Source organism: Sorex araneus, chromosome X, assembly GCF_027595985.1.
Source record: "Sorex araneus isolate mSorAra2 chromosome X, mSorAra2.pri, whole genome shotgun sequence".
In the NCBI taxonomy this organism is placed as follows: Eukaryota; Metazoa; Chordata; class Mammalia; order Eulipotyphla; family Soricidae; genus Sorex; species Sorex araneus.
The window spans coordinates 116,652,690-116,724,778 of record NC_073313.1 but is presented as its reverse complement, the minus strand read 5'-3'; the positions used below and the strand labels follow the sequence as shown (position 1 = coordinate 116,724,778).

Sequence of the window (72,089 nt, the reverse complement as noted above, 5' to 3'; positions counted from 1 at the left end):
ATCCTGCCTGCATGGCAGAGCCTGGCAAGCTACCTGTGGCGTATTTGATATGCCAAAAACAGTAACAAGTCTCACAATGGAGACATTACTGGTGCCTGCTCGAGCAAATTGATGAACGAGACGACCGTGCTACAGTGCTATATGAGAGAGATACGTCCTAATATTTTTGCACTGATGATATATGCAAGTCTTAGTTATGCACTTACTGAAAAAATATGCTCCAGAAGGACAAGGTTCTTGTTGTATTAGTACTTCTTATCTAGGTATTTTGTTGATGGTAGGCACCTAGATCCTAATTGAAGGGTCAATGGAATCACTCTCACTGAACAACTAAACTCTGAAACTTCAGTGAAAAAAAACGGTATTTTGTAGTAATTCATTTGAAAAATTGGTAATAACACTTTTTGGTAGGAATTCAAGAGTTGTCTAAATGGATCATTCTCTGGGAAAGACAGAAAGTAGATTTTTCACTCAATCAGCAGTGCTGGCATGAGATCTATTTCTTTAGCTTTGCCTCTAAATTGGTATTGACGTCAGCCACTGAGAAGTCTTGGCTCATGCCAAATTTCATATTCAACAGGATAAGGTTTAAAAAGTAAATTCGGGGAAAACCTATAAACTTGGAAATTCTAAAATAAATATGCACGGTTTGTGTAATCAGTGACTAATTAAGGTGAGGTGTATGGTGATTTTACTTTTTCACCTTGAAGAAATATCCTGGCTCTTTCTGCAGCACTTACTGCTGAAAAGCAGGAGGCTAAAGTGTCAGAAAGTTAATGCCATTGAGGGGTCTAGTTCTGTCATAAGAAGGTTGATAGATGGATTTGAGACTTGAAGAATAATTATTTTCAGCAGGTCATTCCGTTTCCTTTGGTGATTCAAAAAGACTGGGATGCGGGCCAGAGCATAGTACACAGGGTAGGCAGCCAACAGGGCTTCAATTTCAGGTACCCGCTATGGTCTTCTGAGCCCTACCAGGAGTGATCCCTAAGCACAGAGCCAGGAGTAACCCCTGAGCACAGCTGGGTGTGTGCCCACCATGCCACCTGCAATAAAAGGCTGGTATAGACTCCATACAACTAATACAAGCTTTTGACTCAAATGGGTTCTATTGCTGCTTTCTAAGAGGCTTAACATGAAAAAGTGACAGAGGTTTCTGTAGAAATCAAAGGAATCATTCCGCTTCCTACATATTACGGTAAGAGGCCAAGGCTAAGTTCTGGTGCCCCTGCCCCCGTGTCCTTTGTGATATTGCTACCAATACAGATTTTTACCAGTAGAAGGCAAAGGCTTCCTGCTTTCCCCTCCTATTGTTAATGCAGAAAAAAATTTTAAATATGTAGTTAATTGATTAAAAAATGTGGCATATATACACAATAGAATGTATACAAGGGGCTGGAGCAATAGCACACCATGTAGGGCATTTGCCTTGCATGTGGCCAACCTAGGTTCAACTCCCAGCATTGCATATGGTCCTCCGAGCACCACCAGGAGGAATTCCTGAGTGCATAAGTCAGGAGTAACCCCTGTGCATTGCTGGGTGTGACCCAAAAAGAAAAAAAAAGAATACATACACATAATATGCAGCTACCCCGTGTTTGGTTCCTCCATCCCTCTCAGAAAGCCCGGCAATCTACCCAGAGTATCTCACCCACACAGCAGAGCCTGGCAAGCTACCCGTGGCACATTCGATATGCCAAAAACAGTAACAACAAGCTCACAATGGAGATGTTACTGGTGCCCGCTTGAACAATGGGACAACAGTGCTACAGTGCTATAGTATGCAGCTACAAGGAACGATGAAATCATGCTTTGTTTTTGCTGCAACCTGGTTGGAACTGGAAAGTATCATTTTGAGTGAAATAATCCAGAGGAAGAAGGGAAAACACAGGATGATTTCACTTATCTGTGATACATGGAATAACTGGATGAAGAAATGTAATGTAGTAAAGGGAGAAGGCCTAGATCACACTTGGCCCAGAGTAGAGGGAGGAGAACAGAAGTTAGAAATCAAGGGGGAAAGAAAGAAGATGAGAAAGGGAAGTAATACGGTGGGGGCTTTGGTTATACTGATGATGTGGCAGAGTGATATAGTTCAACATCCAAAGCACAGACTCAACAACACTGAAAATATGAGATCAAAGCTGCGACCACCAAACTTCATAATGTGCCTGTCAAGGTGGCATGAGGGAGGTGATGGCTGGTGTATGGGAACACTGGGAGGAAAGTTGACACTTTCCTCCACCAATTTCAACACCAAGTTCAGTTGGTGTTGAAATATTGTATGATTAAAACTCAACTATCAATAACTTTGTAAATCACAGTTTTTCATTAAAAATTTTTTTCATCTGTAAAAAATAAACAAAATGGGGAATGGAGAGATAGTACAGCCCATAGGGCACTTGCCTTGCATTCTGTCAACCAGGTTTGCTTTTTAAATTTTTATTTATTTATTATTTTTGTTTTTTGGGTCACACCCGGCGATGCTCAGGGGTTACTCCTGGCTCATGCACTCAGGAATTTCTCCTGGCGGTGCTCGGGGGACCATATGGGATGCTGGGAATCAACCTGGGTAGGTTGCATTTAAGGCAAACACCATACCCGCTAAAATCATTTTCTTTCTGACTTTTTGGGTCACACCCGGCGATGCTCAGGGGTTACTCCTGGCTCATGCACTCAGGAATTACTCCTAGCGGTGCTCAGGGGACCATATACTGGGAATCGAACCCGGGTCGGCCACGTGCAAGGGAAATACCCTACCCACTGTGCTATTGCTCCAGCCCCTAAATTTTTTTTTAATCTGTAAAATAACATACAAATTGGAAAATGGAGAGATAGTACAGCTCATGGGGCACATTCCTTGCATTCTGTCAACCAGGTTTATTTTTTTAATTTTTATTTATTTATTATTTTTCCTTTTTGGGTCACACCCGGCAATGCACAGTGGTTACTCCTGGCTCATGCACTCAGGAATTACTCCTGGTAGTGTTCAGGGGACCATAAGGGATGCTGGGAATCGAACTCAGGTCGGTCGCATTTGAGGCAAATGCCCTACCCCCTAAAATCATTTTATTTTTGGCTTTTGGGTCACACCTGGCGATGCACAGGGGTTACTCCTGGCTCACGCACTCAGGAATTACTCCTGGTGCTGCTCAGGGAACCATATGGAATGCTGGGAATCAAACCCGGGTTTGCCACATGCAAGGCAAACGTCCTACCTGCCGTGCTATTGCTCCAGCCCCCATCCTGTCAACCAGGTTTAATCCCTGATATCCCATACGGTCCTTAGAGCACCTCCAGGAATAATTCCTGAGTGCAGAGGCAGAGCCAGGATTAAGTCCTGAGCACTGCTTAGTATGACCCAAAAGCCAAAGAAAAAAAAATTACAAACAACTAAAGCTCTAAAGAGGATTATATTGCTTATACAAATTAAAGCTACATACTCTGTAATAAGAAAATTGGGACTAGAGAGATAGTACAGAGGTAAAGGTGCTTACCTTGCATGCAGCTAACCCCAGTTAGATCTCCATCATCACATATGGACTCCTGAGCACTGCGTGGTGTGGCCCTAACTACCTTTCAATAAATAAATTAATGCAATAAATAACTTTTAAAGATAGTATTGTATACATGTGAATAAACTTCTGAGATATACCATTAGATGATGAGAGTGAATTGAAGAATACTCACTTGCCAAGAAAAAATTATTTAAATCATTATAGTGCCTGTGAAGCACCACAAATAGATCTGGCACTCTTAGTGAGCACTACAACAAAGTAGGGGGTAGCATAACCCCCAAGTGTGTGTAACCCCAGGCCATTACAACAATAGTGACACAGAGGAGACAAAGGGAAAGAAAAGTATCTGTTAAACATGTACACAATGTATTCATACACATGCATGAATATGTACTCACAGAAGTCTGGAAAGGTGTTTATTTTATTTATTTATTTATTTATTTATTTATTTTGCTTTTTTTTTTTGGTCACACCCGGCGATGCACAGGGGTTATTCCTGGCTCTGCACTCAGTAATCACTCCTGGCGGTGCTCAGGGGACCATATGGGATGCTGGGAATCGAACCAGGGTCAGCCGCATGCAAGGCAAATGTCCTACCCGCTGTGCTATTGCTCCAGCCCCTGGAAAGGTGTTTAATGTCAAGAGTTTATTCAACTTTTCCTCATCTCTATCCCAGCCCAATCATAAAAATATTATTATTATTATTATTATTATTAACAACATTATTATTATTATTATGGCTTTGGAGCCATACCCAGCGATCCTCAGGTCTTACTCCTAGCTCTGTGCTCAGGAAGGACCACTCCTGGAAAGCTCAGAGAACCATATGTGGTTCCAGGGATTGAACCTGGAAGGCAAGTGCCTAACTTGCTGTACTATATATCTCCAGTTCCATCCAGAAAATTTAGAATTCTCTGGGTTTAGAAAAAATTAAAGTGGATTGGCCGGAGGACTATGGTTTGAACTGCTTCCTGAGAACAGCTAGCTCATGATGGTCTCTTGGGTCTGATTTGGTACAGAAAGGACCTTTTCCTTTTGGGGGGAGAGAGGGGTTTGGGCCACACCCGGTGATGCTCGGGTTACTTCCTGGCACTATGCTCAGAAATTACCCTGGTAGTGCTCAGGGAACCATATAGGATGCCAGAGATTGAACCCAGGTAAGCCAGGTACAAGGCAAGCACCCTATCCACTGTACTATCACTCCTACCTCATAACCCTTTCTTGTTACATTAATTTTTAAATTGAGGCATCAGAGATTTCAATAGTATTGAAATTATATTTGTAGTCTGCTGCATCAGTTCCTCCATCAGTGTATGAATATCCTTCTATCATTATCCATAGTCTCTTTCCCACCGTCTCCCCACATCCCCTTTATCCACTTTATTTCTAAGTTTTATTGAGTGTGTCTCAGGGTTGTTTCCATTGGTTTGCTTCTTTATACTTTAGAGTAAAACCCTTGCCCTGTTTCTTTATACAATTTTTAGATCCACTCATCCGTTGTTTAGGGTGCTTGGGTTGTTTCCAGATCTTGGCTATTGTAAATAATGTTGCCATGAACATAGGTGTGCATACATCCTTTCAACTTAATGTTTTTGTATTCTTGAAATAGATGCTCTGCAATGGAATCACAAGGTCACATGGAAGTTTTATTCTTAATTTTTTGAGACATCTCCAGACCATTTTCCAAAGAGGCTGAACAGAGCAAGAAGTCCCACAAGAAGTGAGCAAAGTTTCCTTTTTCACCATATCTTCCTTAGCATTCATTGTTTATGGAATTTTTGATTTAAACCTTTCTCACTGGTGTGAGGTAGATATCTCATTTTTGTTTTGATTTGCATTTCCCTGATAATTCATGATTATGAATATTTTTAGATATCCCTATTGGCATTCTTTACTTCAAACTTAAGAATACTTTTGCACTCACAAGAAGCCCAATGACCTGGCCAGTACCAGTCAGTGAAGACGGCACAATGGTGCCTTCCTCAACTTCCATTCATTCCCTTCTTCATTACTATACTAAAAATCATGTTCAGGAGCTGGAGCGACAGCACAGCGGGTAGGGCGTTTGCCTTGCACGCGGCCAACCCAGGTTCGATTCCCAGCATCCGTTATGGTCCCCCGAGTACTGCCAGGAGTTATTCCTGAGTACATGAGCCAGGAGTAACCCCTATGCATCGCCAGGTGTGACCCAAAAAGAAAAAAAAATCATGTTCCTGTGATGCTTCTAATACAAGGTATGTCCATTTTATGCTCCTCTATGTCACATACTCACCATTTCCTCTTAAAAAATGCATGAGTTTCCTGAAAAACTGCTAGAATGTGTATAAATTGTTAGGTCACCCTAGTTAGTCTTAGCTCACTCCAACTCAATCAGACTGCTACTTCCTCTCTTCAAAGTTTGCCTTCCAGGGGCTGGAGCAATAGCACAGCAGGTAGGGCATTTGCCTTGCATGCGGCCGACTCGGGTTTGATTCCCAGCATCCCATATGGTCCCCTGAGCACCACCAGGATTGATCCCTGAGTACAAAGCCAGGAGAAACCCCTGAGCATTGACGGGTGTGACCCAAAAAGAAAAAAAATAAGTTTGCCTTCCAACCTATGGTGGTTAGAGTCTTTCCAACTGAAGTTGTTTTTATGTCAGCAAAACTCCTCTTTTTTTTCTGTTCAATGTTCCTGTGCATTTTTGGTCATTAACAAGGGTTATTTATCTGACATCAGGTATGGAAGGGGCTTTCAGGGGAAGGTTTCCCTTTTAGCTTATATGGGTTTTGTTCCCTTATTTGTTTCTTGGGTCACACATAGCTGTGCTTAGGGCTGACTACTGACTGTCTGCTCAGCTATCACACTTGGAGGATGAAGGGCACTGTATGGTGTGCTTGGAAGTCAATCCGGGGTTAGCCATGTGGAAGACAGGAAGACAAGTACTCTACCTGCCCTACCTGCTGTACCATCACTCTGGCCCATTTTTATGTTTTCATAACAAACATGCATTACTATCATTAAATATATATATTCCAACAGAGGAACCCAGGTGTGTGGGACCCAGGACTGAGACCTGCAAGCCTGCTCGGATTGGGACTGGGCCTCTTCTGCCCAGATTTCCCATTTTTCAGTAGCTAGGCAGTCACACCCAGGGACTGCTCCCGGCGCAGTGTAATCCCACCAATAGCCAACATCCAGAGACTTAAAACCAAGCTCCTGGAAGAGAGCAATACAGAAAGTCTCTTGCCTGTGTTCCTGGCTGTCTTCCCTGGGGCCCCTCAGATTGGGTGGGCTGAAGCTTCCCTCCCTGCCCCAGAGCTCCCTCGGCTGAAGGCTCCGGAGCCTAGCCACAGCCATGCTCAAGGCCCCTCTCCACACGTTTAGACGAGCATCACGCATGAACGAACCGGCAGAGGAACTCAGGTCCGTGGGACCCGGGGGTGAGACCTCGTAGGCTGCTCAGATCGGGACTAGGCCTCTTCAGTCCAGATTTCCCATTCTCCAGTAGCTAGGTAGTCACACCCAGGGACTGCCCCCAGCACTGTGTGATCTCACCAATGGCCAACATCCAGAGACTTAAAACCAAGCTCCCAGAAGCTTATAACCAACTTCTCCCTCTGGGAGAACCTGGCAAGCTACCGAGAGTTTCCTGCCCACATGGGAGAGGCTTGCAAACTCCCAATGGTGTATTCGTATGCCAAAAACAGTAACAATGCTGGGTCTCATTTCTCAGACCCTGAAAGAGCCTCCAATGCGGCATTGCTGAGAAGGACGAGTAAAGAAAGGCTTCTAAAATCTCAGGGCTAGGACGAATAGAGACGTTACTGAGACCGCTTGAGAAATTTGACAATCAATGGGATGATGATGATGATGATGATGATGATAATGATGATGATGATATATTTTTGGTGACACCCAGCGATGCTCAGCGCTGACTCCTGGTTCTGCATTCAGGGATCACTCCTGGAGGTACTTGGATTATATGGGATGCTGGTAATAAAACCCGGGTCGGCCTCATGCAAGGTAAATGCCCTACCCACTGTGCTATCACTCTGGCCCCCTAAAAATATTTTTGAGGAGGCCAGAGTGATAGCACAGTAGGTAGGGCAAGCCAGAGTTTGATTCCTGGTGCCCCGGATGGTCCCCCTGAGTCTGCCAGGAGTGATTCCTGAGAATAGAGCCAAGAGTAAGCCTTGAGTACCACCAGGTGTGATCACAAACCATATATATATATATATTCTTTTCCTTTTCTTTTTTCTATTTTTGCTTTTTGGGTCATGCTGGCAATGCACAGGGGTCACACCTGGCTCTGCAATCAGGAATCACCCCTGGCGGTGCTCAGGGGACCATATGAGATCCTGGGAATTGAACCCGGGTCAGCCGTGTGCAAGGCAAATGCCCTACCCGCTGTGCTATTGTTCCAGCCCCTATATATATATTCTTTGTGTGTGTGTGGTGCTGGGAATGGAACCTAGGTCTCATGCGTGCAAGGCATGTGATTTTGTATTATTGTCTTGATCAATAAAAGCAGTAATAGTTTGGAAAGAGAGTTCAACTGGTTGGAGCACACACATTTTATGCAGGAAGTCTGGATTCCATCCCCTGTATCATATGATTTTTCAAGTACCACCAGAAGTGACCTAGCACTGACCTGGGAATAGTCCCTAAGGACTGGCAGATGTGATTGCTAAATCAAAACCCAAACCAAAGATATGTTTATATTCTCTTTACATTGGCTATATTTTCTGAGCCTGGCCCTGAAGTGGTAGGTAGTTCTGCACCCAGGAGCCCAGTAATTTATTTGCTCTACTGCATTGGTGTACTTGAATTACTAAGGAAAGCTAACAAGTTCTCATTGTGAGTCAATAGCCTAGATAGGAAAAAATTCTTTTCCACCTACTCCATAGCACTGGGCCACTTATGCTGTGAGTATACAGAAATGTAGCATGTCCCATGCATGAAATTCATGGATATTTTTCCAGGTGGTTGGTGCCTTCACTTATATTTCTCAACTGGCATCTAAAATCCTGTGAATACATGCCTTCAAACGTTGCTAAGGCTGAGACAGGAATAGTTTTGGGTTTTAAGAAAAGACTTGTAAATGGCACAGATTCAAGTGGTTTCTTTAATGCATCAGAAGGCCAAAAGCATGCTGTTTATGGAAGGAAACTTATGGGAAAGTATAACTTTATCCATAACGCATATCCCTGTTTCTTTGTTCCTGACTCAACCATGTTGTTTTGTGATTTCAGTTCCCTTCTCACAATATAGCCTTTGGAACAGCCTCAGGATTCTCTTAGTACATCACAGAGAGATTATTGTCCAGTCCTTGCTTCTAGCCTTCATTTTGTTTTTTCTCTTTGTTTCTGTCTTCTGCATCCATTTGTTTTTTCTCAGAGCAAGACCTGATTTAGCAGTGAGTCATCACATTGCTTTCATTTGGAAAAGCTTTTAATAAGCCCAGGTGGAACTTTTATGTCAGGCCAAGGTGGAATTTTTGTGTTTTAAGGTTTTCATTATATTTCTAGGAGAAATGATCAGAGTCAATAGGTGTAAAAAGAAGAAATGTTTATTATAATGTTAGTACTGGCTGTGCTAACTACATTGTTCTGGTATCCACTAGCTCTTGACAATAGCTGAGTGAAGGGTGCTTCTTCCTTTCATCCAGAGAGCAACAAGGTTCGCGTCAGAGTAAAATTCCATTAAGGGGAATGGATTATCTTGAGCTGGAGCTATTTTTTAGATAAGGAAACAAGCTAATGAACAGTAGTCTGCACGAGCAACTTATACTCAGCAAACAAAGGAAAAATAATTTTTCTTGTTTTGGAGGCCTAACTCAACTGTAGTCAGGGCTCACTCCTGGTTCTGCAATCAGAGGTCACTTCTGGAAGACTGTGGGGACTGTGGGGTGCTGGGGATCAATCTGGGATTGACCATGTACAAGGTAATCACTCTATCAATGTGCTACCACTCTAGCCCCAGGCAAAAATGTTAAAAAGATTTTTTGCCACAGAAAGAAAAATTTCTTTATTGGTAAGGTATTGTCCCAAATCTGATGTAAAAATGTAAGAATTTCAGTGCAAACAGATGTTGGTCTATTTGTCAGAAGGTCTGAGTCTCTGCCCTAGTCTTGATACTGATTTTGCTCAGTATGACATCAATTGTTCACAAGCTGTATACCTGATTACATTTCCCTACACAGAAAATGGGACTACAATACCTGTCTTACCTACTTCGCAGAACTGCATTAAGTATAAGCCAGCTCTGGTTTCTTATGGACAGTGTATAAACAAATTGCACTAACAACCAGATGTCTTCAGTGTTACAACTCTTTTAGTTAACTGCTCTTAATTTTTTTTTATCTTTTATTTTTTATTTTTTTTGCTTTTTGGGTCACACCCAGCGATGCTCAGGGGTTACTCCTGGCTTTGCACTCAGGAACTGCTCCTGGCAGTGCTTGGAGGACCACATGGGATGCCGGGGATCGAACCCGGGTCGGCCGTGTGCAAGGCAAACGCCCTACCCACTGTTCTATTGCGCCGACCCCCAGTTAACTGCTCTTTATTTAACAGTACATGTAGGTATATTTCTGCAGACTGCAGCGACAACAGAAATAGGAGCCTCTGTTCAGAACAGCCGTCTCAATCACTGTTCCTCTTCTTGCTGTTCACCGCTTAACACTGGCTCTTCTCCTTTCAGCTTTCTCTCTTCTCCCCTGCTCTGCTCACCTTTGACTAGGTTTATGTACATTATATAATCCCCACTCCCTAGTGATGTCTGTTATCTAATTGGATGTGTCCTATATAAATGCAGTTTGGTAAAACAACCTATCAGACCGCATATACAATATTGGATCACATATGAAATGGCCAATAAGTGGAATAAGAGGCTTTAATAATCTTGCTGCTCTCTCTTCATTTGCTTCATAACAGGAACAAGGAAGTAATAGTTGTTCAAGTCTTTTGAAAGAATATTTAAATGCTGAAAGCATATACGCACAAACCTCTCCCCCACAAACATTCTTCAACTCCCCTAGAAACATGCAATCATCCCCCAAGTCTCACCTCCAATATAATTATGAAATTCTGTCCCTTTCTACCTACTTTTCTGCCACAACCAGAGTTCACACATTTTCCCCATAGGCATGTGCATTTAACTCATCTTTTTATTCTCTGTCTCTCTCCTATAATCTATTCTCTACTTCACTGTCAGGTTACTCTTGATAAATTTACTTTTAATCATCTCTAATCTCCCTCATTTAAAATATTTAAGAGCTCTCTGCTAGGCCTTGAATCAAATCTAAACTCCTTGGTCTGTGGTTTAACTTGTCTGAAGATTTTCAACCAGGGCCAGGGATGTGTTCAGCAGGAGAGCACTTAACCTTGCATGTGTGAGGCCCTGTTTCAATACCCAGAAGGGAGGGGGGGAGTACATTCTCCTTGTCACATTGTTTTCTACCTCCTATCCCCCCATCTTTCCTCTTTTTTAACTACTCTTGGCTCTGTGTTTAGGGGTCACTGTTGATGATGCTCAGGGAACCACATGGTTCCTGGGATTAAACCTGAGCCAACAGGACCATGTGCTCTGCATGTGAAAGATGATATGAATTCCCAGCACTGCAAGGTTCCCATGCACTGTTGGGAGCAACTTCTAAGCATCATTAATGCCATCATCAAACAAAATTTTTTATTCTGAGGACCCAAGTTATTGCATATTTTATTCCATAAAGCTTTCTGATCATCTCTTTGGCAAGAATCTGTTTGTTAATTTGTTTCGGTTCAGGGGCCACACCCATCAGTGCTTATGGGGCACTCCTGGTGATGTTCAGGGAACCGTATGTGGACCATATGTTGCTGGGTATCAAACCCTGGCCTTCCACATGTGAAGCATGTACTCAATTCTTTGAGCTATTTTTCAAGTCCTTTTGAAATTTTCATATTTTGTTTTGAAAGGTAGAGCTGTCACAGTCAGTACTGATAGGGCCTACTCCCAGCATGGTGCTTTGGGGTCATCTTCAGACACTTTCCAGACATCATGCAGTGCCTAGATCAAACCCAGGGCTCTTACATACAAAATAAGCAAGCTAGTGCTTTGAACCATCTGCCTGATCATAATGGGGATGGGGTCATCTGTTGGCAAGTATGAAGGGAACTCCTGTACTACATGGTAGTTGAGTGGGATGACTTCTATCCAGTTGTACTTAGTTTCTAAGCAGCATTTCTTGAATGACATGTGAGACCTGAATCCTTCTATTTAGATAAATTAATTAATGTCTTTTACCTCTACTATTAGTACCTTCTCCTTCCTCACACTTGAGTTTCTACTTTCCCTGTTATTATTGACAGAGGAAATTAATTCTGCAAAGAGGACATTAAGCTCAGGACATTTGTTGGTGCAGACAGGATATGTTTCAACATTTCTCTGAAAAACATGGTGCCTGTCTCTTGGCCTGGCACACTATCACAGCACAATTTTTTTGTTTGTTTTTGAGCTATACCAAACAGTGCCCAGGGTTACTCCTAGCTCTGCACTCAGGGATTACTCCAGTGTATGGGAGATCATATATTGTAGGAAAACATTGCCACAAGTAGCTTAGGTTTATTTGGGTTACTCCCATCACAGTGCTCCCAGTTCCTCTGTGTTTATTTGTAACTTCTTTCTTTGTGCTCTGTTGACTTGTAAATATTGTTTTCCTCTTCTCCTTAAGTCCTTTGCATAGTTTATTCAAAGCCATGTCCTTTTGTATGGGCACAGGAAGATAGTAAATGCTATGCTTTTGTAACTGGGAGTAAATTGATTCTAAATGATATTTTCCTCCTGGGCATCTGTTCTCTCCACCTAAGCCTCAGCTTTCCTTACTTCCTAGCACCCCCAAAATCAGGGTTCCAACGAGGAACTGGATGGACCCAGGGCAAGCAGTGAGCTATGTGCTACCCTGGCATTGAGATGGGCCTGGCCAAAGTACCTAATGCTTAACTCTAAATTAAGAGCTTGGTCATGGATAAATGCTGTCATGATCCCAAAAGTAATAACTAGTTTCGGACCCTCTTAGGGTTAGGAGTGATTAATCTAGCCTGAGAACTATAGTCTGAGTTTGTGGCAAGATGTTCCCAGGAGAGCTGTCCTATAAGTCTCAATGTATCTTTTACTGTGCCCATATTAAAAAAAAACTAATATTAAGATGTTAATTAAGATGCTAGGAGAAGAGGAATACTCCCAGGTGATGTTTCTGCCCCTGAGCCTCATGAGCAGTCAGGAAGAGCTTTCTTATGTTGATTTGCTACCAGACTGGGTGTAGTGTGGGCCCAGAGGGCAAGGGGTGGAGAGAAGAGTGGGGGAGAGGCAGAAAGGGAGTATGAGGGAGTCATTGAGAGAAGTAGTCAGAGTCAGAATCCAGAGAGGAGAGAAAGAGCCCAAGCTGAGAGATGGAGCACGGAGAGATGGGAGGAGATGGGAATGAAGGGCAGTATGAGACTAGAATGGGAAGCTCAGAGAGACTGGAGCAGGTGAGTGGGGAGAATGGAATATACCGCAACTGATCAATCAACTGGCTTGGCCCTCGTTTTCTTTTCCATCTTCCCCATGGCCTGGGCCGCTCCAGCTGGGCGAGCGGCCTGGGACCACCCCCTCAACCCGGGCGGCCAGGGGGAGAGCTGTCAGGGCCTCCCCTGGCTGCCCCGGAGATTATACAATATATGACGCAGGTAATCAAACACAGGTCGACCACCTGCAAGGCAAATGCCCTACCTGATGTACTATTGCTCTGGCTCTACATAACAATTTTGAATCACTGTTGATTGCCCTCTCCCCTATATTATTCCATTACTTTGTGCTACTTTTTCAATTACTCTTATCTTTCTAACTCCTACACTTGTTCCTCACTAGACTTCAAACTCTGAGGACAGACTTCTGTTAGTCACCATTTTGTCCTCTTTCAGTACATGGGGGTGTATAGTCAATGCCTGGTGATTTGCATTGAAAGTAGATAAAGAAGCTTTGGTGTTTGCATTTTTTTCCTATTATAAGACAGAAGGTCCCAAATAAAGGATTGCTTGACCCCTATATATTTTCCATGACATCAGCTTTTGTGAAGTCTTCCTTTGTTGATGAGCAATAACCCATCTCCAACTGTGAGGGAAAGACTTTCATTTCTGGTAGCCAAGATCTTGGCTTTGTGTAGCAATTGCACTGAGTCTGTAGGAGAGACAGCAATTTCAGAAAAAGTTATTGTTGGCTTGTTTATTTCTCATACCAAGCAGGGAAAACAATGATAAAAAAAAAACACAGCATAGACGTGACCCTTGCACTGGAATCCTACAGCCCATATAAAACTCAATATCAACAAAATCCCATGAGCATGGATGTATTGCAATCCTAGCCAGAACCACTGAGATCCCGGAGAACTATCACCCGGACAATCTGGAGTAAGGGGTATGTGGAGGAGTGTGGGTATAGAAAAGGGACATCAGAATGAGCAAAGAGGGCTAAATAAACCTTGTTTTCACAAACATCTTGTGTCAGGCCAGTCTGGAAGGGCGGGACAAAAACAATGGCAGTCTCTACAAATTCTGAGACTTAATTTCCTTATATAGCATTGGTGCTTTTGTTTCTCCTTAGATCTGAGTCCAGCTTCCCCATCTCCCTCCTCACCCCACTCCCAAATCCCCATTTTTATAAATTCTTTTACCCTGGTCATTGGAGAGTAAGGGATCTGTTCAAATAAGGGATCTGCTTCTGCATTAAGGAATCTTCTTCAAAAGAGCAAGGGATCTGTTCAAGAGAGTAAGGGGTCTGTTTGAGAGAGTTCTTGCATAAAGATCCAAGAGCTGTCAAGTGCTTTCACAGACTCAACAAACACCAATTCTAAACACTGAATTTACGAACTGAGTCAAAACCCATTCATGGAGGTGAAAGAAGAAAGCTTCAGATTGCTGATATTGACTCATGACAGAATATTGTGGGTCAGACTGGAAGTAGATAGAAAAGGCTCTTTTCTAATATGTATCATAGATATTCTAATCCTAGGTTCTATCCACAGGTGTTCTAATCCTAGGAAAGGAAAGATCAGGTAAGTGAGGAAGGCTCGCAGGAGCCTCGAGTGACCACAGGGATTCAGACACAGATTCTGAGAGGCATTGCAGGAAGTGGAGAGACCTTTATCTCAAATGCAGGGTAGGCTTTACTAAGGCCTGGTGACATATTTTCACATCTTATGTTCTTCTTTTCCTTTCCTTTCATATTTTTTTGCATTTAAGAGCTACCCCCAGAGGTGATCAGGACTTATTCCTGGCTCTGGAAGGAAATATCAGGTCTGTGGAGTTCTCAGGACTTACTCCTGGCTCTGCTTTTAAAGCTCACTCAGTCCTGGTTGGGTTTAGGTGACCATATGGGGTGCCAGGGATTGAACCTAGATTGGCTATATGCAAGGCAAGCCCTCTACCTGCTGTATTATCTCTCCAGCCCACATTCATAGTCTTCTGATGACAATTTTGAGAGTGTGATACCCAGAAAGTACCACATGACGGGGTTTGTATAGCACCTGCATGCACACACATGTACACACACACACACATACATACATACATATCCTCCACTTTGGTTTTTGTAAGAAAATAAATCCTTTATTTTTTGTTTTGGGGCCACATGGCGATGATAAGGAAATTCTTCTGGTGGGGCTCAGGGGACCATATGGGATGTTAGAAATCAAACCGAGGCAAGTCACATGCAAGGTAATGCTCTACCTGCTAAACTATCACTCTGGCTTAGGAATACCTACTTTAAAAGTTCTTAGAGGACACACAAAAGAATCTCAGAATGGGGGTCGGAGCGATAGTACAGTGGGTAGGGCGTTTGCCTTGCACGCGGCTGACCCATGTTCGATCCCCGGCATTCCATATGGCCGCCCCAACACTGCTAGGAGTAATTCCTGAGTGCAAAGCCAGGAGTAACCCTGTGCATCGCTAGGTGTGACCACCCCCCTTCCCCAAATTAAAAAAAAAGCAAAAAAAAAAAAGAATCTCAGAACGGAGAAGCTCACTGTAGAGTAATGCCTCCAGAGTTTGCAACAGGACTCTTTCCCCGGGCTACTCCAGGCTGGAGCAGGTGCTGTCTCTTTGCCTGCTCCCTAGGAATCCTGGCTGCCACCATTTTCCAGAACCCAATGAGAATCCCAGGCATGAGGGAGCAGTAATGGCAAACACCAGGTCTCACAGGATAGGGGAGGAGCTGATCCCTCTCATCCCCCTGCCCCAATGGGACCCTGAGATGATGCCCTTGAACTACATCCAGCTACTATTTAAGCTCCTTAACGGTCTTGATTCAGAGACACACAAAAGAATCTTGGGACTGAGGAACTTCCACTGCAGAGATCTCTCCAGACCCTAATTATTGAAATTTTAGAATTCCACGAGCACATGGCCACATGTGCTATTCATAACAAGCAATACAAAATACATTGTCTAACATTACTTTTTTGGCAGGTTTGAGTGGTGGCAGGAAAATTCCAAATAATAATGGTGGGACTGGTGTCAAAATTGAATGTAATCAAAGTTGAGAGAGAGTATTGTGAAAATTGTCTGCCACACAGGCAGGAGAAGGGTTGGGATGGGGAGGGGGGATACTGGGGATTTTGATGGTGGAAAATGTGTACTGGTGAAGGGATGGGTATTAGATCATTGTATGACGAAACTCAAACATGAAAGCTTTGTAATTCTCTCACGGTGTTTCAATTCAAAAAAAAAAGGAAAAAAGAGTTCTTAGAGCTTATAATACATGGTTACCAAATTATTAACATTTATATTTTTGATGTACAAAGCTACCACACCCGACCACTACCAAAGTGTCCAAGACTTTCTGCCACTGTCTTTATGTCAATCCCATTTGGCCTGCAAGGAATACTTCTTAGGGGCTGGAGTGATAGCACAGCGGGTAGGGTATTTGCCTTGCATGTGGCCGACCCGGGTTCGATTCCCAGCATCCCATGTGATCTCCTGAGCACCTCCAGGAGTAATTCCTGAGTGCAGAGCCAGGAGTAACCCCTGTGCATCTCCAGGTGTGACCCAAAAAGCAAAAAAAAGGGAATACCTCTTAAATGAATACATGGGTACTCTGGTTTTCTTTGCTGTCTCTTGTGACCTTAGCAGCATGAGTAAATCTTCATGAGTCTGACCCACTTGGAAATACACACAGGGCTGAGTTTCTGAACACAAGACTCAGCAACAAGCTATGAACTATGAGGCATTTGCGAAAGGCTCCCTACAAAGCCTAATAACTGGCTGGCTTATCACCTGTTTCCTTTCGCAATCAGTCATCCTTGGCCACCACACTGCCACCATCTCCAGTCACAAGAAAGAAATTGATTCTCTTTGCACCATCTGATGGTAGATTATATAGAGTTCAGATCCCCAGCAATGTCTCCGCTGAGTTCTCTGTCTCATCCATTGTTGGAGTATTCCTTTAGTTTGCACATTTCCTCCTGTACTTTGCAAATGCCTCAGCTGTGTTTGTTTCTTTTCTTTCCTTCCTTAAGTTTGGAGCAATCTGTCTGTTTTCCAGAGACAGCATCTTCCACAAGGTATGAGGAAATGGGTCCGAGAGACTAGATACTTGTGTTTTATTTTCACCCTGTTGCAAACATCCCAGGATGGGTGGTGCAGTTGGTAGAAATTCCTTCATTCTAATCCAGTGTGTTTTGTTCTGTTAAACTGTCATTGTCTTCTCTTCATCCCTCTAATTTATTGTCACAATAAGAAAAATACTACTTTGCATTCACATTGTCTGCCTTTCTTTTTGATGGTTCTTTTGACAATAAAGCAATCAGTTCTTTAATTATGCCACTTGAAAATGTTTGCTGCATTATCTAATGTAATTTATATTATCTATTCAATTGACAATTATACCTGAATGGACCCATTGAGAACATTTTGAGAACACCAGTGAAGAAAGAAGGATTTTTTTAAAAAAACACAAGCCAGTGATGTATCGAATTGTGTCCTCCCTAAATTCCTTGCTGAAGTTCTAAATCCCAGGACATCAAATTATGGCCTTGTTTGGTAGTCAGATCCTTATAAATGTAGATATTTGAGGTGGCCCTAGCATAAGTGGTCCAATTCAGTATGACAAATGTCCTTATGACACTGGTACTGGGAAGGGATGGGTGCTGGAATACCGTATGACTGAAATCCAATCATAAACAGCTTTGTAAGGGCCTATCTCACAGTGATTTAATTAAAAAGTTAAAAAGAAAAAATAGAATGTCCTTACAGGAAGGGGAAATTTGCTTTTTTTTTGGGGGGGGGTCACACCCAGCGATGCTCAGGGGTTACTCCTGGCTCTGCACTCAGGAATTACTCCTGGCGGTGCTTGGGGGACCATATGGGTTGCCGGGGATTGAACCCGGGTCGGCCACGTGCAAGGCAAAAGCCCTCCCCACCGTGCTATAGTTCTGGCCCCAGGAAGGGGAAGTTTGGAAACAAATACATACCAGGAAAATCCCAGGAAAGCATGAAAACAAAGATCAGGGTGCTATTTCTACAAGTCAAGGACATCACAAATATCAGCTACCCCCCAGAGGCTTGGAGAGTGTAGGGAGCCATTTTACAAGCCCGGCTCTTATTCTCTAGTCAAGCGGAGGCTTACTTGGGATTCCTGTAACAAGGTCACCACTGCTGACCTTACTGATCTTATCAGTTCGCCATTCCTCTCTCACTAGCCAACGCCCATGCCTGATCTGCATTTTACTATTGTTCCTGTGGGGGTCCAAGCATGCATACCGCCCCCTCCCACCAAGAGGTATAAGTATTGTAACTGCTGTGAATAAACTCTCTCTCTCCTCCTCCTCCTTCTGGCTCTGCGTCTGTTCGTTCGGTTACGTCCCCTCCTTAGCCCCACGAAGGGTCCTCCCTGCGGGAAAGGATGATGCCCGCAGGGGGGACCCCACAGGAGAGCAACATGGAACAGATTCTCACAACTCTAGAGAAGTACTTACGAGGCTGACTTGTACTTTAAGCTTCCAGAACCAAGACAATACATTTCTGTTGTTAAAATCAGAGGTTTGTGAGTCTGGAGGGAAAGTTCAGGAGGTAAAGTGCTTGTGTCACATGTAGTCAACACTGGATGCATCTCTGGCACCATATATGATCCACAAGCAACTCCAGGGGACACTCGAGCATAGAGCTAGGAGTAGTTCCCCAAGCACAGTTGGGTGTGTCCCCAACTTCCGTCCCCAAATCAGTGATTTTCAACTGCTAGTTGAAACGAAGTAAAAGATTGAAACCAGTGCTTATGAAGTGGTGGCACAACAAACCATGCTCTATGACAGGTGCTGGTCCTCAGGTGTAAAAATCATTGTCTCAGCCAGGGACATCCCCTTGTGCTTGGACTGGGGTAATGGCTCAAAGGGCTAAGTACATGCTTTGCATATTAGGATTTCATCTCCAATACCATCAGACCCACTGAGCATCACTGGGCCCACAACTCTCACGTTTGCTAGGGGTAGCTGAGGCATAGTCAGCCAAGCAGTGATGGCACTGCTGCTGCTGGTAGCTCAGGCCTAACACAAACTCCACATGCGTGTGGACTATTAGAGCAAGTAGATTCTGGTCAGACATGGCCGCTAATCCCAGGACTTGAATCTCAGTCCCGCAAAAAAAAAAAAAAAAAAAAGTTGAAAACTACTGGTTTATGCTATGCAATTTCTGGTACTTTGGTAGAGTAGTCCTAGCAAATGAACACATTTGAGAAATTTCCAGCTAAGCATGTTTTCATAAGCGTGAGGAACACAGGGATTGTGAACTCAAAACAAAAGTTCGATAATTGGTAAGAATGTTTGTCCGAAAGTTATTGAAGAATGGAAATTGGTTATCTCCAGCACAAACCCCAGTCTGCCTATTTCCTTTGCATGAGCAGGCATAGGGATGGCAAGGAGAGCTTAGAGCTCCCTGCAAAAGACAGCTGAAGCTGGATGCGTGTTCTTTTGCATATTTATAAACTTAAGTTACAGATGCCCGCTGTCCCCTTATTACAAATAGGGGTGTGTTCTTTGTAGGTGCTTAGCTAGTAAACGGATGGAGGGGCCCAGGGAAATAGCTCAAAGGATTAGTGTACATGCTTTGGAAAGGCTGTGTTTAAGCCCAGATACTGCATTATCTTCCAAGCACCACAAGGAGCAACCCTTGAGCATAGAACCAGGAGTAGCAGTTAAGCATCTCTGGATATAAGCCCCAAATTAAAGTATGTTTTTAATTAAAGGAATAATCAACCTTCCAATGTGGAGCCTGAAGCTTTTTGTGTGTAAAGCAAAATAGTTTTGCTTTCCCCCCCCCCAAATTTTATTTTATTAAAGCAGTGTGATTTACAAAATGATTCATAGTTAGAATTTAGACAACGTTCCCTCTCCGATCCCACCACTGTGTGAACTTCTCCCCACCAGTGTTCCTAGATGCCTTCTCCTAAGCCCCAGCCCCCAGCCTGCATCTTGACAGGCTCCTTTTTAAAGTTTGCTTATAAGTTTGGGTTGCCTTTGGGCTACGCTAGCATGCAACAGGGACGAATGGAGACGTTACTGGCGCCTGTTCGAGCAAATCAAAGATCAATGGGATGACAAGTGATACAAGTGATAAGTTTGGGTCTCATGATTTCATTGTTGTTGACTCTATGATTTGGATATTAGCCCTGTCATTCCTTAACAATACTGATGTACCTTGACCCTTCGCTCTGTTGTTTCTCATCTGTCTCTTTTTATTACTCGCCACTCATTATTTTTCCTTCTTCTCCCGCTGCTTTTGGACCAAGGGTGATCTAGGTACTTCCCCTTAAAACCATTGCATTTCCTCATCCAATTACTCTAAATAGCAAGATCGTTTTTATTGAAAGTTATCTAGAAAAATGTGAGGGGAGAGAAAAAGATAGGTCTCATTCCCCAGACCCTGAAAGAGCCTCCAATTGTTGGGAAAGATGAGTAGGGAGAGGCTGCTAAAATTTCAGGGCTGGGAAGAATAGAGACGTTACTGGTGCCCACTCAAGTAAATCGACGAACAACAGGATGACAACGATGCAGTGATCCAGCAAGGTAGTTTTTATTGAAACTTATCTAGAAAAATGTGAGGGGAGAGAAAGGGAGAAGTACATGTTCAAGAGAGAATACAACCTTCTCCAGAGTAGAAAGAAGCCAGCAAAGAAACATAGAGACAAGCAAGAGACATACGTGTTCAAGGAAAAACATGGGTTTGAAGACCAAGCCTGAGACCCAAAACTTAACTTGCCGTGTTTTCAGGTATATCAAGTAAATTATCTTGATCAAGGCCTACCCAGGAGAATTGAGTTTGTAAGAGTTTGGGCTCCGCCTTGTGAGGGCTCGTCCAGGTGCTTTAGTGTAAAACAACCCAGTAGGACTGGGGAGATGGCTAAAAAGCCTAGAGCACATGCTTCATATGTGGAATATGGAAGCCCTGGGTTCAATTCTTGACACGCCATAGCTCCCCAAGCACTGTTGGGAATAGCCTGCCCTCTACCCCTCTCCCTGCAAAAGAAAAAAAAAAAACAAGCAAAAAACAAAAAAACCTAGTTGTGCTCTTGGTCAGACCTTGTTAAGGACCCTGTGTTTGGTCAGGGAAGTAAAATACATGGAGGCAGACCCTGTTTCTCTTTGCCTCTTTTGCTGTCACCCACTGAGCTCCTGGCCCACAATGGCCTCCTGCTCCTCGACATATGATATTCTGCAGGGTACTTTCTAGCCATGGGCAGTCATGGCAGCAGCTGCCAAAAAGGAAACAAGAGCCAGGGCCTTAAGTCAGCCCAGTGTTTCCAAGAGGCCGGCCAGGGAGTGCCTGCCTTGTTTCTCAGCCTGCCTGGCTCATAGCCAGAAAATCAGAGCTGCCCCAGTTGGAAACACTTTCTAGATTCTAGAAACTGTATCTGGCTTGCCTGCTTTTAAGTGGCTTATTTTTCCAGAGCAAATTCTTGATTTAATTGCTTAAGGCTTGACTGTTAAGCATGATGACCCTATTTTCTTTTTTCGTTTGTTCTTGTTTGGGGTATGATTCACACACCTGGCATTACGTCTGACTCTGCACTCAGGAGTCACTCTTGGCAGTGCTTGACATTGAACCCAGGTTGACCTTGTGCAAGGTAAACACTTACCTACTGTACTGTCTCTCTAGCCCCCCCCCCCCGTTTTCTAAAGTAAAATTAGGTTAGGTGGTTTAAACATGGGTTTTGATGGCAAGAATTTATATAATACACATATATGTGTATATATACATATACATATACATATACATGAAGTACGATGTAGCTAAGTTTTTTTTGTTGTTTTTTGGGGTTTTTTTTGTTTGTTTTTTGGGTCACACCCAGTGATGCACAGGGGTTACTCCTGGCTCTCCACTCAGAAATCACTCCTGGCAGTGCTCAGGGGACCATATAGGATGCTGGGAATCGAACTCAGGTCAGCTTCGTGTAAGGCAAATGCCCTACCTGCTGTGCTATCACTCCAGCCCCAGATGTAGTTAAGTTTTATAGATGTCCTTTATTGAAAACAAATAGTTTGGGAGTTGGAGCGATAGTAAAGGGGTTAAGTTGCTTCCTTGCATTGTGCCTGACCGCCTTAAAATCCCCCAGCACTGTATATGGTTCCCTGCACACTGCTATGGGGCATTCCTAACTACAGAGCTAGGAGTAAGCCCTGAGAACTGCCACGTATGGCATAACCCTGCTCCTCCCCACCCTCACACACGCACACATGCACACAGACACATAATACACGTACACAGAGGTTCTGAAATATGAGATTGGGAAAGGCTTTTAAATTCACAACAAATATTTACAGGGCCAAGAAGATAACCCAAAGGGCTGAGCACATTCTTTGCACACGACACACCCACATTTGATTTCCAGCACTTCATAGTCTTCTGAGTACCACTGAGAGGGACACCTAAGCATCATGTCAGAGATTGCACTCAAGTACTGCCTGGTATGACCTTTGACTCCCCCCTAAAAAAAGGGAAGAAAGGAAAATGATACTTATGAATACTGATGATGAACGAGGCATTATTTTTGGTACTTGCCATATACAAGCCATTCTTTTCGGTACTTGCCATATATTAATGTATATTTCAAATAAAAGCTGCAAAAATCCTATCTGTTGGAGCTTATTTTCTGGAAACAGGACTTTACATCAAATGCTCAAATAGTTTTCCTAGGATGTTTGGGGGGTTAGTGTTGGATTCTGGGAATCAAATCCAGATTCTTATATATGCAAGGTTTGTATTCTATCACTGAATTATATCCCTAACCATCCTGGGATGTTTTTAAAAGGCAAAGGCTGGGTTGGAAGGTGGTTCAAATAGTGGAGCATGTGCCTTGCAGGTGTGAGACAGTGGGTTTGATCCACAGTATTGCATGCCCCCTTGAGTACCATCACTACCACAGAAGGTAAGATCTTTTCAGGTGTCAGTCTGATAGTGAATATACTTTGATGAAGTAATATCTATAATTATAGTACTATTTAGCCATGCTACAGTGTTGGAAAAATCATCTGGTGTTGTTTCAGGCTGGCAATTGGAAGGGGAAGATAGAAGTGAATGTTAGTCTATCATGATTTTTGACAGTGTATGTGCAATAGAATCTTAAAAATTCACACAATTGACTATCAAAGATTAATTTGTAAAATGGTTAAGAGTCATGAACAGAAGAGGAAACACAGAAGATCAATGTGCATTTTTAAATGCACTTAGGGGGCTGAAGTAGTAGTTCAGCAGGTAGGGCATTTGCCTTGCATGCTGCCCATCTAAGTTCGATCCCCAGTATCTCATATGGTACCCCCAAGCACTGCCAGGAGTGACTCCTGAGTGCAGAGCCAGGAGTAAGCCCTGACCATTCCTGAATGTGGCCCAAATCAAACAAAATATACTTAGAGTTACTAGTTTTCACATGATTGGGATAAAAAAAATTAGATACAATTTCATACCTACTAGAATGGAAACATTTGATACTTCTGATGTAAACAGCTGCTAAGGAAATGTAGATTAAAGAGTGCTTTGCATGCTGCTGAATTGCTGATACTGCTTTGGAGGAAATATTTTATTACACTTATGTCCCACCTAGTACTTTTTTCCTTAAATTATTTAAATTTTTTTTAAATTAAGGGACTGTGATTTTCAAAGTTTTTCATAATAGAATTTCAGGCATGCAGTGTAGTGTTTCAACACCAACCCCAGCAACATTGTCAGCTTCACTCCACCTTTGGATCACACCTGACAGTGATCAAGGACTTCATCTAGTTTAGTGCTTGGGTCCTACCTCATGTGCTGTTCAAGGGACAGTGAAAGACCAGAGATCAAACCCTTATATCCTGGAGCCAGAGAGATAATACAGTGGGCACGGCTCTTGCCTTGCATACAGCTGACCCAGATTTGATCCCCAGCACCCCATACGGTCCCCAGAGACCCTTCCGGAGTAATCCCTGAGTGCAGAAGCAGGAGTAAGCCTGAGCACAGAGCTAGAAGTAAGTTGAACACTGCCAAGTGTGACTCCAAAACAAAGAGAAAAAAATTAAAATGCTGATGTTCTGCAAGCAAAGCTCATGCTGCAGACCTTTGAGCAATCTCTTGGGCCTCTCTTTAAAGGATTTTATATCATGCTCAAAGCACAATTTTGTTGGCCTCAGTAGTAAAACCAAAGAATTCTGTGCTCCCGTTGTCTGGTTATTTTCTTCATTAGGGTTTCAATACATGAGTCCTTTAAATTGATGTAGGCTATGCTTTTATCAATTTCTATCCTTGAAGCTTCCAATGTTCTCTTCCTTCTTAAAATAAATTCCCTTGCACTATGTCTTTTCCTTCATGTGACAGTCATGTACAATTTATGTTGTCCTTCATATGCATTACCACTATCTGAGAGAAGTGCCTCATATTGGTAGAATGAACACTTGAATAAAGGAATGAATTGAGTGAACACATAGGTGGTCATTTGACTTCTTAGCAAGGGAAGCATTTGGAAGTTCTTATTGCCCTTGTACAAAAAGTACACTCAAGGGACCAGAGAGATAGTACACTGAGTAGTGTGCTCGCTGTGCATGCAGCTAACCCAGATTCAATCCCCCATTCCATATGTTCCCCTTAGCCTCTCTAAGAGTCATTTCTGAGCAAATAGCCAGGAGTTAGTCCTGAGAATTTCCAGATATGACCCCCCCCAAAAAAAAAACACACAAAAAGGAGAGGAAAGGTATACTTAAGATAAGAAAAAGTGTGGTCCATGGGCTACAATGGTATCTTTGAACTTTGAGATTCTACTTCTCCCAAGGAGAGTTAGGTAGAAAGTAATAAGTTGCTTGATCAACTCAAAACCTTAAGTTGATCATTAAGACTCAGAATGCACATCTAGTCCTAAGTCTACATTTCTAAAACTTAAGCTCCTGGAGGACAGAACAAAAACATTATTCAGCAGCATCCACAGTTTTAAGGCTCTTGCACTGATTTATTACATCTAGATTAAGGTTGATTGAAATTCTGGGCAAGGGAGATGGTTCAAAGGGCTGAAAGCATGTTTTGTCTCAGTTTGATCCCCAGTATCACATATCACCTGAACACCACTGGAAGTGGCTCAGGGGTCCCTAAATATGGAAAGAAAAAGGAAAGAAAGAAAGAAAGAAAGAAAGAAAGAAAGAAAGAAAGAAAGAAAGAAAGAAAGAAAGAAAGAAAGAAAGAAAGAAAGAAAGAAAGAAAGAAAGAAAGAAAGGAAGGAAGGAAGGAAAGAAGGAAGGAAGGAAATATAGCCTAGTACATAGTAGACTTTCAAATGTCTGAATGTTGAAGCAGTGTTAGCTGGTTGCCTAGGAAAGCTGCAATCTTGAGTTTTAAAAATATATATTCTGGGGAACCAAAGTGATAGTACAGCAGGTAGAGCATTTTCTTTGTGCACAGTTGACGCGGGTTCGATTTCCAGCATCCTATATGGTCTGCCGAGCACCATCAAAAGTGATCCCTGGGACTGGAGAGATAGCACAGCGGGTAGGGCGTTTGCCTTGCACGCGGCCGACCCGGGTTCAAATCCCAGCATCCCATATGGTCCCCTGAGCACGGCCAGGGGTAATTCCTGAGTGCAGAGCCAGGAGTAACCCCTGTGCATCGCCAGGTGTGACCCAAAAAAAAAGCAAAAAAAAAAAGTGATCCCTGAACTCAAGAGCCACGAATAAATGCAACTTCTGTGTGTGTGTGCACATGCATGCATGTCTGTCTGTATTCTATTTGTCTGTCTGTCTCTCTATATATAGATAGGTATAAATATAAATATAGATATAGATATAGATATAGATGTCGATATTGATATTGATATTGATATCGATATAGTGTGTATGTGTATGTGTGTGTGTGTGTGTGTGTCTGTGTGTGTATTCCAAGAACCAGGGATGTGGCTCAGCAGTAGAGGTCAGGTATCACACATGTGACATGTGACATTCTGGTTCAATCCTGGAACTGAAAAAAAAATCTGTATCTAATAGGGACGAGAGAGATAGCTTAAAGGTTTAAAAGACATGCTTTGTAGGTGGTAGCTCCAGGTTCAATTCCTGGCACCATCTGTTCCTCTGAGCATTAGTGGAAGGAACCCCTGAGAGTAGAGCATAGAGTAGTCCCTGAGCTCCACTGGGTGTGGCCCAAACATAATATATATATTCTATTTTTTTTGCTATTAATGTTCAACTTATTGTTGAATTTGATGTCAGGATGTTGCTGCAGGTAAAATGTTTATGCTAAAGCAGCACAAATCATTTGCTGATATTTTTCCAACCCCAAAATATCTTCACAGGCATTCAGTGTTTGAGATTTGCAAGATAACCAAAGGCCAAGAGTTGGTGGGAATATTGCAGTTTTAGCATGAGACCCGCAAACTCAAAGTCAAATGTCCTTTGTTTGACATTACGTGTCATCCTAACAGAGTAGGCAAGTCATATCCAATGTTTAGGATACAAATTTGAGTTCTTAAAAGTAGGGTGAGTAAAGCTCACTATTCATGTACATATTAATGTTTGGCAGACACTGCCAAGTAAGATTATCCATACTGTATGGCAGCATGGATGATTATATTTTCAGTTATAATTAGTCATTTGATGACATCATAACATTGACTCCAGGATTCCCAATTTCTGCCTCCATAAAATTCATTCCAAGGCCACACATATTTGGATGCTTACCTGATGCCATCCCACCCTAACAGTCAATGCTTTGGGGGCAAGAGTGATAGGACAGCAGGTAGGGCACTTGCTTTGTATGTTGCCATCTTGGATTCAATCCCTAGTATCCCTGAACACCACCAGGAGTTATCCTTGAGCTCAGAGCCAGGAATAACCCCTGAGCAATGCAGGTTTGACCCAAAAACAAACAAACAACAGTGCTCAAACTTTTCACAGTAAAAGCTATCTAGAGATGAAATGCAATTCAGCTAAGACTATTGTTCATGTGCAGAGTTGAATACTGAGGTTATTATACTGGAAAACATTTTTTTTCTGATTTTGGAGAAATCATAATGGTGAGCCAGCTCAGTTCAAAGCCTCACTCCAGTGAATCTTTCTGCAAAATGGAATGCATAACTCCCAAAGTCTATCACTAGGGTTAATCCAATCACCATGTTTTATTTGATTATCACTTTGATAGAAGCAAATACCAATGTGTTTAATTAACTGGAAAAGACAGAAATTAATAGGATCCAAGCATGTCAGAGCCAGTGTCCCACCTATGACAGAGCATCCATGACAGGGAACATTGCTTTGGATTTGTACGTGAGTTTTCAACATCAGTCAGCTTAGCTGGGCTAAGAGTTCTTGACTCCACCTGTCTGACTTGTCCTGCTCAAATGACTCTGGTTTCTATTTTAGACCTTAATTTGGCAATTTACTCTGTCATCTCCTGTTTCTGTCTTGACCTGCTAACCTGTGTTCCTCCAGAATCCTCTATTTCATCTGCCACATTCTTGCCAACTGCTTATCCACAAAGGATAAATGACCTCAGGGACTAAATGAAGTGCCAGAATCCTCTCTGTGCTTCAAAGTTCTATAAATATGCACACTCTGATATCCATTGGCACAGAATGCTAACTTGCTATGTAAATATAAGCTTTGTATGTGTGTTGGGGGGTATAAGGAATGAGGTTCAGTGGTAGAGTGTAGACCTTGCATGTCGTAGGCCCTGAATTTGACCCCTGGCAGAACAAAGAAAGCCAACATGCTTTAGTAACCCAGGGGACACGACATTTAGTCTCATTTTTTGAAAAGCATGTTTAAAAATAAACACATATATCTGTATCAAGAGGAAATCCCAGCAGATTCTTTAAAGAGTACATCATCTATGACTTTGTAAAGATAAATACAACTATGATCCTTGTTTTTTGGTGCCAGAACACTAAAATTTTGCCTAAGCTGGAGCTTCTAATATGAAAGGAGATAAAAATAATAGTTATTGAGCATTTAATACCAATAACTTACACAAATTGCAAGATACTTAGTTGTGATTTGAACTGAAGTCTATTTGAAGTCATACTAGATATTCGAAATTCAAATATTTGAGAAGAGGTGTCTAGAGTGATAGTACAGTCGGTAGGTCATTTGCCTTGCATGTGGCCAACCCAGTTTCAATCCCAACCACACTATATGATTTCCTCAGCCCACCAGGAGTGATCCCTCAGCTCAGAGACAAGAGTAAGCTCTGAGCACTGCCAAGTGTAACCAAATAACAAAACATACAAACAAAATCCAAATATTTTTGTTCTCTTTTTCCATAGTCATAAAAAACCTTGGATACTTTAAACATTTTTTGGGGGGTCACACCCAGCAATGCTCAGGGATTACTCCAGGCTCCACACTCAGGAATTATTCCTAGTGGTACTCAGGGGATCATATGGGATGCAAGGGATCAACTCGGGGAAGCCGTGTGCAAGGCAAATGGACTACCCACTGTACTATCACTCCAGCCCGATTTTAAACAATTTTTAGAAGGCTAAGGAGATAAGTCAAAGGCTGGAGTGCATTATTTGCATGCAGAAGATCCAAGTTCCATTTCCAGTACTGTATGGTACTTCAAGTACCAAGCTCAGAAACCAGTTGTTAAGGGCAATGGTAACATATGTGGGATCTTCTCTGATAAACATATTTTCCCTTCATTAAACATCTAGGTTGTGTTTGGTGTTTAGTTATGATGATTAAAAGACCAAATGATGAAAATGATTTCATTCTGTTTATAGACTTTTGTTTTATTGTGTAATTTCTGCCCACCAGAGTTTCTCAAACAAGTAAGCAGTTGCTCTGATGAAAGAGAACAGCAAATGTTTGAATTCTATTTCTTATTCCTGTCTATTCCCTTATGCTGCTATGTGGAGTCAGATTGGCCTGCAGCCAGCATGGTGGTGTAGAATGCATTGCCTGAGGTTGCGGCTCAGTGGTACTGTACATGCCTTGCATGAAGAGAACCTGGTTCCATCCCTGGAACTAAAGGGGGCAAAGAATAACAAAAAAACCAACCACCCTGCATAACCTTTGCTGGGAGGGATGACAGATGGAAGCAGGTGACTTCCACAGAATATTTTGAGAGAGACAGTTCTGATGAGGCCTGTGAATGAAGTATGCCCCTGCAGTCCAAACACAGAGCTCAGCCCTGGTTATGCAGATTTGAATATTGAGACAATAACTTCTTACAAGGAGTCCTTATTAATGAGGAATTAACTGACGGGAGTCTTTTTATAGTGAAGCAAGTGCATTGAATACTTGAGGAAGCACACGCTCGGATGCTGAGCAAGAATGCACTTTGAAAGAAGCTCGAGAAAGAAAATAACAGCAACCTCAAACAGAGAAAGAACTTTATAGACTAAATTTTAACTGAAAATTCGGTTTGCTGAAGCCAATAAAATTTTGGCTTGGAAGAAAATAAGTCTGTGCGAACATACTCAGATCAAACTTATTACAAGAAAATAAAAAGCCCTTTTATTGAGGGCCCTCAGGTGACTGTCAGCATGTAACTCTCCGGTCATCTTCATATCACCATCATCAATCTCCTTATCCCCACTTTACAGATGTGGAAACTGATACTTAAAAAAGCACAGGCTTTACTTTCCTTTAACTGGGGAAAATGGGGGCTTCCATGCAGTGCTCAAGAGACCCAGGAGCCTCTCCTGTGACACTCAGCCAGTTGAGCTGGCAATTCAAAGCAAAGACATGGCGCTGCTTGGACACTTCAGTGCTGGGGATTATCTGGGCCACCCTAGCAGTGCTCAGGTGCTCCAAACCCATGCCCTGTGATGCTTGGGGCCTCCAGGACTAAATCTATGAGTTTTAGGGGACCATGTGGACCATGCGGTGCTAGGGATGAATCTAGGGATGCACTTTAACCTCTGTGCTGTCTTTCTGGCTCGATACATGCTTTTTTTAACACTACACTGCAAGAGACAAGTTCTGAACCCAGTATGGCCTAACCTGACTTAGACAATTTATACTTTTCTACCTGTCTTAATAGAATTGGGTTTTCAAAACAAAACAGCCAGTCAGGGTGTCTTCAACCACAGAGATGCATTTTCTCACAATTGTAGAAGCGGTGAGTCCAAGATTTAAACAGTGCTAGCTTTAATTTCTCCTGCGATCACCCTCCTGGGCTTGTAGATGGTCATCTTCTTGTATGACCTCCATGGCCCTTTCTGATGCACATAATGCATAGTCTCCTTTCCTTCTTATAAGGACACAAGAGAGACTAAATTAGAATACACGGTTCAATCCTCTCTCCAAAAGAAATAAAGGCCCTATATCCAAATACAGGCACATTGGGGGTTAGGACTTCAACAGAGGATTTTATTATTAAAGAGGGTGTGAAAGTAATTCAGTTTATAATACCATGTTATCAGACTATTACTGAGATATTGTCTTGACATTTTCCAAGGGGACTGTAATTAAACAAGATAATATGGGGAGCACTCTGGTCAGATGACTGCATATAAATGGAGGAACTGTTCTTACCCTGATAGACGTTTAAGAATTTTCAAATACATTGCAGGAAAACCAAGTAGCCTTGTAGGTAACTGACTTTATAAAGCCTGTCAGGAGTCTGTCAAGAGGAAGACAGCAAAAGGAGGAGGCTAGTTATTTGGTTCTGCCTGGCAGGACTGAGGTTTGAAAGGAAATTTATCTTTGAGAAGTTGGTTGGCAGGCCAGAGAAAAATCATTAATAAAAGATTTCATGATTTTGGATTTGCTCTAAAGGGTATTTCTTAGCTTCAATTTCATTTACTAATTATTTAGTGGTTTCCAACTGCCAGTTCACAGGCATAAAATGCTTGAATGCCATTATAGTCTTTACTTAAAAATAAATAGTCTAGGTTTATATTTAGTCTCTGACTTATATTATCTCTATTTTATATTCCTTTCCTGGTTGACAGGCAGTTCAGTCACAGTTAACACATAAGAAACTCCTTCAGCACTCAAAGCACAAAAAGATAGGAACTGAGATAAAATTCCAATGCAAGGGGTAAGAAAGATAGTATAGAGTAAGGTATTGGTCTTGCATGCAACTGACCCCAGTTTGATCTCCAGACCCACATAAGGTCCCCTGAGCACACACGAGCACAGAGCCAGGAGTAAACCCCAAGTGTTGTCGGTGTGATTGCACTTGACCTTAAGTACCAAGCTCTATGTTTGGAGTCTGACTGAGTCCTGGGGCTTTTATGAACATAATCATATTTCTCTCACCACAGGGGTAAAATATAAATACCTTGTATCACTTATCATCCTGTTGATCTTTGATTTGCTCGAGCAGGTGCCAGTAACGTCTCCATTCGTCCCTGTCATGTGCTAGTGTAGCCCAATGGCATCTGCTCACTCCAGAAACACGAAGATCCTCAAACCGTTCATTCAGGGTTTTGACGAAGAAGTCTGACCATCTTGTTGCTGGGCGGCCACGCGATCTTTTGACTACTTGTGGAATCCAGTTGGTAACAGCTCTAGTCCAGTGGTCTTCTCTAAATTGCATTACATGTCTGGCCCATCTGACTTTCAACGCCTTGGCAAATGAGACAACGTCAGAACTCTGGATTCCTTCTCTCACTTGAGTGAAATGTGATATTCCAAGCATAGCTCTTTCAATTCCTCTTTGGGATACCCGAATAGGTTCTCGTCCTATTTTCGTAGGACCCAGGTCTCTGAGGCGTATGTTAGTGCAGGAAGAACGGTGGAGTTGAAAAGATGTGCCTGGAGCTAAAGGTTCTTTGTCCTCTTAACCACTTCTTTGACGCTCTTGAAGGTGTTCCATGCTGCTCTCTTCCTCCTGCGCAGTTCTGGTGCCAAGTCGTTCCTCATGTTGAGTTCTTGACCCAGGTACACATAGTTGCTGCATTTGGAGATGTTCGCTCTGTTGAGAGCAAATGGAATATCAGGGACTAGTTCGTTTTTCATGAACATTGTCTTAGTGAGATTCAGCTGCAGTCTGATCTTTCCACACTCACAGTCGAAGTCGGCAAACATTTGTGCCGACTATCAGCATTTGTGCAGATATATTATATCTGCTGCATTTACCACACTATCAGAAAAAGGATTTAGGTTTGTCTGACATTTCAGTCTTCATGACAAGATGATAGATTGACCTGTTATAACTCAAAATCTTGGGGAGGGTGTTGGTCTGCTTGATATTCCAAGCTCTGTGCTCTAGTGATTCCTGGATGTAATCAGGGAATCATGTGCTTCTTGGATTTAAACAAGAATCAAGACCAGGGGCTGGAGGATAGCACAGCGGGTAGGGCGTTTGCCTTACACGCGGTCGACCCAGGTTCGAATCCCAGCATTCCATATGGTCCCCTGAGCACCGCCAGGAGTAATTCCTGAGTGTAGAACCAGGAGTAACCCCTGTGCATTGCCGGGTGTGACCCAAAAAGTGAAAAAAAAAAAAAAAGAATCAAGACCACCACAGCAAATTAAGGCAAGTTCCTTACTCTTACACTATCTCTCTGGCCACTATTTTCCTTTTTTTTTTTTTTTTCAGAACGTTTCTAGGTATAAAATCCAACAAGTCTCAGGCTGGGGAGATAGATCAAAGGGATGAGACTTATGTCTTACATAAAAGAGATTTTGATCCCTGGCATCTAAGAGCTGCATACATACCATTGAAGTAGCCTGAAGAACCCCAGCACTGTTTTTGACAAAAGACAAAGAATTCAATCCCACATTACTGATTCTAACATTACCATGAATGGCCCTCAAGGGCGCTGAGCCATAGTACAGCAGGTAGAGTGTGTGCCTTGCATGTGGCCAACCTGGGTTCAATCCCTGGCATCCCATATGGTCCCCTGAAAACCACCAGGAGTAACCCTGAGCTTTTTTTGGGTGTGATCCAAAAAAATAAACAAACAAAAAAGAACCAGAAAAACCTTGGACTACTGATAAGAAGGCTACAAAAGCCCCCTCTTCCTCCCAAAGAAAAGTAATGAGTTCTAATTTCTGATAATGATTTCTTCCGTTTTTCCCTTTGATCCTATTGATCAAACAAAGGGACTATTTCTCCTCTTCTATTCTTTTCTTTTTTCTTTCTTTTTCTTGGTGTAGAGTTGAAGACCATAACTAGTGCTGCCTAGAGATCACTGCTGGTGGTGATCGGGGAACCAAACAACACCAAGTATGGGCTTCTGGACCTCTGCATACAAAGCATGTGCTCCAGTCATTTTTTTTTTTTTGTAAGGGGAGTTGGGCCACATCAGGTGCTTTTCCTTGCTGTGCTCAGGAGTGACCCCTCTCAGAGCTCAGGGTACCATATGATGCAAATCCAGGGTTGGCTGCATCCAATGCAAGAGAGAGAGAGAGAGAGAGAGAGAGAGAGAGAGAGAGAGAGAGAGAGAGAGAGAGAGAGAGAGCCCCTGTACTCTCTCTCTAGTTTTGACTCTAATCTTTTGGGTTTGGGTTTGGGGCCACACCCAGCAATGCTCAGGGATTACTCTTGCTTCTGTACTCCGGGATCAATCCTGCACAGATTCAAGGGACCATATAGGACACCAGGGATTGAATCTAGGTTGACTGAATAAAAGACAAATGTGGGGGCCAGAGCGATAGCACAGCGGGTAGGGCGTTTGCCTTGCACGCGGCGGACCCGGGTTCGATCCCCGGCATCCCATATGGTCCCTCAAGCACTGCCAGGAGTAATTCCTGAGTGCAAAGCCAGGAGTAACCCCTGAGCATCGCTGGGTGTGACCCAAAAAGCAAAAAAAAAAAAAGTAATCTCCCTATACTATCACCCTGACCCCTGCTCTAGTCTTTTGAGTTATCTCTTTGGCCCAGTTCCTCCCACTTAAAATGCTATTTTACATCTACCCAGGGATGGAGCGATAGCACAGCGTTAGGGCGTTCGCCTTTCATGCGCCGACCCGTGTTTGATTCCTCTGCCCCCCTTGGAGAGCCTGGCAAGCTACCGAGAGTATCGCGCCCGCAAGGCAGAGCCTGGCAAGCTACCTGTGGCGTATTGGATATGCCAAAAACAGTAACAATAAGTCTCACAATGAGAGATGTTACTGGTGCCCGCTCAACCAAATAGATGAGCAACGGGATGACAGTGACAGTAACATTTTCCCCTTCTCATTTATTAGGCGTCTTCCGTGAGAAGAATTCATACTTGGCAAAACTAGAAGTTAAGCTGATTTAAACACTTTCCTACCCCAACCCTTTCTCCTAGAGAAACAAGTTTACCTCTCAGCAGGAATTTATTTACTTATTGATTTATTTTTATTTTGGGGATACACCCTGTGGTACTCAGGAAATATTCTTGACACAGTGCTTGGGGGGCACTGTGGTATATGGAAATTTACTGATGATTTCTTAACTTGTCATAATATAGCAACTATTTCTATTATGTTCCTGATAAGAGTTCTTAAAGACTGACATGAGAACTTATGGCATCCCAGGGTCAGGTTAAAAAAGAGGCAGACGTTGATATTCAAGATATATGAAGCACTGATAAAACCTTAACAAAAAAAAAAACACACACACAAAAATGGGCTTAAGAGATGAATAGAAATTTTCTTAAAGAAAACTTGCAGATGGCCAAAAAATGTAAAACCAAAGGCTCCACATCACTTATCATCAGGAAAATGCAAATGAGAACACCAATGAAGAATGACACACCAATGAGAGTAGGACACATCACAAAAATTAAGAATGACTTGTATTGGTGGGGATGTAAGGGAAAATGGATACTCATTCACTGCTGGTGGGAATGTCGACTGGTTTAATCTTTTTGAAAAACAAGATGAAAACTTCTCAAAATTCTAGAGATTGAGCTCTCAGATGATCTAACAATTCCATTTCTTGGGCTCTAACTGAAAGGCCATAAACCTCTATTCAGAAAATACATTTGCACTTCTATATTTATTGTAGTTCTATTCACAACAGCCAAAACCTGGAAACGATCCATGTGACCAAGAACAGATGACTGGATAAAGAAATGTGGTATATACACATAGCAGAGTATTACTTGGCTATAAGAAAAGATCAAATCATGTAACTTGCTGCTACATAGATGAATCTAGAGAATACTGAGTGAAGTATTGTTAGAGAGAGAGAGGGGCAGACACAAAACGATCCCTCTCAAATGCAGGGCATAAAGAAGCAGTAATTAGTAGGAAGCATATAATTAGGTAATTATAGTATAATTAGTAGGAAGCAGGGTGGATGGAGGGATGGAAGGGACAGGAGGGGAAATGGTGGAGGGACATTGACACTCTAGTGGAGGGTGCGGTGATGGAATGTTATTTTTTCCAGACTCAGCATCACAACTTCATTGAAAAAGGAGAAGCTGCCTCTCCTCCCCCCCCTTCCCTCTCTCCCTCCCTCCCCCGGGCTCCCACACAGCACTCACTCAGAGAGTCCTGCAAGAAGAGAGGACCCAGATGAGAGGGCCAGAGACACTCCTTTGGGGCATTGCTACAACAATGGTTCCACCTGGTTTTCCCTAGCTGAGGCCCCATAGGCTTTGAGCACTAAATCTTACCCATGACCACAGGTAAAGTCTTGGGTGATTTTCAACCAAGTCCATTAAATTTGGGGGAAGATGTCACCACACCCACCTTCACTCAGAAGTCACTCCTGGTGAACAGGGGGAACCACATAGGGAGTTGGGGAATGAATCTGGGTCAGCTGTGAATAAGGCAAGTGCCTTACCTGAAGGCTCTACTACCTTTCTAGCGTCTAGAATGTTTTTGCTTGTTGTTGTTGCTTTGGGGAGGGTTTCCTTTGGGTCATACCCAGAGGTGCTCAGGGTTTACTCCTGGCATTGTGCTCAGAAATCACTTTTAGCAGGGTTCAGCAAACCCTATGGGGTGTAGGGATCTAACCTAGATGCAAGTGCCCTACCCACTCAACTGTTGCTTGAGCCACTGTGTTGAAATGTTTTTTTGCATGAAACTCTAACATTATCAGTACGGTAAATCATAGTGCCCAAAATAAAATTAAAAATAAAGTGCATATTTGGCTGGAGTGATTAGCACAGCGGGCAGGGCTTTTGCCTTGCACGTGGCCAACCCGGGTTTGATTCCCAGCATCCCATGTAGTCCCCCGAGTACCGCCAGGAGTAATTCCAGAGTGCTGAGCAAGGAGTAAACCCTGTGCATCTCTGGATATGACCCAAAAAGCAAAAAAAAAGTATATGTAAGAAACCACTATGCTGACAGTTATAATAGAAGTCATATGTTTCACTGCATCAACTGAAGATTTGCTCTAACCAACATCTTGACTGAAAGTGGGGTTACTATAATGTAGCTTTTAAAATCTTTCAGAATTTTGATTATAAATGGTTCATTATTGCTTTATGGGACCCTAATCAAAATTCCACCACTAGTACTTAACTGGGTAATTTTCAACAATATTTCATAATAAGACACTTAGTTAGAAATTGTATATTTTAGTTGAATGTGGCTCACCAGTCTATACCATGGAGAGTTGGTACAAGGCTTAAGGCAACTGCACCGGCCCAGTTCAATACCCATGGTCACCTGAATACTGCTTGAAGAGGCTCATGAGCACAGTGCCAGGAGAGCTTCTGAGCACTGCTGGGTATGTTCCATACTCTCCCCCAAAATAACCCACCACACAGTAGACTGTGTAGGACTTCCATTCCACTCCCCAAACCTGAAAGAGATCCAAGCAAATGGAGAGACATCCCCAGGAAAATGAGTGGTCTGTGCCCCCACAAATGCAGGTAGTCACTGCAATCTCTTTGCTCCTCCATGGGTTTCTAGTGCCAGCATATCCATGCCTGACTTGAAAAGGAAGGGCCATCAGGACCACAGATATCATCAAGTAGAGAGAAAGCCTCCAGCCTCCAGCACCAGGCCAGGATAGAGAAGCGGAGAGCCAAAGGCCTGTTCCAGTGTTACAGCACCAGACATAATGAGGAAGTGGAGAAGTTCACCTGCACAAATGGATCATGACAAGTCTTGGAAGAACTCAAGCACACAAGACTTCTTGATGTCCCTGATAAGGAATTCAAAGTCATAATTATTAGATTATCCTCTGAATTGAAGAAAACAATACGGTAGTGCTTCAACAAGAAAATGAAAAGTGGGGCTGGAGCAATAGCACACCGGTTAGGGCGTTTGCCTTGCACACGGCCGACCCGGGTTCGATTCACAGCATCCCATATGGTCCCCTGAGCACCACCAGGAGTAATTCCTGAGTGCAGAGCCAGGAGTAACTCCTGTGCATCGCCAGGTGTGACCCAAAAAAAAAAAGAAAAAAGAAAATGAAAAGTATGAGGAATCTTAATCATAAATCACCACGCATAATAGAACTGAAAAAGCATAATAGAGAAAGCAAGCAGCAGAATGACAGAAGTAGAACAATAATTCAGTATGCTAGAAGCAAGATGCATGAATCCACTCAAGAAGAGCAAAAGGAATAGAAGGAATGAAAAGAACTTTTAAGGGGTTGGAGCGAAGTACAGCGGGTAGGGCTGCTGAGGCCTTGCACTCAGCTGACCCAGGTTCAATCCCCAGCATCCCATATGGTCCCCCCAAAACTGCCAGGAGTAATTCATGAGTACAGAGCCAGGATTAATCCTTGAGCATCGCCGGGTGTGAACCCCCCTGCAAAAAAAAAGCCAAAAAAAAAAAAACCACAACTTTTAAAACTCAGGGATCTATAAGAAAGATTGAAGAGAAACAATATTTGAATTATAGGAGACCTAAAAGAAAAGGATACAGATACTAGGGGGAAGAATACAGATGAGAAAAATTTCAACTGATAGGGCTGGATAGCACAGGGGTTAAGGCACTTGTTTTACATGTAATTTGATTCATAGCACTACATAGTGCTTCATAGCACTACATACGGGCCTGTGAGCTCCTGCAGGAGTGATCCATGAGCCTGTAGTAAGACTTAAGCACTGACAGTGTAGCCCAAAAACCAAATGAAAAAAAGCAAACATTGCACTCAAAGACTTCTTCAATCTGAGTATCTATTTAGATACTAGACCCAGAAATATTAAAGAGTTTCAAACAGTATAAACCCAACAACAACAAAAACAAAAAACGCAAGAAACATCATAACTAAAATGGCAAAATTCAAAGATGCAGATATAATCCAAAACTGGTAAGAACAAAGCCAAAATTTATCTATAAGGTAAATATAAAATTAACTGAATAAAAATAACTCCATAAAGTAAAAAACTCCAAAAATAAAAATAACTCCATAAAAATAACTGAAGCTACCATAGTGACAGGTCAGCAGAGAGGGTGCCTGCTATTTGCAGATAACATGATGCTGTACATAGAAAATTGTGGGGGGTATGGTGCTGCCAACAGCTCAACCTGTACCTGTGGGTCGAGTGCATCAGCAGTCTGATGGTGCCTTCAGGCTTTCTGACACCCCCCAAACTTCCACTGTGCCTTTGGCCGGACCCCAATAACTTGGGACCCAGTTTATCAAGAAGTTAAATGGCCAAAAGTTAGTTATGTGGGAGCCATGCCCTAAAACCACCTTTGGCTCAGCTATACAAGGTCATTTATTGGCTTTATTTCAGAGACCCATAGATAAATCTGGAAAGACATCAAAATCCACAGTTAAACACAGACCCGCACATGGCTGAACAGACTGGGGCAAACTGGAGGGGGGCAGGTTGGCCTGTGCCTGCCCAAGCAGGGCCCCCAGCAGCCACTTGCTTCCACAATCCAAAATTGCCACCATATGGCCTGACTCCACCATCTCAGGATGAACCTCACCAAGATATAATCTGCTGAAAATTCAGGTATGCAGGTTTTGTGACTGAAAACTCCAGGCTTTCATGGAATTGGGGTGGGCTACCTCCCCCCCCACTTCCCTATACACATGGAAGCACTGGCAGTCACTCCCACAAACCAACTCCAGCGCCACCCTGTAAAACTCTATTACTGGCCTTGCTTCAGAGACCCATAAATGAATCTCAAAAGAGATCAAAAGCCAGAGACACAGCAGCAAGCCCCGGAAGACACAACAAAGCTGGAGATCTCCCTGGGCCCCATACCAGGCCAATTTCACCAGGGCACACCAGATGGAGCAAGTATAGTCTCCTTGCCTACTCCAGATGGAATCCCAGTGACCACAAGCTTCCACAAGCAAGGCCCAGGTATGAGGGTTTCAGGACTTCCCTCCCTGGCTTCCCACCTGCTCATTGGCTGGCTGTCACCCACACAATGTGCTTCCGGGAGCCATCTTAGTACACCAATAGCCCTGGTCCAAAGATGCCCAAGAGAATCTCAAAATGGATTACTGCCCTACAGAAACGTCTCTGGAACCCAACCATTTACAATCTAGGAGTCCAGAAGCATGCAGCTGTGGCACCCAAGATATTAAAAATAAGCAATGGACAATAAATGATCTAGCATCTGCCCCTGACAGGAAGGCTTGAATGGTGATGGGAAAATTTGAGCAAAACATAATCCCAAAAAGTACTGGGGAATTTGTCTTCCACAGATGCAGGGTGAGGACTGGGATGGGGGAGGTGATATACTGGGGACACTGGTGGTGGAGGGGCCCACTCGAGCAAAACGATGAACAACGGGATGACAATGCTACAGTGCTACTGGTGGTGGAAAGTGTGCACTCATGGAGGGATGGGTGATCGATCATTGTACAGCTGAATCTCAAACATGAAAGCTTTGTAACTGTATCTCATGGTGATTCAATTTAAAAAAAGGTAATGTGGAATTCATGCCTAATTCAATCAGCTTAATCAATGGCTGAATAAATAGCAGTACTCTTACATTTAAAAAATACCTAGAAATGTTTTTCAAAAAGAATTACTTAATGATAAACATTTAAACATAAAAAAGAAAGAAAATTGTGGCATTATTATATGGAAACTAATATAGGAAAATTTAAAGACTATCCCACTTATGAATGTTTTAAAAAACCCTCAAGGGACAGAAGCGATATTACACTGGGTAGGGCATGTGAGATGCCAGGGACTGACCCCAGGTTTGCCACACTATATTATTATTCCTCCCCCTCCATAACACTTTTGTTTTGTTTGGGGGCCGTACTTAATGGTGCTCAGGGATTACTCCTGATTCTGTGCTCAGGGATCACTCCTGGCAAGGATTTGTAGACCATATGCGATGTGAAATTTGAACCCAGATAAGTCATGTGCAAAGCAAACACTCTGCCCACTGTACTCTCTCTCTTCTTGCCCCTCCCATGAACTTTATGAACATGAAATTTATGTCCTTTAAAATTCATATGGAATCATAAAACTCCCAGAAGAACAAAACAAATCATAAAACTCCCAGAATAGTCAAAGCAATCCTAAGAATAAAGATACAAGGCATTGCATTCTCATATTCTAGACCATACTACTAAGGCATAGTAGTCAAAACTGTGTGGTATAGAATAAAGATTTTCAACTCAATGGAACAGAATTGAGAACCAGAGGTGTACTGAAAACTCTCAGATGTATGAACAGCTAAATTACAACAAAGCGGTTAGGTATGTAAAGTGAAACAAGAGTGTCTTCAAAAAATTACTCTCTTGGGGCTGGAGTGATAGCACAGTGGGTAGGGTGTTTGCCTTGCAAGAGGCCAACCTGGGTTCGATTCCCAGCATCCCATATGGTCCCCTGAGCACCGCCAGGAGTTATTCCTGAGTGTAGAGCCAGGAGTAACCCCTGTGCATCGCCGGGTGACCCAAAAAGCAAAAAAAAAAAAAAAATTACTCTCTGAAACCTGAAAGGCCATGTGCTGAAAGAAAAAGGAAGAAAAGAAAATAGAAAGTAACTCTCTACCTCAAACTATACATAAAGATTAAAATGGCTTAACAATCTTGATATCAAACCTATTTTTGGAAAATATATTGAGAAAGACATAGGCAGAACTCTCCAATATCTTTTTTTTAATAATAAATTTATTTATTTTTAATTAATGAATCACCATGAGGGTACAGTTACGAATTTATACACATCTGTGCTTATGCTTCCCCCATACAAAGTTCGGGAACCCATCCCTTCACCAGTGCCCATACTCCACCACCAGTAAACCCAGCATCCCTCCCATCCTCCCCAATCCCATCTCCCCCCACCCCACCCTGTCACTGTGGCAGGGCATTCCCTTCTGTTCTCTCCCTCTAATTTAGCTGTTGTGGTTTGCAATAAAGGTGTTGAGTGGCCACTGTGCTCAGTCTCTAGCCCTCATTCAGCCCGCAACTCCGTTCTCCCACATGGCCTTCGACTACATTATAGTTGGTGATCCCTTCTCTGAGTTGCCCTTTCCCCAGAATGTGAGGCCAGCCTCCTAGCCATGGAGTCAACCTCCTGGTAGTTGTTTCTACAATTCTTGGGTGTTAGTTTCCCACTCTGTTATTCTATATGCCATAGATGAGTGCAATCTTTCTATGTCTGTCTCTTTCTGACTCATTTCACTCAGCATGAAACTTTTCATGCCGATCCACTTAAATAAAAAATTTGTGACCTCCTTTTTTTCTAACAGCTGCATAGTTTTCCATTGTATAGATGTACCAAAGTTTCCTCAACCAGTCATCCGTTCTAGGGCATTCGGGTTTTTTCCAGATTCTGGCTATTGTAAACAGTGCTGCGATGAACATACATGTGCAGATGCCATTTCGATTATACTTTTTTGCCTCTCTGGGATATATTCCCAGCAGTGGTATTGCTGGGTCAAATGGGAGCTCAATTTCTAATTTTTTGAGAATCGTCCATATTGTTTTTCAGAAGGGCTGAACCAGTCGGCATTCCCACCAGCAGTGTAGAAGGGTCCCTTTCTCCCCACATCCTCTCCAACAGCGGTTGCTTTTGTTCTTTTGGATGTGCGCTAGTCTCTGTGGTGTGAGGTGGTATCTCATGGTTGTTTTGATCTGCATCTCCCTGATGATTAGTGATGTAGAGCACTTTTTCATGTGCCTTTTGGCCATTCGTATTTCTTCCTTGGTAAAGTTTCTGTTCATTTTTTCGCCCCATTTTTTGATGGGGTTGGATGTTTTCTTCTTGTAGAGTTCAACCAGTGCTTTATATACCATTGATATCAACCCCTTATCTGATGGGTATTGTGTAAATATCCTTTCTCATTCTGTGGATAGTCTTTGGATTCTGGTCACTGTATCTTTTGCAGTGCAGAAGCTTTTTAGTTTAATGTAGTCCCATTTGTTGATCTCTGTTTTTACTAGATTGCTTAGTTCTGTGTCACCTTTGAAGATACCTTTATCTTCAATATCGTGGAGGGTTTTGCCGACTGTCTTCAATGTACCTTATGGTTTGTGGTCTAATGTTGAGGTCTTTAATCCATTTTGATCTGACTTTTGTGCATGGTGTCAGGTCAAGGTCTACGCCCATTTTTTTGCATGTGGTTGTCCAGTTGTGACAGTACCATTTGTTAAAGACTCTCCAATATCTTGATATCAGAGGAGTCCAAAGTTACAACACCATTGGCAAAGCGATAAAAAAAAAAATCAGAAATAAACACATGTGACTATGTCAAACTAAAAATCTTCTACATTGAAAGAGATATGAGGCTGGAGTGATAGCACAGCGGGTAGGGTTTTTGCCTTGCACTTGGCTGACCGGGGTTCGATTCTCAGCATCCCATATGGTCCCCTGAGCACTACTGGGGGTAATTCCTGAGTGCAGAGCCAGAAGTAACCCCGTGTGCAATGCCGGGTGTGACCTAAAAAGAAAAAAAGAAAAAAAAAGAAATGAGCCCCCAAACAAAAATATAGCCTATTCTTTGATAGGAAATATTAGTACATCATACGACAAAAGTGCTAATATTGAAATATATGAAGTACTCTCACAACACAATTACAAAACATCAACCCCCCCAAAATTAAAAATTCATCAAAAATTAGGGTAGGAGATGAACAGTTACGTTCTCAAAGATAGCATAAAGATTGCCAACAGGCATATGAAAACACCTTTGTCATAACAGATTATCAGGGAAACACAAATCGAAACAACAATGACATATTAGATATCACCTTATATCATTAAGAATGAACTACAGGGGCTGGAGCAATAGCACAGTGGGTAGGGCGTTTGCCTTGCACGCGGCCAACCTGGGTTCGATTCCCAGTATCCCATATGGTCCCCCGAGCACCGCCAGGAGTAATTCCTGAGTGCATGAGCCAGGAGTAACCCCTGTGTATCACCAAGTGTGACCCAAAAACAAACAAACAAACAAAAATGAACTACATTGAAATCTGAAAGAAAAGTTTGGAATTAAGGCTGGAGGAGATAGTATAGTGGGCAGGGTAGGGAATTTGTCTTACAGTCAAACCAAGTTCAATCCTCTGCACCACATAAGCTCCCTGATGATCACCAGGTGTCATTCCTGAGCACAGAACCAGGAGTAATCTCGAACACCACAGGACATGAAACCCCACACCACCATTTTTTAAATGAAGAATAAAGTATACATATGACTCTATCATTTCACTTCTGGTCATATAACCCAGAACACCAAAATATTAATCTAAAAAGACATATGCACATCCATGTATATTGCAGCATTATCAACAATAGACAAAATCTGTAAACTCGAATGCCGAAGAAAGATGAGTGAATGATAAAATTTATATATATATATATATATATATATACATGCATAATGGAATTCTAGTCAGAAATGATAAAATATAAAATTTACCAGTTTATTGCAACTTGGATTGATTTGGAAGATTTCATGTTACGTTAAAGAGAAAAAGCCAAATACCAGGTGACTTTTCACATATGTGAGTATAAAAAAAACAGGGAATAAACAATCCACAATGGAAACAAACCCTGAGATATGGTCAATAGAACTGTGTGATCTGAGGGTGCTAAAGTGGAGGCTAGGGTGAGGGATAATGGTGGAGGGATATTTATACTTAGGTGGTGGGCATGAATAAAATACAGTACTGCAAGTATAAGATAAAAATATTGATACTCCCATTTTTAAAAATAGTAAAAATCACAAAAAACTAATATGATAACAATGGTCTTTTCAGTGCTTGGAGGTGAGGGCTACTGAGAAGGTCTCTATCTCCGACCTTGAACTGCAAAGGGTGAGATAGGAGGGCTTTGAATGAAGGAAGCAGTGTCCCCTGTAACATACAAATAAGCTAACATTATGCAAATTATTCCTTTGAAAATCAATTCAATTTCCAAAAGTAAGCAATTCCCATTCCCACTGCTGGATGTTCTGCCTTCTGATCAAGTCTTATTTGTAAAAGAAAGATATTTCTTGTGTCCTATTCAAGAACAGGAATGGGACAAAGAGACCACACTGGATGCAAAAACAATTCTGAACAACCATGTTGTGAATCACTACTGGGGTGTAGCTAAAGACCTTGGAAGAAACATACTGTGACAGGAACACCTGAATAACAAAAATCTCACACTGAGCCATAGCACCTCTGGCATACTTAACACTTGACACACTGCTTTCTCTATTTTCCATACTCTTTGGAACTTCGTGGAGGCTGCATTTTTGATAAGAGAACCATGAGTGCAAATACTTTCTGAATCAAAAACTGCAGTCCTTTTCTCTTCTCTCAAACACAAGCACAGTAAAAGCATTCTCAGATTTATTACCTGAAAGATTCTGTTTCCAGGTACCTGTACTTCTTAGGTTGGGCTGGGTCCTGGAGAGCAGGGGTGAGAATTGATTACTCATTCATTCATTCATTCATTCATTCATTCATTCATTCATTCATTTGTTTGCACTTTTCACTGATTTACTCAACATCTGTTTGAGTGCTTATGGTTTGACAGGCACTTTATTTGGCGTTGAGAATAGATACAAAGGTGTGTTAGGTTCTTTCAATATCAATATTGCAAACCACAATGCCCCAATGGGGGGTGGAGAGAGAGAGAGAGAGAGAGGAAGAGGGAGAGAGAGAGAGAGAAGAAAAGCACCTGACATAGATACCCTTGTAGCTTCCCAGGTTCTCAGAGAGGGTTGGAGGCTTTTAGGGCGACCTCTAATCGTCCTTACAGGTGCTTCCAGTCTACCGAATATAAGCAAAATAAATTTTACCCCCCTCCGAGGGGGCCCCGGTGAAGACAGCCTGTTGTAGAGGCAGGAGGCTTTCCATCACTCTCTTCTGGGAGCTTTGTTTTATAGTCTCTAGATCTTGGACGTTGATGAGATTACATGGCACAGGGGCAGTTTGTGGGTGTGACTGCCAAGTTACTGGAAAATGGGGGATCTGGGTGGAGGAGGCCCAGTCCTGATGTGAGTAGGCTTGGAGAACTCAGCCACGGGTTCCACATACCTGGGTTCCTCTGCGGGTTTCTTCACGGGCGAGGCTCATCCAAGCATGTGGAGAATGGACTTGAGTATGGCTGCGGCTGGGTTCTGGAGGTTTTTGGCTGTCAGTTCTCTGCTTGGGCCGGGAGGGAAACTCAACCCTCCCCCCTCCGAGGGGGCCCCGGTGAAGATAGCCTGGCATAATGATTATTTATATAATATAAATATATTACTTATTTATATAATTCATATAAACTATATAATATAAATATATTACTTATACATATATAAGATGCATTTATATACATTTATATAAATATATATTAATATATAAATGTAAGTCCTAACTACACTCATCACCAAAGTTCTAGTGCCTTTCCACTATTTAAATTACCCAGTACTCTTTTCTCTGCACTATTCTGGTAATTACCATGTTTTTCACAGGCAATCTTTTCTTGTTTTGTTTGTTTGCTTTGGTTATTTGTATTCCACATGTGGGATAAATCATTTTCTTTCTTTTTATGAGTTATTATTTGCCCTTTTCGGTTCCAGGAATGGAACCCAAAGCCTCATACATGCAAGGCAAGAGCTCTATTGCTGACCCATGGCCATGGCCTCATCACTCTCTGATTTGCTTGGCTTAGCATAATCATCTTAGGTTACATTCCTGTTGTGGCAAAAGGTAAAATTTTATCTTTATAAATAGCATAGAAGTAATTCCATTGTGTATGTATACTGCAACTTCTTCATCCACTCATCTATCAATGGGCATCTAATTTATTTTTTATGTCTTGGATATTGTAAATAGAGCTGCTATGAACACAGGCTTGCATTTATCTTTTTGAATTAGTGTTTTTACATTCTAGGAGTGAAATATAGACCCTTTTATTTGGCATCTGTCATAGGTTCTTTGTCATGTTGTATTTCTACCTTTAGATTTCTTTCTTCTTTATTTCTCTGTCATTGTCTCTGTCTCTCTCTTTGTGTGTGTGTGTGTGTGTGTGTGTGTGTGTGTGTGTGTGTCAGGGGGGTAGGTGTAGAAACCACATAGGAGACACGCACTGTACTATTGAACCACATCCTTGACCTCTTTAATAATGTTGTTGTTGCTACTTGAGTTTTTGAGTCACACCCAGTGGTGCTCAGGATTTATCGCTAACTTGCCACTATGGGGATGATGTTTGAACCTGAGACTCCCACATTCTAAAACATGCCCACTACTCTTTTGTGCTAGCTCCCCAGTCCCTATCGTTATTTTTTTTTTCTTTAAAGGAGTCACCATACTGCTTTTTTTTTTTTACAGATTTACAAACTTCATGATTAAGTTTCAGTCATACAATGATTAAATATTCATCCCTTCACCAGTGCCCATTCTGCACCACCCATGTTTCCAGTATACTCACCCCACCCCACCCCACCCCCACCTCCATGGCTGGAACATTCCCTTTTACTCTCCCTCTCCTTTTGGGTGTTATGGTTTGCAATACGGGTACTAAGTGGCCATCATGTTTGGTCCATAGTCTACTTTCAGCACACATTTCCTATCCCGAGAGAGCCCTCCAAGCATCAATTACTTAGTGGTCCCTTCTCTATCCAAGCTGCTTACTTGTCTTGTCCCTGATATTAGAGGGAAGCATTTTTTCCCATTAGGGGAAGGTTTTTCCCCATTGAAGATAAAACTTGCCATATCAATTCCTTCTGTCTCATTATTTGTGCATAGGAAAGCCATGGACTTTTGGGTATTGATTTTATAGCCTGCAACTTTACTATACAAGTCTATTGTTTCTAGGAGCTTCTTGGTAGAGGCTTTAGAGTTCTCTAAATATAGTATCATATCATCTTCAAAGATTGAGAGCTTGATTCCCTCCTTTCCTATTTGGATCACCTTAATATCTTTTTTCTTGTATAACTGCTATTGCAAGTACTTCCAGTACTATATTGAGTAGAAGTGGTGAGAGTGGGCATCCTTGTCTTGTCCCTGATCTTAGATGGAAGGTTCTTAATTTTTCCCCATTTAGGATAATGCTTGCCATAGGCTTGTGGTAGATGGCTTTGACTATATTGAGGAAAGTTCCTTCAATATTCATTTCGGTGCGAGTTTTCATCATAAACGAGTGCTGGATCTTGTCAAATGATTTCTCTGCATCTATTGATAAGATCATATGTTTTTTATCTTTTATTTTATTGATATGATGGATTATGTTGATTTATTTCCAAATGTTAAACCATCCTTGCATCCCCAGGATGAATCCCACTTGGTCATGGTATGTGATGTTTTTAATGAGCTGTTGGATTTTATTTGCTAATATTTTGTTTGGGATATTCACATCAGTGTTCATCAGGGATATCAGCCTGTAATTTTCTTTTTGCTGTTGTTGTTTTTTTGTTTTATTTGGTTTTTTTTCCTCTTTGGATCACACCTGGCTATGCACAGGGGTTAACTCCTGGCTCTGCATTCAGGAATAACTCTTGGCAGTGCTCGGGGGACCATGTGGGATGTTGGGATTCGAACCCGGGTCGGCCACGTGCAAGGCAAATGCCCTACCCACTGTGCTATCACTCCAGCCTCTCTCTCTCTCTTTCTCTTTTTGTGGTGTCTGTTTGCTTTTGGTATTAGGGTGATATTTGCCTCATTGAAACTGTTTGTGAGTGTTCTGTTTCTTCAATTTCCTGGAAAAGCTTAAGAACTGAGAAGAACCTAAAGATAGGGCCTCTTTAAATGTTTGGAAGAATTTGATAGTGAATCCATCTGGACCAGGGCTTTTGTTTTTGGGAAGATTTTGATTACAGTTTTAATTTCCTTGATAGTAATAGGCCTATTCAGGTATTTCAGATCTTTTTGGTTCAGCCTTGGGAGGTTATAGAAATCCATGAATTATCCATTTCTTCTAGGTTCTTATGTTTTATGGCTTACAGACTTTCAAAGTAATCTCTGATGATCTTTTGAATTTCTTTGGTTTCTGTTGCAATGTCCCTCTTTTCATTTTTGATTTGGTTTATTAAGGTTCTCTCTCTCTCTTTGTGAGTTTTTCTAGTGGTTTATCAATCTTGTTTATTTTCTCAAAGAATCAGCTCTTGGTTTCATTGATCTTTCAGATTGTTTTTTGGGTTTCCTTTTCATTAGTTTCTCCTCTAAGCTTTATTATTTCTTTCCTTCTGAGTGGTTTGGACTCCTTTTGTTGGTCTTTTTCTAAGATCTTGAGCTGTGAAACCAAGTTATTTATGTGTGCCCTTTCTTCCTTCCTAAGAAATGCTTGCAGAGCTATAAATTTCCCCCCTAACACTGCTTTAGCTGTGTCCCACAGGTTCTAGTAGCTCATGTCTTCATTCTCATTTGTTTCCAGGTATCTTTTGATTTCCTCCCTGACCCACTCGTTCAACATTGAGTTATTTAATTTCCAGGTGTTTTATTTGATTCTCTGCATCTGTGTGTGATTAACTTCTATCTTCAGTGTATTGTGTTCTGAAAATACAGTTAATACAACTTCTATCTTCCTGATTCTATTCAGGTATGTTTTGTGACTCACCACGTGGTCTATATTGAAAAATGTTCCATGTGCACTGGAAAAGAATATGTATTCGGATATTTGGGGATGGAAGGCCTGTATACATCTATTAGCCTTCTCTCGTCTATTTCTTCCTTGCTGAGTTTTAATCTTGCTGATCTATCCAGAGGCAATAAGGCTGTGTTTAAATCTCTGACTACTATTGTGTTGCTACCACTGTCCTCCTTGAAGTCTATTAGCAGTTGTTTTAAGTATTTAACTGATCCCTCATTGGGTGCATATATGTTTAGGAGTGTGATTTATTCCTGGTGTACATATCCTTTGATTACTAAAAAAATGGCTTTCGCTGTCCTTTCTGATCTTTTTCAGCCTGAAATCTATGTAATTGGATACTAGCATGGCCACCCCAGCTTTTTAGAGGGAGGTTTGCTTGAATAATTGTTTTACATGCTTTGACTTTTAGTCTGTGTTTGCTCTGACTTTTAAGATGTGTTTCTTGTAGGCAGCAGAATGTTGGGTTCAGTTTCTGAATCCATTTTGCCACTTTGTCTCTTAATTTGTGCATTTAGACCATTGGCATTGAGAGAGATTTCTGTCATGGGGTTTTGTGCCATCTTTCTGTAGAGGTTTGTTGTGCTTGTAGGGCTTTTTCTTGTCTTAGAGTAGCCACTTTAGTCCTTCTATTGAGGTTGGTTTTGAGTCTATGAAGTTCTGAATTGTTTATCCATGAAATAGTGTATCATTGCTTTTAGTTTGAGTGAGAAGTGAGAGTTTAGTCGGGTAAAGTATTCTTGCTGAGGCATTTATTTCATTGAGCTTTTTCCACTATATCCCACCGTTGTCTTCAGGCTTGGAAGGTTTCTTCTGATAAATGTGCTGTAATCCTTTGTATGTGATTTCCTTCTTTGACCTTGCTTCTTGCAGTATGTGTCTCTATCCATGGTATCTGTCATTCTGATTATGATATTTCTTGGAGTCTTTCTATTAGGGTCTCTTTTAGCTGGCACCCTTTGGGCTCCTTGGACCTGGATACTTGCATTCTCCAGCTCTGGGAACTTCTCAGCAATGATTTTTTAAAAAGTTTTTTAATTTTATTGAATCACCATGAGATAGTTACAAGCTTTCATGTTTGGTTTACAATCTCACAATGATCAAATACCCATCCCTCCACCAGTGCACATTCCCCACCACCAAAATCCTGGGTATACCCTCCCTTTCCCACCTTCCCCCTGCCTCCATGGCAGATAATATTCTCCATACTCTCTCTCTACTTTGGGGCATCATACTTTGGGGTATTATAGCTTGCAACACAGACACTGAGAGGTCATCATGTTTGGTCCATTATCTACTCTCAGCATGCATCTCCATACCAACTGGTTCCTCCAGCCATCATTTTCTTAGTGATCCCTTCTCTATTCCATCTGCCTTCTCCCCTCTGCTCATGAAGCAGTCTTCCAGCTATGGGGCAATCCCCCTGGCCCTTGTATCTACCATCCTTGGGTGTCAGCCTCCTGTGATGCTACCCTACACTCCACAAATGAGTGCAGTCCCTCTATGTCTGTCCCTCTCTTTCTGAGTCATTTCACTTAGCATGATACTCTCCACTTTTATCCATTTATAAGCAAATTTCATGACTTCATCTCTCCTAACAGCTGCATAGTATTCCATTGTGTAGATGTACAAAAGTTTCTTTAACCAGTCATCTGTTTTAGGGTACTCGGTTTGTTTCCATATTTTGGCTAAGCAATGGTATCTTTAACTGTGGCTTTTTTTACAGGAGTTACATCCCTGTCCTTCTGGTACTCCAATAATTCTTATGTTGTTCCTCTTGAGTTCATCCCCTAGGTCTCTGACTCACCCTAGAGCTATTTTCAGGTCTTTTCCCATTGTATGTTGTTGCCTGCATGCTTTCTGCAGCAGCTCATCTTCAAGCTCACTGATTCTGTCTTCAGCTGCAGTCATTCTACTGTTGAGGGCACCCACTGATTTTTTTATTTCATCTACTGAATCCTTTATTAGTGACACTTCTGTTTGTAGATTTCTTATTTCTGCTCTCATTTCTTCCTGCATTTTCTTGGCTGTCCATTCCACTGTTTCTTTCATGCCCTCCTTTAATTGGCTGAATGTCTGTTCTACCATGTCTGAGTTCATTGATCACCCTCAGCATTTCATCTCTGAAATCTTTGTCAGAGTGATTATATTTGTGGGCCATTCCTGTTGAGGTTTCTGGGCTTTTTTCTTCATCCACTCCTCATAGTGGAGATTTGTACTGTTTCTTCATGTTGTTGTGGTATTATGGAGGTGGGACCCTCCAGTTCACTATCAGTATACCCCTCTCGCTTCGAGAAAGGATTCTGGATGAGCTCATCAATGATGGTCACATTTTTCCCTTTCTAGAATACTAACTTTCTCTTTGTTGCTCCTCTGTGACTTATGTGAGGTAGCTTGGCAGGCTCTGCCATGTGGGCGGGATACGCTCCGTAGCTCGCCAGGCTCTCTGAGAGGGACAGAAGAATCAAACTGGGTCAGGGGCTGGAGCGATAGCACAGTGGGTAGGGCGTTTGCCTTGCATGCAGCCGACATGGGTTTGATCCCCAGAACCCCATATGGGCCCCAGAGCACCGCCAGGAGTAATTCCTGAGTGCAGAGCCAAGAGTAACCCCTGAGCATCGCCGGGTGTGACCCAAAGAGTAAAAAAAGAAAAAAAAAAGGAATCAAACTTGGTCAGCTGCATGCAAGGCAAACGCCCTACACGCTGTGCTATTGCTTCAGTCCAGTCAGTCAGTAGTTTACATTTTTGCCTTGATGTGGTTTCCTTCAGTGTACTAAATTTGATGTAGTCCATTTAATTTTACTTTTGTTTACTTTGCTACTGGATTGACTCCCAAAGGCATTGTTTTGCAATTCATGCTCTGAGTGTATCAACTGTTTTCTATTCTGATTTTTTTATGACTTCTGATCTTGTTTATTTTGATGAAATACCCAGTGCTACTTGTAGACCATACCCATCACAGTTTTTAAAGGACAGAGGATTGAGTCGTGTCTTATGTATGTGAAGCATGCTCTCCAGTCCTTTCAGCCAAGTTCCTCAATACTCCAGTTTTCTTTTCTCTCAGAGTTACTATGACTGTTTGGGGTTTCTAGTAGTTTCATAAAAATGTTAACATTATTTGTTTCATTTTCTTAATTTTTTTTCTTTGCTTTTTGGGTTAAACCCAAGGATGCTCAGGGGTTACTCCTAGCTCTGCACTCAGGAATTACTCCTGGCAGTGCCCGAGGGACCATATGGGATGCTGGAAATCGAACCCGGGTCAGCCGCGTGCAAGGCAAATGCCCTACCCACTGTGCTATTGCTCCAGGCCTGTTTTATTTTCTTGAAGAATGCCACTGGCATTTATATTTTCCTTCCCTGGTCCACCCTTTTTTTTTTTTTTTTTTTTTTGCTTTTTGGGTCACACCGGCAATGCACAGGGGTTGCTCCTGGCTCTGCACTCAGGAATTACCCCTGGCGGTGCTCAGGGGACCATATGGGATGCTGGGAATCGAACCCGGGTCGGCCGCGTGCAAGGCAAACGCCCTACCCGCTGTGCTATTGCTCCAGCCCCTGTCCACCCCTTTTGTTGTTGTTGTTGCTATCATCTTAGTGGCCAGTGACTCAGGATGGCACATGCTTGGCTGTAAAATTTTCCAGGGCTTACATATTTTAATTTTTTGTTCTCATTTAATTTTGCCACACTTGACAATGCTCAGGAGCTATTTCCATTTCATTCTTTAGGGCTTGCTCCCCACAGAGCTGGTGGAGGGGAGGGCCATGTAACATCAGAGATCAAGCCTAGTCTTCCTGCATGTAAAGCATGCGCTCAGCGCTTTCTCCAACCCTTTATTTTTATTTTTAATTAATTAATTTTTGGAGGGTTTTTTATCACACCGGGGGCACTCAGTGGCTACACCTAGTCCAGTGCTCAGTGATTGGTCCCAGCAGTACTCATGAGAGCATGTGGGGAAGGGACTTAAACCAGGGCTTCCTGCAAGCAAAACATGTATTCTTGCCCTTTGAGTAATCTCCTGACCCTGAACACTTTTAGTATTCTCTTTCCCTCCCTTCCCTTTCTTGCATGCACACTTGGTTGTGGTGTTTACATATTTGGTTGTGGCATTCTCACACATGTGCAACTTTCGGTGAACACAACTGATCTAGGTGCTTGCACACTTTAGCTGTGAACCGTGGTACTTACCTGGCTAGAAATCCTTTGCAGCACTAGGGCTTGCTGCAGAGCTGCCAGGCACAAATAGTAGAGTTTTCAGAGTCTTGCTTGGCAGATGCAGGTGACTCTGGGGATTGAACTCACACTTGCAAGTCAGACACTTTAGCTACTAAGTCATAGCCTAGCTTGCACACACCTGGCTGTGCTCTGAAGACCTACACTCTTTTGCAGAACTGGGAAGCCCAGACATCAGAGCTGCTGGGACGATGTTTGGCACATGTAGGTGGCCCTAGGAAGAAAACTCTTGGTCTCAGGCTTAGAAGACAGACTCTTCAGCTATTTTTTCTTTTTGGGTCACACCCGGCTATGCACAGGGGTAACTCCTGGCTCTGGATTCCAGAATCACCCCTGGTGGTGCTCAGGGGACCATATGGGATGCTGAGAATCGAACCCTGGTAGACCGCGTGCAAGGCAAACGCCCTACCCGCTGTGCTATTGCTCCAGCCCCACCATTGTTATTTTGAGGGAGACTATGGTGAATCAGTAGATCACTTTAGGTAAGTTGCCTACTTTAATAATGTTTTACCAATCCATTAATACAGGATAACTTTCACTGTCTGTCTTCTTTTTTTCTTTTAGCAATTAATGACTTAGTGTTTTCAGTGTATAGGTCTTTCACCTGCTGTATTAGATTTATTCCCAATATTATTCAAAATTATTCCCAGTAATTGTAAATGAAATTTTCTTAATTTTCCTTTCTATACACAAATACACAGCAGATTTAACTGTAATAACTTTATACCTTGTCACGATTGAACTCATTGATTCTTTTCCTAATAATTTTTTGGGGATTGATTTAAATGACAAAAGCAGGTCCAATGAACACTTATTGTTATGAGTGCCTTGTAAGCCTCAGGAAGACCTTAAAGGCAGGTCTGCTCAGGGAAGAACTTGAAACTGTCTCTGTTATGGGAAACAAGAACCTCCATGTCTGCAACCAAAACCTGGGCTCTGCTCTCGGGGAAAAGAAAATACCCTGAAAACTCGGATGACTCTCAACCCTGGAGGATGATGAGAGGCCCAAGGCCACCTCCAGCTCATTGTGTTGACCTGATCTTTACATCTTTACATTGGCAGAAATTTGGTAACCCTGACTTGATATGTAAAATTATTAATACCTTTATTAATATAAGTCACTTGCTCTGCCCTTAGCCAATCCCCAACACCTCTCATGGAGTAATAGGGTACCTAAATGGAGAGTTCTCCAATCTTACTTGGCTTATGCTAAATAAATAGTCAAGTTAATGAAAAGCAAACTTTTTGGTAGAGTAGAGGTGGAGAGAAAACTATGTTTCAGCAACATGCTTTTTTGAGCAGAAATCAGATCCTAGAGAGAGACTCCTATGGTGTTAAACTTTCTAGGAGAATGAGGTTATAAAATATTCCCTTCTAAGGCACAAATTTTCAAGACAAAAAATTCAAGATTTAGGATATATACTTACTCCTGAGGGCGGAACTCTGTCTGAAGATTGTAAGGAGGTTATCCTTAAACTCACAGTACCTCAAACCAGGAAGTAATTGAGGAGCTTTGGGGGATGACAGGATTCTGTAGAATTTGGATCTTTAACTATGGCATTATAACATCACCTCTTTATGAGACACTAAAAGGGGCAGATTTTGAGTACATAGACTGGAATAAGAGTAGTCAGCTGGCATGTCAATCTCTTAAAGATCATTTAGTTTAACGGCCAGAGGGATAGTGCGAAAGTTAAGGCACTTGCCTTGAACACTTCCAACCCAGGTTTGACCCCCGCATCCTATGTGGTTTCCTGAGATCACCAGTAATAATTCCTGAGTGCATAGCCAGGAGTGACCCCTGAAAATTGCTGGGTAAGGCCCCAAACCAACCAACTAATAGCAAACAACAAAAAACTCAAACCCCTAAAAAACAAAACTAAAGACTGTTTAGTTTCAGCTCCAATTTGGGCAATACCTAACCTAGATAAGACTTATACCTTATATGGATCTGAGAAGCAAGGAGTGACATTAGGTCTGTTAACCCAAAAGCTAGAGAAACTATGAGACCAGGAGACCAGTAGGCTATTTATGTAAACAGCTTGAGAATGTGACTCAGAGTTGGCATGGATGACATGGCAAAAAAGACTACCCTTGATTCTTTTTCATTTATGGCAATTATACCCCACCTAAATAAAACTTGTATAAAGCCAGAATTCTCAGAAGAGGAACAATGGCATTGCAACAAGGTTTTCAAACAGAAATTAATGGATGGATTATTAAAGAAAATATATATACTTATTCCTATTCCAGTGTTGTATGGGATAGTTAAATGATTACATGTGGCCTACCCACTTAGAAAGAAATTCCCTAACAATATTAATAAAAATGATCTTACATGAGAAGGAACTAAATAGGATGGGAAGAGAAGTAACTCAGAGCTATGCTTTGTGGACTGTAAATGAACCTACTGAGAACCCCGGGCCTCCTTTCCTGCCACCACTTATTCAGCATCAAAGAACCTGTATCACTGTATCATTGTCATCCCATTCTTCATTGATTTGCTCGAGCGGGCACCAGTAATGTCTCCATTTGTCCTAACCCTGAGATTTTAGCAGCCTTTCTTTACTTGTCCTTCCCAACGGTGCCACATTGGAGGCTCTTTCAGGGTCAAGGAATGAGACCCATCATTGTTACTGTCTTTGGCATATCGAATACGCCATGGGGAGCTTGCCAGGTTCTGCTGTGAGGGCAGGATATTCTTGGTAGCTTGCCGAGAGGGACGACTAGACAATAAGAGGTTGCACGGCCGCATTTGCGGGTTTTGTTCTATAGTCTCTGGATCTTGGCTGTTGATGGGATTACACAGCACCAGAGGCAGTTTGTGAGTGTGACTGCCTAGCTACTGGAAGATGGGGGATCTGGGTGGAGGAGGCCCAGTCCCAATTGAAGTAGGCTTGGAGAGCTCAGCCCCAGGTCCTGCACACCTGGGTTCCTCTGCCAGTTCCTTCATGCATGAAGCTCATCCTAGTGTATGGAGAGTGGCCTTAAGCATGGCTGTGGTTGGGTTCCAGAGGTCTTCAGCTATTGGGTCTCTGCTCAGGGCAGGGAGGGAAACTCAACCTGCCTTCCTCCAAGGGGCCCTGGTGAAGACAGCCATGTGGCGAGGGGGGCAGGAGACTCTGCGTTGCTCTCTTCCGGGAGCTTTGTTTTACAGTCTCTGGATTTTGGCATTGACGGGATTACATGGTGCCCAGGGCAGTTTGTGGGTGTGACTGCTTAGCTACTGGAAGATGGGGGATCTGGGTGGAGGAGGCTCAGTCCCAATCCGAGCAGTCTTTGAGATCTCAGCCCCGGGTCCCGCACACCTGGGCTCCTCTGTGGATTCCTTCATGTGTGAGGCTCATTCAAGTGTGTGGAGAGGGGCCTTGAGCATGGCTGTGGCTGGGTTCCAGAGGTCTTGGGCTGCCGGGGCTCTGCTAGTGGTGGGCAGGGAAATTCAATCCAAGGAACCTACCCATGGGAAAATTGGCAGCTTGACTTCACAAAAATGCATAAATGTTCAGGGTACAATTATTTATTGATCCTAATGCTGATGGATTCCCCATGTGACTTTTGTAAAGCAGAGAGGATAAAGACACCAGCCTCAAGAAGGGGGTCTACCACTTCCTGTGATCACTTCTGCCACCCCGGTTCTGGATGAGAAGTCGAGGACTGATAAAGTTTTTAATCAGCCCCTGTATAACATGGACCTCAATTCCTGTTGGCCCCGCAAGGTAGCCATCAAGCCACACTTGATGTCACTTTTTCTTGCATGGCACAGGAGTTAATTCTCATCACCTGATTTCTTAGGGAGGTGTAGGCTCAGGCTGGATCGAGGAATTGCTCTTTACAGAAAAGGAAAGTCAGTCCTAGGCCTAACCCAGTCCTTTTAGGTTCTTCACCTTTCTCATAGAAAAGAGTTTCAGAAGGACAGGAACAGTGACATAAAAACGATTTTATTTGAAGGTTTTTGAGGAGAGGGAGGAGGGAGGGAGGGAGACAGAGAGAGAGAGAGAGAGAGAGAGAGAGAGAGAGAGAGAGAGAGAGAGAGAGAGAGAAACATACCCAAGAGATCTTCAAGCCCTCCAGGAATGATTCCTGAGCACAAAAGCAGGCATAAGCCCTAGAGCACCACTGGTGTGACCCCAAAACAAAAACCCAAATAAAAAAAGCAACAGTAAATTGCGCGTTCCCCTGGAGATCTCTCCGGCCCGCGGAGAGACAACAGTGGAAAGCGCTCCTAATTGGGTGTATTCTGTGAGGGTCCCGACCTGAAATAAGACTAGTGAGGTTAGTAAACAGGGGGCCCAAGACGACACATGCCGATCAAGGGCAACTTTATTAACTGCCACACTGGCTTTATACTTTTCTTAGCAGGGGGTTGGTACATAAGTTGTCAATCATCAGGGAAGTGTCTTCTCAGACCAAATAAGGAAAGGTTCGGGGTGTATTAGGTGGGCTTACAACATTCTTCAAGAGTAGATTGAGAAATAGTGGGGAGGGCAAGGCAAGGGTCTATCTGGCAGGAGCATCTGGCAGGAGGAATGCACAAGGTAGAGGAAGGTATTCTACTTAATGGGGGGCTTAATGGCGTCTCTTAGTTAACTGCCCTGGGCTACTTTTACCTCTTGAGTTTGGCTATTTCCTTTGTCACAAGGGCACCTGTGCCTCAGGTCAAGCAAAGCTGGTAATGGAATTTTCCGGTTTGTCCAGGGTAAAGGTTTCTGGGTCCTCTTTCGTTCAGGGTCCTGAGCAGTCCCCAACAGTAAATTAGGGTTCAGGAAATGAAAATTACATATAATGGTCTTTTCACTGGCACTAATGTATTCTAAGGCCTTTAGTCAACATTTTATTAGGTGTCACTGTCACTGTCATCCCATTGCTCATAAATTTGCTCCAGCGGCCATCTCCAGTTTGAGACTTTTTGTTACTGTTTTTGGCATATTGAATATACCACGGGTAGTTTGCCAGGCTCTGCCATGCGGGCATGCAGGCGAGATACTCTTGGTAGCTTGCTGGGCTCTCCGAGAGGGGCGGTGGAATTGAACTCTGGTCCACCATGTGCAAGGCAAACACCCTAATGCTGTGCTATTGCTCCAGCCCTTTATTAGGTGCTAAGTGCTATTAATATATAGCAAACTGCAGTTCATCTCTTGGGTCATACAGTCCAAAAGGGATTTGTCAAGAGACAAATAGAGTGGTCAGTCTGAACTTGTTTCAAAGGACAGAGGAGTAAACTCCCAGACTCAGAAGTCAGCTTCAACATTTTGCCAAACTGACTGCCAGCTTGTGTTTTCAACATCTGTGACCAGAGGATCTTCTAGGACATTTGAAGTTATCATTCTAAGTTATCAGACTTGACTTAACTAAAGCAAGATGTTATGTTCAGGAAAGAAGTCATTTGGAGAGGCAGATAAATAGTACATGGGTTAAGGCTATTGCTTTACATATAGCTGACAGCATTGGGGTCACCCAGGTCTTGTCCAGCACTGCAGGGTCCTAGCAGTACCACATCCTCAGGTCCTTGCATCAAGCTGCCTCTACTGGTTAGCCAATGATCACCAGAAGGACCTCAAGTTCCTCTGAGGACCTTTTGGGAAATTTGTTCCCTGTTCCCCTCTGCCCAAAACTGATACAAGAATTTCTGGGTTGTTATCTTTTGTTTTCATTTCTTTTGTTTTTTGAGGGGTCACATCCAGTGGTGCTCATATCTCTTGGGTATGTTACTCTCTCTCTCTCTCTCTCTGTCTGTCTCCCTCCCTCCCTCCCTCCCTCCCTCCCTCCCTCCCTCCCTCCCTCCCTCCCTCTCCTCAAAAACCTTCAAATAAAATCGTTTTTATGACTTATTTGTGTCTCTGAGGGATCACTCCTGGCAGGGCTCGGGAGACCACATGAGATGCCAAGGATCGAACCTGGGTGTGCTGCATGCAAGGCAGGCACCTTGCATGCTGTGCTTTTGTTCCAGCCCCTTCTCTGCTTTATTAACCAGAGTCAATCCCTTATTTGTACTGGTCAAGGAGCAAGGCTGTTTTTTATGGAAAGGAGAACAGAAACTGAAGACCACTAAGAATGAACACACAAATCGGATGAAATTATTTTGGAGGCTTTTTCTGAAATTGCAGGTTTGCTGAAATTTGCCACGGTGGTTTGGGTTTCAGCTGGAATTGCACAGTGGGGGCAGGTGACAGAAGTGGCTGGGCCCTGGGGCAGATGCTTACTGTCCTCTACTGCCCTTGAGGGTGAAATGGACAAGACTTGCTCTTTGTGACCTGAACACACGCTGTAGCGGGAGCATGCAGCATGGCACCGGCAGAGAGAGGCTCAGAGATGTGACTGGAACTAACAAGCTTTGATGAATTATTTGGGATAATGAATTTCAGAACGAATTGGCTTAGGGTGATTTAATTTTGAGTGAATTAACCTAAAGCCTGAAATCGTAAACCAGATTTTGAGGACTCTTAATTACATTTCATTAAAAAAAAAAAAAGTTCTACTTTTTTTCAGCTTTATTGAGCTCTAATTGACAAATAAAATTGGAATGCTTTTAAAGTGATACCCCACAATTATTTCATATAGATATACATAGTGAAAAGATTCCAACCACCAAGTTAATTATGTATTTGTAAATTATAGCATGGATTTACCAGGAGGAAGGATAGATAATTTTATTAGCCAGCTGATAATTTCTTGTCTTTTGGAAAGTGTTCAGAGAAAGTAAGAGGAAGGCATCTAGAACTAAGATTCTTTTATTTATTTTTATCATTATTACTTTCTTTTTTTTTTTTTGCTTTTTGGGTCACACCTGGCGATGCACAGGGGTTACTCCTGGCTCTGCACTCAGGAACACCCCTGGCCGTGCTCAAGGGACCATATGGGATGCTGGGATTCGAAACCGGGTCGGCCGCGTGCAAGGCAAACGCCCTACCCGCTGTGCTATCTCACCAGCCCTCATTATTACTTTTTATTTGGGGACCATATCCAGAGGTGTTCAGGACTTACTTTGGCTCTGTACTCAGAAATTACTCCTGGGGAGCTCTGGGGACCATGTAGGGTGTGGAGGATTGAACTTGGGCTAGCAATGTGCTAGGCAATCGCCCCACCCACTGTACTTTCACTCTGGCCTTGAATTAGGACCATTTTGACTTTGGTTGTGAGGTGAGAGGAGAAAAAGAACGAAGTGGACAGTAAGTGGAAATAAGTAGTGAGCAACTGTACTAGGAGGTTACAATTGTGTTGTTGATTCTTCCTTGAGCTAAGAGTCTGGTCTCTAAGGCCTGATTTTGGACTTCAAGGTGTGTCTAAAGCAAGTATAGTACTTCTAAACCACATTAGTCTCTGGGGCCTAGTTTTATTTATTTGCTTCTTTTGATTATCATTATTATAACTCCTGGGTTTTGGTTCCAATAATTGGGAGACCATGTGATTCAGGACTCAAACTCAGCTCCTGCAAAACATGTGGTATTGTCCATTGAGCCATGTTTTCTGCCCTCAGGTCTAATTATATTTTATTTTTATCTTATTTCTTTTTCTTCATTTTTTTGAGGCGGTAACACACCTGGCAGTGTTCAGGGGTTACTCCTGGCTCTGTGTTCAAGAATTATCCTGGTGGGACACAGAGGACCATATGCGATGCAAGGGATCAAACCTGGGTCAGCCACATGCAAGGCAAACTCGTTACCCCCTGTATTATCTCTCCAGGCCCCTCATTTTATTTTGGTGGAGAGTAAGGTCAGGCCACACCCAACAGTGCCCTGATTCTTCTCAGGAGTGACCCGTGGGAGTGTTACTGGGTTCATGTATGGTGCCAGGGATAGAGCTGGGCTCAGCTGCATGCAAGGCAAGGATCTCACTCCTTCTACCTCTCTAGCCTCTGAGCTCTGATATTTTTGGGGGGAGAGGGTCACACCCAGCATTGCTCAGGGGTTACTCCTGGCTCTGAACTCAGGAACTACTCCTGGAGGTGCTCAAGGGACCCGATGAGATGCCAGGAATCAAACCCAGGTGGTCCACATGCAAGGCAAATACCCTACCTGCTATACTATCACTCCAGCCCCTGAGGTCTGATTTTTTTAATTCAAAGGAAGTGTGCAATTCTTTCAAGTTATTTGTTCGTATTTGCATAAGGCAGCATTCCCCCAAATGTATTTTCTAGTTTTTTTTTGCTTTTGTTACTGCTTTTGTTTTTCAAGCTACACCAAGCAGGACTCACGGCTGATTCCTGGCTTTGAACTCAGGGTCACTCCTGGTAGAGTCTCGGGAACCATACCTCATATGGGATGCCAGGGATAAAACCTGGGTTAGCTTGTATGAGGCAAGTGCCCTGTATTTTCTATATTATATCAAATCACTTTATAGTCCCTTTTTATATTACATTTATATATGATATCTCCCTCTCGGAGAGCAGCCCGGCAAGCTACTGAGAGTGTCTTGCCCACATAGCAGAGCCTGGCAAGCTACCAGTGGTGTATTCAATATGCCAAAAACAGTAACGATGGGTCTCATTCCCCTGACCCTGAAAGAGCCTCCAAACATTGGAAAAGATGAGTAAGGAGAGGCTGCTAAAATCTCAGGGCTAAGTGTAATAGAGATGTTACTGGTGCCCGCTTGAGTAAATCGACAAACAACGGAATGACAGCGATACAGTGATTATATTACATTTAAAGTACTTTTATAGGGGCTGGAGCGATAGCACAGCAGGTAGGGTATTTGCCTTGCACGCGGCCGACCCGGGTTCAAATCCCAGCATCCCATATGGTCCCTTGAGCACCACCAGGAGTAACCCCTGTGCATAGTCAGGTGTGACCCAAAAAGCAAAAAAAAAAAAGTACTTTTATACCAAAATAATTTTATTAATACACCTCAATACTATAATAGTAAGTATAGCAAACATCTGGTAAATTTAAAATAAAAATTGTAGATAAGCCCTGAGTCCTGTGGTAGTACTGTGAGTAAGGCATTTGCCTTTATGTGGCTAACCCAGATTCCAACCTGGAACCCCATATCGTCCCCCAAGCCATGCCAAAAGTGATTCTTGAGCACAGAGTGAGGAGTAAGACCTGAGCACCAGTGGATGTAATGCCCCCCAAAAAATGTGTATTGGGGGGCACAGCATGATCTAATAAAAATATATGTACTCAAATGATTATTGTTACAGCGAGGCTACTTAGCATATATCCTCACATAATTACCAATTTATTCCTTTTGGCTGTGAAGTGATCTAAAATCTGCTATTTGCGAGTTCCCGGTATTTAATATGGTGTTATTAAGTATAGTCACCATGCTGTATATTAAGCTATCTAGATTTATTCATCTAAATAACTATGACTTTATTATGCACTTTAAATGTGTCCCCATTTCCCTCACCTTCCCACCTCTGTTCTACTCTCTGCTTTTATGGATTCCACCTTTTTAGATTTCACATTAAAATGAGGTCACGCTGTTTGCTGTCTTTTTCTTTGTGTCTAGTTTATGTCATTGTGCCTACTTTATTCCAGTTTTATCCAAATGACTGGATCTCCTCCTTTTGGGGTTGAATTAAGTATAACTGTATCTTATAATCTCCGTTCAGACACTTAAAGTTGTATCTTTATTTTGGCTGTTGGCAATAGTGCTTTTATGAACAAAGGAGTGTAGGCATCTTTTCAGATAACTAATTTCATTTCCCTCGGTTATATACCTATGAGAGGAATTTTGGAATCAGAGGATAGCTTTCTTTTGTTTCTTACATGGTAAATACTTTAAGACTGAGTCACATTTCTAGTCCTTTATATTATTGCTTTCGTTTTCAGTTTTTTGGAGAAAACTTCACACTGTTTTCCATAATGGCTATATCAATTAATAGTCCCATAATCAGTTTGTAAGGATTCTTTTTTTCTCCACAGTTATGTCATTTTAAAAAGAAATAGTAAAGAAACCCTGTAATTTGTCAAAAACCATTGAAGTTCCCAAGTAACTAAATAAACCAAAGCAGGGACAAGATTATGGATCAAGTGGTAGATCACATGCCTTATATGTGTGAGGCCCTGGATTCAAGCTGAAGTACCACCAAAAAGAAAAAAAATAGCTTGACTAAATAGTCCAAGCACTTCTAAGAAAAAACAAAGGTTGGAGTTATCATACTTACTGATTTTAAAGCTATAGTAACACAAAAGAGATTCATAGAGCAGAATAGAGAATATAGAAAAACTCAAGTGGGGTAGCAGGTAGGGATTGCACATAGCTGGCCTAGCAGGGTTTGATCCCAGGCACTCCATGTAGCCTCCCAAACACTGCCAATAGTGACCACTGAGCACAAAAGCCAGGAGTTAACCCTGAGAACTACTGGTGCTCATCTGATACCACTCACCCCCCCCCAAAAAAAAAAAGCTGCAAGTATATATGTTAACTAATTTTTGACAAGTGTCAAAGATGCATAATAAAGAATCACTGTATCACTGTCATCCCATTGTTCATGGATTTGTTCGAGCGGGCGCCAGTAACGTTTCCATTTGTCCAAGTCCTGAGATTTTAGCAACCTCTCCAAACTCATCCTTCCAAATGGTGCCATATTGGAGGCTTTTTCAGGGTCAGGGGAATGATCCCCATTATTGTTACTGTATTTGTCATATCGAATATGGCATGGGGAGCTTGCCAGGCTCTGCCATAAAGAAAGAATAGTTCCTTCAAATAATGGTACCTAAGAAACTGAATATCTGCATATGAGAAAATAAAATTGTCCCTTATCTTATACCACACAAAAGAATCAACTCAAATTGAATTTAGCATTTAAATGTAAGACCTAAAGCTGTCAAACACATATCGAAAGCTTAGGCAACAAAAGCAAAGTTAGGTGCTGAATAGATAGTACAGGGATGAAGACACTTGTCTTGCACACTGGCCAACTCCATTTCAGTCCCAGGCACCACATATGGTTCCCTGAGCACTGCCAGGAATGATCCCTGAACAGAGTCAGGGGTAAGCCTGAGCACTAATAGGTGTGCCCACATATCCCTCCCCAGAAAATACCAAAAGGGGGCCAGAGAGAGTACAGCATGTAAGTACTTGCCTTGCATGTGGCTGACCTGGGTTTGATCCTTGGTATCTCATATGATCTTTTGGGCCCCACCGGGAATGAATCCTGAGCACAGAGCGAGTAATAACCCTGACCACAGCCTCCCCCCACACCCCCTTCCCCACCCTGCCTCAGTGAAAAACCAAAATAAACAAGTGGTGGTATATCAAAGTAAAGTCTCTGTGCCTGGGAGAGAGTGCAAATAGTTGCACTGCACAAATGCCTTGTATGCAGAAGGTCTGGATGCAGTTCCTGGCACTGTGTGGAACCCCAAACACCACAGAGTATGTCCCTGAAACTAAAAACCAAAATAAAAACAACAATGTCCCTAAACAACAAATTAAACAATCAGCAACCAATGAAATGATAAAAAAACATGTGAAAAATTATATCTGATGTTGTCTGGAATGATAGCATAGTGGTTGGGCGTTCACCTTTCATGCGGCCGACCTGAGTTCGATTCCTCTGCCCCTCTCGGAGAGCCTGGCAAACTACCGAGAATATCAAGCCCGCGCGGCATAGCCTGGCAAGCTACCCGTGCATATTGGATATGCCAAAAACAGTAACAATAAGTCTCTCAATGAGAGATGTTACTGGATCCCGCTCGAACAAATCGATGAGCAACGGGATGACAGTGACAGTGACAGTGTGATTAATAAAAAAAAAATAGAAAAATGTGATTCAACACTAGGAGAAAAAACATTAAAAACAGAGCAAAGAATAGAGGTGTTTTTGTAATGAAGACAGACAAATGGTATATATCTATATGAAGCTTGCTCTACATGTATCTTGCTTGTTTGTCTCTATGTTTCTTCACTGCCTGTGCTCTTTCTCAAACACATTTGCCCTCTTTCTCTCCCCTCACACCTTTCTAAATAACTTTCAATAAACCGTATTGCTACACTGGAACAAAAACCCTAATCTATGTAAAAACATAGTTATTACTAACCATCAGGTCACCAGGGAAATCATCAGCAATGATAGTCTTAAAGACCCTACCCGGTGCAGACAGAGGTGCAATCGCTGGGTCCCTACAGGTGGCTTATGTGAGGTGGAGAGAAGAGAGAGAGTCACTTTCTCCAAATCCGTCTCTGCAACCCCGTGACGGGCTGGGAAAGCTAGGACTGATAAGGTCTGCGATGAGCCCCTGCACAACCCTACCAGATCCCCACCAGCTCTGCCAGGTGACCATCAAGCCACACCTGACATCTGCTTGGTCCTCTTGGCACAGGTGTTCATCCCCACCACCCTATTTCTTGGGGATCCATGGACTCGGGCTGGAGCAAGGAATTGTACTTTGCAGGAAAGGAGGACCAGTCCTAGGACTTACCCAGTGTTCCTAGGTACTTTGCCCTGTTTTACAGAAAGAAATCTCAGGAAAAGAAAAGAAGTGAAAAAAAAAAGATTTTATTTGGAGGCTTTTAGGAAGGGGGAGGAAGGTGAGCAAAGGGAGAGAGAGTGATGTGCTCAAGAGAACACAGACTGGAGAGAGCCCCAATATGCATCTCATGAGGGGAGATATGTGCTTGGCGACACATGTGCTTGGCCACGTGGGCACAAGGGGCACATGGGCTCAGGCAACATATGCATATGCTTCCTTTATGCAAGGTGGCTTTTATAGGGTTTTTCCCAAGGTTCCCCATGTGGGGCTTTCTAGCTAGGGAAGAATCCATTGCTAGGGTGATTGCCAAGGCGGGTAGCTTTGGGATGGTCTTCCTTGAAACTCTTTTTCTTAACCTTTGTTCCTACTGGATCTTCTCTCTGAGGGTGAGTCCAGTCTTCCCTGGTCTGGGCAAGGTCCAGGAAAAGGTCTTATCAGATCTTAGTTGCTGTAGCCACAAATGGTTTCTGACAAATTTAGGACTAGGTGGTTTTACTTCTTCCTAGGAATTCTATTGCCATGGGGGACCCTTTCCTATCGACCTACCTGCCAACATCATATTCCCGCCTAGAGATTTCACCATCTTAAATCTTCAAGGGGAAAATGGGTGGAGGTTCGTCTTCCATTACTTCTTCTTCTTCTTCTTTTTTTCTTTTTGAGTCACACTCAGAAGTGCTCAAGGGTTACTCCTGGCTCTGCACTCAGGAATTACTCCTGGCGATGCTCCGGGGACTATATGGGATGCTAGGGATGGAACCCGGGTTGGCTGTGTGCTAAGCAAACGCCCTACCCACTGTACTATAGCTCCAGTCTCTTCCATTGCTTCTTTATGCTGAAAATAGGCTGTCGACCCTGACTGCAAAAAGGGTAAAATCTCACACTACCCTAGTTTTAATGGAGCCCAGACATTAACTTTATTGAGTTTTTGAAGCTCTCAACATCTGAAAGAAAAGATCAGATCAATTAGGTTGAGGAATGTCACTTTGAAATGATTAGACCTTGGAGCTCTAAAAGGCCCTCTCTGACCTAGTAAGGGCAGAGTGATTTGCAGCTTTTGAAACCACACTGGGATGGCAAGATAAAAATTAAAACAGCAGAAACCAAAGCAACATAACACCATATCTATTCCTATAATTATAAGAATAAAAAGGAATAATTTCTTCACCCATGAGTTTGGTTGACAGAAAATGACCTACTATGTCCAGATTTTTCTAACGGATATAGAAACACCAAGCATCTCTCTGGATTTCTCTGTACAGATTGGCAGCTTCTGCCCATACACTGAAGGTGTCAATAAGAATCAATAGATACTTTTACCCTGAACATTTGAGTATTTGCATAAAGTCAAGCTGCCAATCCTTCCCTGGATAAGTTCTTGATGCTGAACAGGTGGTATTAGGATAGGAGGCCTAGGATTCCCACTAGACTCATTAATAGCACATAAAGCACAGTTTTAAGTTACTTCTCTTATTGTCCTTTTCAGGAGATGAAAAACACCTTGAAAGATGTTTTTCATTGATGTTATTAAAGCACCTCTTCTCAGATGGGAAGTTTCATGTATTCCATTAAACCATCCATTAATTTTCATTTTGAAAACCTCATTCCAATGTTCATTGTTCCTCTTCTGCAGAGTATTCTGGTTTACAGGAATTATTCTCTGGGTGGGGTGTTAGTCCCATGATGGAACCAGACTTAAGAGCTGTTAAAAAACTTCTTGTTGGGGCTGGAACCATAGTATAGCCAGTAGGAAGTTTGCCTTCCACATGGCTGACACAGGTTCAATCCCCAGCATCCCATATGGTCTCCCAAGCACCACCAGGAGTAATTCTTGAGTGTAGAGCCAGGAGTAACCCCTGAGAATCTCTGGGTGTGACCCAAAAAGCAAAACAAACAAAACAAACAAACAAACAACCAAACAAAAAATCCTTGTTCCCTCTGATATCTATATGTGCACATAGAACTAAGAATGAATACTCAGAACCAGTTTATATGTTACACTTGAAGCTCCTTGGCCTATTAGCAGGCTCAAGAGAATGCCTTTCTTTTCAGTTGAAGTTCTCCTTGGTAGATCTCTGGCTTCAAGTCTCCTGGTCAGATTAGTATAACAACATGTACAACTTTGAGTTTTTTCCTAGACTAGGTTGCTTACCAGGCACTCAAGGCAAATGCCTTACCCCTACCCCCTATACTATCTCTCTGGCCCCTAATTCATTTTGAGATAATCATTGAGCTGTTTTGCTATTGCAAAAGGTAGTTATGAGTCCTTAATGGACAAAAAGAAATTGGGTGAGTTTAGGAAAAGAATGGCCCTAAAGAAATTTCCAGTATGCATTTCTAAGAGGATGGGCTTAGGACACTCACCCAGGATATACAAAAAAATAATCCCCTCCATTATCTTGCTTTCCCTAGACTGCCTTTCCCATCCCCTTTTCCTTTATTTTATTTTATTTATTTTTTTAGCCACACTTATCTATGCTCAGGGTTTACTCCTGACTCTGTACTCAAGAGTCACTCCTGGCAGTGCTCAGAAGACCACATAGGATGCTGGAGATTGACCCAGATTGGCCATGCACAAAACATGCACCTTACTCACTGTACAAAACAATGGCCCCAGCCCTGCCCCAGACTCTTTTATTTTACCAACTTGCACACATAAACCCATCGTACTGTGCTCACTTATGGCCCCAGTTATAAATATATAAAAGGAGAAAGGATCTTTCTTGGGTATTCTGCTTAAGGAAACCCCATATTCCACCTTCTCTGCCTCCTCCTCTTCCTCCCCCTCTTCTTTCTTTTTCTTCTGAATGGAGCCATCTCCTACCATCTCCATTTCTAGTTGCTTGAAGACAAGAATCTGAGTACATAGTTCCTGGCTGGTTCCCGTATATGGCACCCTTGATTTATCCTGGTCTCTGGCTGGTTCTGTCTCCATTGTCCTGCAGTGTCCTCCTGGTTTGTTTTTGATGCTTTGTGATCTGCTTTCCCTTGTTGGTACTTGATGTTTTTTGTCCCTTTGCCTTTTCTTTGTTTTCCAGTCATGTCCAGATTTACTCACCATCGTTTAGGACCGTGCTACCTACCCTCATGAGTGTAGAGTCAAAAAAGAACTGGACAGGCTGGAAAGATAGTACAGTGGTTAGCACCAGCCTTGCATTTAGCCAACCTGTGTTTGCTCCCTGGCATCTCCTATGGTCCCCTGAGCACTGCAGGAATTATTCCTGAGCCCAGAGCCAGGAGTAAACCAATTATGAAGAATGATAATACCACTGAGTCTGGCCCAACTCCCTCCCTCTCCCCCAGGAAAACAAAATAAAACAAACAAAAAAGAGCAAAATAATTGCCATGTGCTCTCTGTGTAAAAGAGAAAATTTTTCCTGACCTGTGTGTTCCTTTTTAGTGTTACTATTCCTGCCCCTTAGACATTTGAATTATCTATCGTTTGGTAGTTTTCATGGAGGCAAAAATTTTATTTTATTTTTTTTTTATTTTTTTTAATTTATTTATTTTTAATTAGAGAATCACCGTGAGGGTACAGTTACAGATTTATACACTTTTGTGCTTATACTTCCCTCATACAAAGTTTGGGAACCCATCCCTTCACCAGTGCCCATTCTCCACCACCCGTAAACCCAGTGTCCCTCCCACCCTCCCCAATCCCATCTCCCCCCCACCCCACCCTGCCACTGTGGCAAGGCATTCCCTTCTGTTTTCTCTCTCTAATTAGCTGTTGTGGTTTGCAATAAAGGTGTTGAGTGGCCGCTGTGCTCAGTCTCTAGCCCTCATTCAGCCCGCAACTCCCTTCCCCCACATGGCCTTCGACTACAATGTAGTTGGTGATCGCTTCTCTGAGCTGACCTTTCCCCGGAACGTGAGGCCAGCCTCGAAGCCATGGAGTCAACCTCCTGGTACTTATTTCTACAGTTCTTGGGTGTTAGTCTCCCACTCTGTTATTCTATATACCATAGATGAGTGCAATCTTTCTATGTCTGTCTCTCTCTTTCTGACTCATTTCACTCAGCATGAAACTTTTCATGCCCATTCACTTAACTACAAAATTCTTGACCTCCTTTTTTCTAACAGCTGCATAGTATTCCATTGTATAGATGTACCAAAGTTTCCTCAACCAGTCATCCGTTCTGGGGCATTCGGGTTTTTTCCAGATTCTGGCTATTGTAAACAGTGCTGCGATGAACATACATGTGCAGATGTAGGAGGCAAAAATTTTAAATGACCAGTTCTGGGACCCAGAAATAGTACGAGCGTTAAGGCAGTAACCTTACACATGTACTACGATAGTTCAATCTCTGGCACTACATATGGTCTCCTGAGCACCCCCGGGAATGATTCCTAAGGACAGAGCCAGGAGTGTTCTGAGTACTATTGTGGGTGGTCCCAATAAATTTAAAAACAACAGCAAAAACTAGTTGCATTGACTAGATTTCCTGGTTCCCTTCCCTTCCCACTGCCACCAAAGCATTCTCAAGGCATCCACATGGCCCACACCTTGATATGTTCATCACATGAGAACCTTCTTCTTCTTTTTTTTTTAATTGAGACACCATGTGGAAAGTTACAAAGCTTTCAGGCTTAAGTCTCAGTTATACAATGCTGGAATACCCATCCCTTCACCAGTGCACATATTCCACTAAAGAATCACAGTATACCTCTCCCCCCTCCAGCCCCCCCTACTAGTGTACCTGATAAATTTCATTTCACTTTACTTTCTCTATACTTTGATTACATTCAATATTTCAACCAAAAAACTCGCTATTATTGTTTGTAGTTCCATTCCTCCCCCCAAGTCGGACCTGCTGAAAAAAAAGCATTTGATAATTTGTTTTCCATTGCTGAGAATGAAGAGATATGAGAGAACCTTCATTTTTTGAGGGATTTTTTTCCCACATATGTGTGAGGAACTGGCCCAGGACAGACCACAGGAATCTATTTAGCTTTCTTAAGACTCTTTTTACAGGAGCCCGCATTGTAGAATAACTTGTCTATCTGTCCCTGAGCAAGGAATTTGGATACAGGCACCCTGGGTCGCAATAAGGGTGGTGGTCAGACCAGATAACCAGACCCATATCACAGGACCCAGGACTGCCCCCAGAACTGGGACATTCCTGAATATTGGAGCGAATACTGATCTCTAAAACCATAGGCTAAGGAGTGATGTCCTTTTAAATGGATTGGTTAAGAAAGTTTGTAATATTACAAATCTATTGGCTATGAAATGCGCGGGCTCTGCTGTAACGGCCGGGGAAGGCCTATATAAGATCTCCTTTGGGGAAGCTCAGGGTCTTTGCCCAACCTGCTGGACCTGCGTGTCCGCATAGGCGGCTGGACCCTGGCTAGCCAGTCTTACAATAAACCCTGCTTGCTGTTTGCAGTCTCTGGAGTCTCTTTGTCGTTATAGGGAGATTTCGATCCATGCCCTAACAATATGCATATGTGAACATCTCCTGTGGAGATTCAGGGTGCTAAAAAAGAGGTATCTTGGGTTTCTGAGCCAAGAGGCATTGTAACTACCAGAAATCTTATTCACAAAGGGAGTGGCAACCATGGTAAACTTCAAAGTTGACAACTTGGTGGTGATAATGAGAGTTATGGTAGCTGCTGCCTATTTCAGGACTGGGAAGAAGGAGATGCTGTTAGCTATAAATGTTTCTGAAGTGGATATAACAATAACGGTAGAGGGCCATGGATTTAGGCTTCAAAATTAAGTTGACAGGATGCTGGGAAGTAGCAAAGCAAATGTCAACTGATGCAAGCAGGTGTTGATCAAAATGGTTAAGACAGAGAGAGGAAGGCATTGGATTATTGTCCAAAGCAGGAACATGGGAAGGATTCAAGTCCAAATTCTTTATTGGAATCCGACTTGAAAAATTTTGAACTGTAAACTGGAACGGATAGATAATGAAGAGGCAGTCAAGTAGTCGGAAGCCAAGATTGGATGTTACTAGGGAAACAAAAGTGAGAAAAAGTGAGGTGTATGGATGCAACAGTAAGGGGTTCTGCTAGAAAGTTTGTTGGCTGTGCTTTTAGGAACTTATCTTTAAAAGAGAATTCAGATTTTTTTCTGGATAATATTAAGACTTTATTTGGGGGGGGTGGGAGGGGAACAAAACCCAGTGGTGTTCAGGGCTTACTCCTGGTTCTGCTCTCGGGGGCCAATCCTGGTGAAATTTGGGGGACCATATGGGGTGCCTGGGATTGAACTCGATATGATATAGGCAGACAGGCAGATAGGGAACGACCCTCCCCAGGCAATGGCAGTAAATTTCCTAGGAAGTAATAGCTCTGAAGTTGCAAAGGCCAACCTTGCACAAAACAGGAACTAAGGCCTGATAAGACCCTCACCTGGTACCAGCAACAGACCTAGAGAAGCTTGGCAGAAACAAAAGGCCAGGAAAGGAATTTCAAAGAAGACCATCAGCACTCCAAGCCACCCTCTCCCCCCAAGTAACCTCCTTAGCACTTTTACCTAGGAAGAAGCCCCACATGGGAGGAAGGTTGGAGAAACCCTATAAAGGCACCTTGACCAAAGGAAGCACTTGCATATGCTGCCCAAAGCCCATGTGCTGGTTACACCCATGTGGTTGAGCACATGGGGTGCCCGTACCTCCCCTCTTGAGATGTGTACTTTCATGCTTTCCTGTCTAATGCTGGGATGTGTGTAGGGGCTAT

The 72,089-nt window shown here is 42.6% G+C and overlaps 1 non-coding gene across 1 annotated transcript; it reads right to left on the bottom strand.

Moving 5' to 3' along the window:
* Window positions 1–35,408: 35,408 nt before the first annotated feature.
* On the bottom strand, window positions 35,409–35,531 carry LOC129400252 (small nucleolar RNA ACA64). The gene has a single exon (XR_008627562.1). It is a non-coding gene; the product is annotated as a small nucleolar RNA ACA64 (small nucleolar RNA).
* Window positions 35,532–72,089: the final 36,558 nt, after the last annotated feature.